General features: G+C 44.6%; 3 protein-coding genes across 4 annotated transcripts; all 3 read right to left on the bottom strand.

The window, feature by feature from the left end:
* Positions 1-1,790: 1,790 nt before the first annotated feature.
* On the bottom strand, positions 1,791-6,645 carry LOC117502162 (gastrula zinc finger protein XlCGF57.1-like). Of its 2 annotated transcripts, none has more exons than XM_034161195.1 (2): positions 6,393-6,645; positions 1,791-3,498 (listed from the first exon to the last, which is right to left on the bottom strand). In XM_034161195.1, the coding sequence occupies exons 1-2, from the start codon at positions 6,595-6,597 to the stop codon at positions 1,868-1,870; spliced, it is 1,836 nt and encodes a 611-aa protein (XP_034017086.1). In that variant the 5' UTR covers positions 6,598-6,645; the 3' UTR covers positions 1,791-1,867. The 2 variants fall into 2 exon arrangements, with proteins under 2 accessions (XP_034017086.1, XP_034017085.1); XM_034161194.1 differs by having other exon boundaries at positions 1,791-3,495; positions 6,381-6,645.
* A 6,885-nt stretch (positions 6,646-13,530) lies between these two features.
* dnai2b (dynein, axonemal, intermediate chain 2b) lies at positions 13,531-36,344 on the bottom strand. The gene is made up of 12 exons (XM_034161398.1): positions 36,071-36,344; positions 25,320-25,481; positions 20,320-20,441; positions 19,670-19,812; positions 19,484-19,597; positions 19,269-19,408; positions 18,152-18,274; positions 17,594-17,817; positions 17,363-17,498; positions 17,074-17,220; positions 14,078-14,285; positions 13,531-13,994 (listed from the first exon to the last, which is right to left on the bottom strand). The coding sequence occupies exons 1-12, from the start codon at positions 36,251-36,253 to the stop codon at positions 13,990-13,992; spliced, it is 1,707 nt and encodes a 568-aa protein (XP_034017289.1). The 5' UTR covers positions 36,254-36,344; the 3' UTR covers positions 13,531-13,989.
* Positions 36,345-42,501: 6,157 nt separating this feature from the next.
* Positions 42,502-56,942, bottom strand: LOC117502276 (zinc finger protein 658B-like). Its single transcript, XM_034161325.1, has 4 exons — positions 56,838-56,942; positions 47,824-48,468; positions 45,006-45,653; positions 42,502-44,242 (listed from the first exon to the last, which is right to left on the bottom strand). The coding sequence occupies exons 1-4, from the start codon at positions 56,899-56,901 to the stop codon at positions 43,506-43,508; spliced, it is 2,094 nt and encodes a 697-aa protein (XP_034017216.1). The 5' UTR covers positions 56,902-56,942; the 3' UTR covers positions 42,502-43,505.
* Positions 56,943-71,623: the final 14,681 nt, after the last annotated feature.

Genomic DNA, 71,623 nt, shown 5'->3' on the forward strand with positions numbered 1-71,623 from the left:
CTTAAAACTTTCCTTTTGCTAAGCTTATAGTTAGGGCTGGATCAGGTGACCCTGAACCATCCCTTAGTTATGCTATAGACTTAGACTGCTGGGGGGGTTCCCATGATGCACTGAGTGTTTCTTTCTCTTTTTGTTCTGTATGCACCACTCTGCGTTTAATCATTAGTGATTGATCTCTGCTCTCTTCCACAGCATGTCTTTTTCCTGGTTCTCTCCCTCAGCCCCAACCAGTCCCAGCAGAAGACTGCCCCTCCCTGAGCCTGGTTCTGCTGGAGGTTTCTTCCTGTTAAAAGGGAGTTTTTCTTCCCACTGTCGCCAAGTTCTTGCTCACAGGGGGTCGTTTTGACCATTGGAGTTTCTCCGTAATTATTGTATGGCTTTGCCTTACAATATAAAGCTCCTTGGGGCAACTGTTTGTTGTGATTTGGCGCTATATAAATAAAATTGATTTGATTTCAACTTATATAGAATTTATATGTAATTTTGATTTATTGTTTATGTTTAAACATCTATGAAAAAATGTGTAAAAACCTTTGTTTCCATTTTTACCCTTACGCCTATAATAGCCTGAAGGGGTATTGTCGTCACCCCAGCAGCTGGGTGGACGGGGTCAACAGTGGGGTTTTAACACGATTCACCTAGAGTGGACAAGCCTAGGGTCACCAAGCTTACAGGAAATGTGTATCAGGTCAAGACCTCAGTCAAGTTTGAAAACTGACCTTGATGTTATAGTCCAAAAGGTCTTGCTAACACCGCAGGATTTCTGCCACCCAGGGATTTCACTGCCATGGAGGCAGCCGCCAGTATTATCACAAGTTGAAGTAAAAGGTTTCTTCTGTGCACAAAAAGTTCATTTCCTGAAGAAAAATTTGAGAAAAATAAGATTTAAATCCTCAATCTTTGACTTAAACACATGAAAAAAGTGTTTTTGTTTTCTTCCTCCTGATTTTGGATGAATGTTTTAAGATACTACGAGTACGTCCCTTCGGCTGCTCCCTTGTTTTCACTCGGGGCTGCCACAGCAGATCCAAGGTGGATGTGCATGTTGATTTGGCACAAGTTTTACAGCGGATGCCCTTCCTGACGCAACTCTACATTACATGGAGAAATGTGGCAAGAGTGGGGTTTGAACCGGGAACCTTCCTCACCGAAACCAAGTGCACTAACCACTTGGCCAGATGACAAATGTTGTCCCGTAAATTGCAACAGGATCAAACAAGTACTTTACAGATATTAAAGTTACAGAAAAACCTAATGTCAAGACAACATAGAGGAAGAAGAGGAGCCTGAAGGTCCACAGAGGAAGAGGAGGAGCCCGAAGGTCCACAGATAGGGAGGGGGACCCTGAAGGTCAACAGACAGAGGAAGAGGAGGAGCCTGAAGGTCCACAGACAGAGGAAGAGGAGGAGCCTGAAGGTCAACACACAGGGAGGAGGAGACCAAAGGTGAACAGACAGAGGGTGGAGCTATAGATTCCATCCTGTTTTATGGACTATGATGTCAAATGTGGTTCTCGGTGTGACTGGTTGTTGTGTCTTTCCACCTGCTGATGGAGTTTGGAATTGACGGACAGCTGTCAATCAATGCATAGGATTCATTTGTGACAGCACCCGAATACCTCACAAAATCACAACAATAAGGTCAACAGAATTTTTTTTTTACTTTGTATTTTCTGTCATGAACAAAAAAAAAAAAGAATATCATAAACACCCACCTCCTCTGACAAGGAGCTGTTGAACAAAATACTAAATCTTAAGAAGATTCACAATTAGTAAGCTTAAAATCCAAAGTTTAATTGCTCAGTTTTTATTGTAGAACAGATGAAAGGGGCGGGGCTTATGTTACTAAATGTTCTATCCCATAGAAGTTATAGGCTGATGAGGTTTGGCTGGACGCAGTCGTTTCCTGGGGCGTTTGAATTCTGATCTTTGGCAGCAGTCTCTCTGCTGTGCACCTTCTTGTGCGAGTCCAACGATCGTTTCTCCTGGTAGCTTTTCCCGCACATGCTGCAGCGGTACGGTTTCTCGCCCGTGTGCGTCAGCATGTGTCTCTTCAGGTCGATCTTCTGCACAAAGCCTTTCTCACACAACTGGCAGCTGAACAGCTTCTCCTTCTTGTGGAACCTCTCATGAGTCTCCAATGAGATCTTCTGGCGGAATCGTTTCCCGCACAGGCTGCAGATGAACGGTTTCTCTCCAGTGTGGATCCTCATGTGAGAATCCAGGTTTCCGATCTGACGAAAGTTCTTGCCGCATTCCTTGCAGGTGTACGGTTTCTCTCCTGTGTGGATCCTCTTGTGGACGTCCAGATGTTGGCTCATGGTGAACGTCTTGCTGCACACGTCGCAGGAATAAATCCGTGATTTCCCGCCCAAGTGGTTCTTGATGTGTCTTTTCAGGACAGCGTTTTCAACAAATGTTTTGCCGCAGAATTCACAAATAAATGGCCTCTCGTCGGCATGGAGCTTCTCGTGTCTCTCCAGTGAGCCTTTTCTGGGGAAGTGTTTGCCGCAGTCTTTGCAGCTGAACGGTTTCTGGCCAGAATGCGTCCTCATGTGGATCTCCATGTCACGAAAACTGACGCCACAGATGTCACACACGTGGCTTATTTCTCTGTGGTTCTGGATGTGGATGTGTAGACTGTCAACGGATTCAGACTGCTCGCCACAGACGCCGCAGCGATGTTCTAGATCATTCACATGAGTCTCCACGTGTCGGACAAAGTTGCCTTTATTGTGAAAGGCACTTCCACACACCTTGCAGCAGTGTGAGGGTGTCAGACTCACAGTCTTGGATCTTTGCTTGAGGACTGGTTTGTCTTTGGACTTGGGACTGTGGATCTGGATGTGTCGCTTCACCTCGGCACTCTTGGCGAAGCTTTTCCCGCAGTCGGTGCAGCTGAAGGCGCTGTGGCTACCATGAGCCCTCATGTGTCGCTCTAAGGATGCGGTGTGGCTGAAGTCCTTGTGGCACACAGTGCACTCAAACGGTTTCTCCGACGTGTGGATCCTCATGTGTGTCACCATGTTTCCTTTCTGGCTGAAGCTTTTGCCGCACACGTGGCAGCTGAAAGGTTTTTCTCCAGTGTGAAGCCTCAGGTGTGTCTCCTGGGCACGAATGGAGGGAAACTTTTTGCCGCACACACTGCAGGTGCGGCTGCTCTCTCTGTGGCTTTGAAGGTGGGTCTTCAGACTGTCAACAGAATCCAAATGTTCACCACAAAACCCACACACATGGTCCGACTCCTTCAAATGCTTCTCCACGTGCTTCAGTAAGAAGCCTTTTCTGTCGAAGCACTTTCCACACACTCCGCAGCAATGGCGGCTTGCAGCTTTGATGCCGTTCCCACCTTCACTGTCACCGACGGGACCGTCCGCAGAGGAGGGCCAGAGATCTGAATCACACACACCCTCCGGTGGTTCATTCTGTGATTCATCTGCAGCAAGTTTCTGCTGTGTTTGGCTTTCGTTTGTGATGCCGACCGACAGGCAGAACTCTGTAACAGTCACAAAACACAAGAAAGAAAAATCAGGGTTTGTTCAGCACTGCACATTATTTTTGATCAAACAAAACTCCACATCAATGATTCACTCCACAACACCTTACAATCACTGACGATACTTGTGACTGAGACAATATCAAAGATACGATAACAAGGTGATGATAACAATGAAACAATAATGAGGAAATGACAGTCAGGTAACAAAAAAGAGAATACGTCAACAAGGAAATGATAACGAGTCCACAATAAGGAAACAAAAAACGAGGCAATGGTAAAGAAACGTTAAGGAGGCTATGATAACAAGGATACAACGAGGCGACAATACCAAGGTGGTGATAAAGAGATGATAATGTGACAATAAAGAAACAATAACGAGGCAACCATAAAGAAATGATAACGAGGCGACGATAAGGAAATGCTAAGGAGGCTATGATAACAAGGATACAACAACGAGGGGACAATAACAAGGTGGCAATAACGAGATGATAATGCGACAATAAAGAAACAATAACGAGGCAATGATAAAGAAATGCTAAGGAGGCTATGATAAGGATACAACAACAATGCGACAATAACAAGATGACGATAAAGAGATGATAGGGCAACAAAGAAATGACAATGAGGTGACGATAACAAGGATACAAGGAGAAAACGATAACAAGGCAATGACCACAAGTAAAGGATAACAAGGTGACAATAACAAGGAAAGGATAACAAGGCGGCAGTAATGATGCGGCAATAGCGAGGCTGCAGTAATGAGGTGACTTGGACCTGACCACATGACGGATGGAGGACTCAGAGTCCTGAGATTTAGCTTCTTTGTCGTCACATGGACCAAATCCTTCACTTTTATAAAGTGAAACTTGGTGCTTATCAAAACCCGGATCAAGGAATAACTGAATTTACTAATCTGATTTGAAACTGGATTTATACCCTTGCCCCCCAGGCAGTGATGCCGGTAACGCGTTACTTAGTAACGCGTTACTCTAATCTGACCACTTTTTTTAGTAACGAGTAATCTAACGCGTTAATCTTTCCAAATCAGTAATCAGATTAAAGTTACTTCTCCATGTCACTGTGCGTTACTATTATTTTTCATTGTGGGTCGATAACAGCATTAAACTTGGTCCGTGGGCAGGAGGTCGGGGTTCGACTGAACTGCCCACTTTCAGTGAGCTGTGAGCTTTTCATCCGCGGTTTTTTGCAGCTGCTCGACTCGTCCTCACCTCTTAAAGCGCGGTGATCAGCACACCTGCACTGAACTTTACAAAGACATTTTTATACTTTTTTTCGTCCTTTATTTAGAATTCTGAGCTGAGCCGCTCTGTATCTGGTCGTTAAGAACAGCTGATCCTCCGCGACGCGTCAACAACTAACACTATTTTCCACTCAAATGCACCTAAACTCTCTTTCTGAGGACCACATGATGTGAAAACGCAATAAAACTTTCTTACCTGTAAATCTGGTCATGTTTTCTGCATAAATAAATGTTATCCATTCTTTGTGCTCAAACGCCAAAGCAGGGGCGAATCCAGATGGAATGGGGGCGTGGGGCAAGGATGTGCCCCCCTCACAACACCCCTAGATTAAAGGTGCAATTTTGAAGCCGTTTTTTACTACAACTAATATTGCTTAAAATAATAATAATTTCGACAAGTAAAATGTTTAGAGAGAATTTAAATGTTAGAAAAATGTTAGAATTTAATAGTTACCTTTATAAACAATGTAGGCTCAAAATTGCAAGTTTTACTGTTACAGTGCTGTCAACAGTTAAATATGAGGTCAAGAAAGATGTCTATTTTACTTTTTATAAAACAAGTATTTATTTTCATTGAAGTCAAGAAAGGGTGACTATAAAGTGAGTTTTGGCAAAACAGGTATCATTGTCATGTTGAGGTGGCAGAGGGTTGTTGTCGGCAGCTGGGAAAAGTAACTAAAAAAGTAACTAGTAATCTAACTTAGTTACTTTTACAATTGAGTAATCAGTAAAGTAACTAAGTTACTTTTACAATTGAGTAATCAGTAAAGTAACTAAGTTACTTTTTCAAAGTAACTGTGGCAACACTGCCCCCAGGCAACTGGTGCTGTGTACTGGGTTGGATTACTGGTCAGGCTACCCGTCTATGTCTTTGAACAAGAATCTTCATCTGCATTGCCTCAATCCACCCAGCTGGAAATAGGCCCCAATCTTGGCTGGGGAAGTAACCTGCGATGGATGGGCATTCCGGAGGAGTCGTAGAATCTGTTTACTTCATGCTACATAATCTGGGCATAAGCACGGGTACCAATGGGCCTCAGGATCTTGGATCGGACAGGGTTCATCTATCCAGCCAAAAAAGCCAACTTCTTTCTCTTTGCAGCAAATTAGGAGAATGTTTAGTTTTAGTTTAGTTTTATTAGTAATTAGTTTTATTGTTGTTATATATAGTTATTTTATTTTATTTTTTTTGTTTTTTTTAAACGGACTGCTCAAATGAAACTGCCCCTTGTGGGATTAATAAAGTTGTTGATTGACTGATGTTTGGGGCCATTACAGGCATCACAAAGGAAGTGACGTCACACAATTAGACACCTGATTGAAGATGTAACAGTTTTCTAATGGACAGTTTTTGACAGTGAACTAATTCAAAGCTTTAATTAAGGCTCCTTAGCTTTCATCATGAGGGTTTCTTTTATAATTTCATCAGACAAAAGGCCTGTTCAGAGCTAATCAAAACAGTCTTTAGTGACTCAGTCAGTGGTACTTAGTTACAGACCATCTCAGGTTACTTTTACTTACCTGTGGTGTAACTGTTAATCAGTTACTTTGCATTGATCGACGATCAAACCAACAGATAACGGACAGAAACAAACAAACAAACGGACGGACGGGTCCAGACCTGCGTCGTGAGGTTCAGGTTCGGGTTGGTCTCGGATCCGGCGGAAGGCTGTGAAGATGAGCTCCACGGCGGCAGAGAGCCGCTCGGTAACCAGCTCCTTCAGCACCTCCGCCTCGCTGCTCCTTCGTTCCGTCAGCAGCCGGAAAATCTCCGCCGAGGCGGCCGACAGCTGCTCCTCGATCACCGCGCGCAGAGTCTTGATCCGGATCCGAGGCATCCTCAAACTTACACTCGCACAGAGGACGTTTCCTGACAAACTGACGTCATTTCCTTAAAACGTCACGTGACACTTTGCAAACATGATACCGCTCACACACGCGTAAATTTTGGCAAGATTTCAGTAAATTCATCATTGAACATGTCTGTAGAGACTTTACTTTATTATGGGAGAATGTAGGTTTTTCTTTTTTTTTTTTAGAAAATGTAAGTAGTATTTTGTGATTAACCTTTTATTACTACAGGCAAAAAAGTTATAAGTGTAAGTTCAACAGCTGAAAACCTTTTGTACCTTTCCTTAAAGAGAATGAATAATATTTTTTGTTTGATACTCCTAGACTTCCCTTCTTCTGTTCTGTTTGTTAATTTCAATAAAGTTTAAAAAAAAAAACAAACTCTGTAAACATGATTGTCGTCTTCAGGTGAGGCAAGCTCAGTGAGCCCAAGTCATACACTAGATCCACGTCTCTGTTCCTGAAAGCACCACTAGAGGGGGCTTCAAATCAAACCGAACGTTATTTTTAAAATAAATGTATTTTATACATAGATCAGATGACCAGACATAACCAGAACACCAATACAGAGCACCATAAAACGGTTAAACATTATATGCTAGGTGGAGTAGATCGACACAACAACATTTAAATTGGTAAACTGCTGTGGCTAGCTTTTGGTTTCGGAGAGCACTTAATAGAAAAAAAAATGTAATGTTTAAATTACTCACAGAAGTCAATAAAATATGGTCTTTCAAGCTACAGGTATATTAGCTTCAAATGATGGAGACAAGCAGTTGGTTTTGTCGCTTGATGCGCGTTCCTGAGGCGTACCTGCTACATCCCCATGTATTGTGAGTTTAAAGGTGTTATCTTGTTATAAAAACAGCATTCTTAGATTTAGACATGTTTATTTCTCACTAACATATAGAAAATATATGAGAAACATATTAGATTTATTAATATATAAGAAGTTTGAAGCACCCTGCTCAGGGTGCCACGCTTGGAGCGCCATCTCTTTGTGGGATAGCTCGCCGGACTACTTTCGCCTGACCCACCGCTAAATTTGCCAATATGAGAAGATGCTGCTTTGACTTACAATCATTTAGGCATATAAACACACGAGATACACAAGTTCTTGTGCCAAATATACTCCCTATGTTTTTGTTACCCATGAAAATGCACTGTCATCACAAATTTACAGCATTGTTTGGGAACTACTTTTTGCGCAGGAATTCATCAAGCATGTTGGCTGCAAGCGCGTACTAACACAGAATATACAAAAAAACTATAGTTTTTGGCCAAAAAGAGAGCGTCCACTTTTCGCTTGCGATAAGCTAAGCTAGCGGCGCTTGTGACAGTATGGTTTTGAAGCATATTCCACCAGGCAGCTGGCATCACAATGCCTTTTCACTTGGACTGGCAGTCACCGTTGCGTTGCTCAGTATTTCCATAAAACAGACTTCTATTACAGCCACATTAGCTACAAACGACAGCAACAAGCAGTTGGCTTTGGCTTCAATTGTCGCTTGATGGGCATTCCCAGTGTGTGTAAATCACTTCAGAGGTGCTATCTGGTTAAAAAAATAAGTTTTTAGATTTAGAAGTGTTAATTTCTCACTAACTTATACAAAATATATGAGAAACACTAGATTTATACAGAAACACAGCTGTTTCGGCGTGTTTTCCGCCATCTTGGGGTATTTTGTTCAAGCAAACAACCAGCTGATGTCACGTTGCCTAGTCACTCTTATTGGCAGTTGCCATGTCACATCGCTCAGTATTTGCATAAAATAGATTGCAGGTCTACTATGGCCCTGCCTAACTGGTGGCAGATCTCTTGCCACTGCAACATAGCTGCTCTGATTGAAAATGAATGGCAAGTTGCCACTTTGCCTCCGTCACTTGTAGCTAATGTGACTGTAGTGAATTTACATTTCTGAATATAGTATCTGGCCATTAAACAAAATTATTGCAAAAATACAGATATTACTTTGTGTTCTATTTTCTAGGAAACCAAACAATACATTCTTCTGAAGTATAACCATTTTTTAAATTGGTCTTTTCAGAAACAAACTACACAGGTTTTGCCAGAATGTCTTCACCATGGAGCAGTTCCAAACCAAATGCACAACAAATTCTGGAGAATTAAGACAGAAAATACAATTCACATCAATATCTTTCTGTAACATATTCGTAATATACATTTTAGTTGGACAGAATCGATGGATCATCTTAAAAAGAACTTCTTTTTGACTTTATTGGCAATTAAGTATTGCTTAGGTAGAAGCCATGTCTTCTTCCACAACACCTAATCTACACACAATCGTACACTGAGGCCTTGACAAAGCTTTTTGAACCGGGGAAGCAGCACAGTGTGCAGTGGGTATGAAAAGAGCAGGTCCAGAAAGTTCTCACAAAAAAGAAAACATCCAACAAATAGGGTGGCATGGTGGATTAGTGGTTTGCACTGTCGCCTCACAGCAGGAAAGTCCTGAGATCACTTCCCGCCTGGTCCTTTCTGTATTGAGTTTGCATGTGCTCCCTATGCTCACACTTCCAAAGATATGCAGGTTAGATAAATTGGAAACTTTAAATTGACTGACTGTGATTGGAGAAAGCAAGTTTAGAAAATTAATGCAAACTAAATGAAAATATTATATTCACAAATCAATGTGATAATTCTCATCATAATATTGAAACTGCGGTCAAAATGTTGTAAATAAAATCAATGAGTGAAGTAGTGTTGCTTTTAATCATAAATGACATATACACACATATATATATATATAAAGAGTGAGTGTGCATGTGTGTGTGTTCACTATGCACAGCCACAGTAATTAAGCAATCAACACCAAACTTGGTATGGTGACTGGGGGCACAAAGGGGGGGGTCACTGGGCCCTTAGTTTGAAAGCATACGTGTGCAAACACACACACACACACACACCGACACATAGTCAGCAGCCTTATATATCAGATCACAACCCGCTCACTGGAGCCCCTATTTTCACAGTTTACGCATTACTCAGGTCAGGTAGCAAGCATAACACTTTACTTACTAAGTAGTGGAGGCTGGCTAGGGTGTATTTTAATTACAATCCGAATGGGCCAGCGCGTGTCATGTGTGAGTTAAGGTTTGCGTTTTTTTCAATTAAAATGTACCTGCTGCATATGGCATGCCAGAGCACTGCAGTGATATGACATCACCTTTTATCATCATTCACTTGAGCCTCATGAATGTCACAAATTGCTCTATGAAAATTAATGATGACAACATACACACAATGCAAAGCAACTTACTACACCTTAAATAAAGTGACATGAAATATACAATGACAAGACTGAAATTCATTACTCATGCGTAGAATGGGTAACTCAGCTAGTGTGTGTATATATATATATATATATATCATATAGCATACAAACACAGTGATATTTGAGAAGTGAAATGAAGTTTATAGGATTTACAGAAAGCAGGGCCGGCCCAAGCCTTTATGGGGCCTTAAGCAGAATTTCATTTGGGGGCCCCCCTACCATCACCTCAGCACCAGATGCCTCATTATTCCATAGGCTACACTGTTGTGTGTAACATACCCACAATCATTAGCATTATTTGTAATTATCTTACATCATACAGGTGTCATTCTTGTTTTTAACCTTAAAGGGGTAGCAAACTCATAAATATGTTTTAATTAACTTCTACATACAGAGTGATGTATAAGTATGGCTCATTAATTTAACTATTTGAAAGTAACATCAGCAGGCAGGAGACTGCATTTATAGTAAACACGTTAAATAGTTTAATTTCTTTCAGATGTGCAATGGTGTGCAAAATGTTCAATATCCAAATACAAAATAGAATCAAACGACATTCACAATATCTTACAGAAAAATAAAGTTGTAATCAAAATTAAATACAATACTTAAATAATCTCCAAAATGAACATAGAAATCCACAACATAACAGCAATGTGTGTGCATAGCAATGCATAAACATTGCACTGGTGGCTATTGCTTTAACTTTGGCCTGCAAACCATTAAGAGCTTAGCTACTTTTCCCCACCTTTTGCACCAAATTAATATGAGGAGTTGATCTGCCCTGCTGTTTAACTCTAAGTTTTTCTTCGTAAGGAAGACTATCAAATGGCTTCGCCAAAATCCGGTCCACAACATTCAAACTGTCTACCATTATGTGCAGCTTGCTACCTAGCTAGCTCGCTAGCTAGCTGGGACTGGCGCGAGGCTAGTGTGAAGTGTGTCCGCCTGTGAGAGCTTTGTGACGGTGGAGGAGCTCAGCAGCACCTGCTGCTCGGTAGGGACAGAAACTGTGATAGAAGTCAGTCTCCAAACACAAGCAGCTACCAAAAAAAAAAAAAAAAAACCCACACACACCAGAAATAGAAGCTCGATTTGTCGGTAGTCATTTTTAACAAAGAAAATACCGCTACGAGGATTATGAAAATCTCCGGTTCAACTCAGAACTGAATGAAAATGCTCCCACGGATGTTTACACCAAAGGATCGCTGATTCGCCCATTTCACTGTCAATCAAAAAGGGATTCAGCCTCAGACAGTTCATCCAATCATCATGCAGAAGCTGAGCGTCCGGCCCAGCCGAGGCCAGCCCACTGCCCCACAGACCCCGAGACACGCTGAGCGTCCAATGGGCGGGACAAAGCCCAGCATTTATCCAATGACTCGTCTCGTTTCGCTGCATGCTTTGTGTCGCTACACTTTTTAAAGCACTGTGAAGCTGCGGGTTTGAGTCAGAGGAAAGCTGCGTCGTTACCAGTGATAAGCTGATTCTGAACAAAAGTTGAGCGCGTTGTAGCGCATAGTCAGTGACATGTACACACAACAGTATATATTTGATCACTTATTTTTTTTGACATTTTAGGGGAAGCTGAGCTTCCCTTGCAGTCTTAGAGCAATCGCCTCTGACTTTAAGACACCTAAAGCACTTTACACTAAACGAACGGAGCATTTAGCAAATAATGACAACAAAAATTGTAATATTGGACATGCAAACCTACCTTTGTCTTGTTGTTTTTTTCTCGTCTTCCAAATTCTTCTTTTTTCTTTTCTCCGCTCCAGAGGGATAATTTCTTTTCTGAGACATGACTTGCACTCACTTCCTTCCTCACGATTAGTCATCGACCACCTGACACAAGCGGTGCATCTAAATTTGCCCAACGGTGGCAGCAGCCAACAGGAGGCATCAATTAACCTAGTATTGGCATTTAGTCAAAATGAATTTATTTTTTTCGGGTGTAATACAATTTCGTTTAAATTATTCAATATTATTTTAATTTCATGTATATATTTACTTTTTATCACAACGTCTCGGTGCTCTCGGGGCCCCCTGGTGGCGTGGAGGCCCTAAGCGACCGCGTAGTTGGCGTATGCCTTGGGCCGGCTCTGACAGAAAGTGTGCAATAATTATTTAAACAAAATTAGGCAGGTGCATAAATTTGGGCACCCCAACAGAAAAAATACATCAATATTTAGTAGATCCTCCTTTTGCAGAAATAACAGTCTGTAAATGCTTCCTATAGTTCCAATGAGTCTGGTTGAAGGTATTTTGGATGATTCTTCTTTACAAAACATCTCAGGTTTGCTGGTTTCCAAGCATGGACAGCCTGCTTAAAATCACACCACAGATTTTCAGTAATATTCAGATCTGGGGACTGAGCTGGCCATTCCAAAACATTGTTCCTCTGCATGCCTTAGTACATTTTGAGCAGCGTTTAGGGTCGTTGTCTTGTTGAAAGATCCAGCCCCGGCGCAACTTCAGCTTTGTCACTGATTCATGAACATTGTTCTCAAGAATCTGCTGATATTGACTGGAATCAATGTGACCCTCAACTTTAACCAGATTCCCAGTACCTCCACTGGCCACACAGCCTCACAGCATGGTGGAACCACCTCCAAATTTTACTGTAGGTAGCAAGTGTTTTTCTTGGAATGCTGTGTTCTTTTTTCAGCCATGCATACCGCCCCTTGTTATGTCGAAATTACTCAATATTAGTTTGATCAGTTCACAGCACCTTATTCCAAAATGAAGCTGCCTTGTCCAAATGTGCTTTAGCATACCTCAAGCAACTCTGTTTGTGGCATGTACGCAGAAAAGGCTTCCTCTGCATTACAGCATCATGCAGCATCTCTTTGTGCAAAGTGTGCTGTATAGTTGAACGATGCACAGAGACACTATCTGCAGCAAGATCATGTTGTGGGTCTTTGGAGCAGGACTGTGGGTTGACTATGACTGTTCTCACCATCCTTCTCTTCAGCTTATCTGAGATTTTTCTTGGTCTGCCACTTCGGGCCTTAACTAGTACTGTGCCTGCGGTCTTCCATTTCCTCACTATGTTCCTCACAGTGGAAACTGACAGCTGAAATCTCTGAGATAGCTTTTTGTATCCCTCCCCTAAACCATGATGTTGAACAATCTTTGTTTTCAGGTCATTTGAGAGTTATTTAGAGGCTCCCATGTTGCCACTCATTAGAAGAGATGCAAAGAGGGGAAACATTTGCAAATGGCCACCTTAAATACTCTTTCTCATGACTGGATTCACCTGTGTAAGGAGGTCAAGGGTCAATGAGCTTACCAAAACAATTTTGTGTTCCAATAATTAGTGCTAAATGTATTCAGATCAATAAAATGACAAGGGTGCCCAAATTTATGCACCTGCCTAATTTTGTATAATTTTACACTTTCTGTAAATACTAGAAACTTCATTTCACTTCTCAAATATCAGTGTGTTCGTCTGCTATATGATATATTTAACTGAAATTTCTGATCCAGACAACCAATGATTTACAAAGGAAAATCATGAAAAGGTGCCCAAACATTTGCATACAACTGTGTGTGTCGTACACACACACACACACACACACACACACACACACACACACACACACACACACACACACACTGTAAATATCAGGATTTTTTTATTGCAATTTTTCATGACAAATGAGGCAACTTATCCACTGTTACAATTCAGAGCGGAATGTAGGATCAACAACATTAGCTTGTCGTTGTAGCAAGCAACACTAAGGAAGTCTGAGAACCAAAATCACACATTCTTTAAAACCTCCCCTCCTGATTGGTGGAGAGCTCCTAAATTACTCATAAGTAACTAATTACTTCTTCCTGTTGTTTATGTTGAATAAAAAGAATTCTCATGCTTCAGAATAACTTTTTTATTAACACAACAAAAAAGAAACATATGTGTGAAAGTGGACATACCTAGTGAAAAGTGAAAGTGGATTTGATGTTCAGTCATGGATCCTCTGAATGAACTTTTTTGTTATTTTCTGTCTTTTTTTGCAGTGGCACAGTTGAATGTGTAGCTTGTTCATTTTGCAGTTTCTTTCTTTCTCTTCACAGACACAGTTAAACTAAAAAAAATAATAAGAAGACTTAGACCATGAGTTGTGCAGCTACATGTGAAATAAAGACGCAAGATAAAATTTATGATCACCTGGCTTCCGGCCCGTTGCTTGGGATGCCAGGATGCTGTAGAACTCAGCCTCGACTCGTGCCATCATCTCCTCTGGACTTTCCGTATCATCGGCCTCTCTGCCACTGTCCTCCGCCCGGCTCTGTTCCGAGCGACTGCGCTCCTTCAGACGGATCTCACGCTGCCGAGCCTCAAGGATTTTCTCCCGCTTTGTCTCCCGCTCAAACATCTAAGAGCAGCAATCCATTTGTCACAAAGGCATTATGGATAAAACAGAAGGTCACGAGAAGTAACACCAAGACACAAAGTCACGATGGAAACAGAAAGACAGAGAATGGGGAACAGGATTAAAAGCAGAAACACAGAGACCCTAAAGACTTGGACTTTCATTCTCTTGCAAAGATAACAGCATCACCAAGCACCTCTAACCTTTGACCTCATGGGTCCATAAGATCTTCCCTACTGCCTCTGGTCTCCAAGGCCAAGGACCCAGGGACATGAACGTCACTGTTGAGATAACTGAATGCTCTCAAATTTCAGTGAAAATTCCAGCAGTTGTATTTAGAATTAAACCAGAATAAGTTACAAAAAATGAATTCAGGATGACACAGAAGCCTGAGACTTTCAGTATGGGTCTAATCCTTGCATCAGGTCAGAGTTTGTTCCATCAAGCCTCATCCTGGATGACTCTGTTGTACGGCCCTGCTGGGCTGGCAAGTTTGATCAGTTGTATAATCCTGATCATCCTCTTGACAGGTTGTTGGACCTTTTCAGTACCATGGTTCTTGTGGCTGATCCTCCAGTCAGGTAGAGATTCAAGTGTAACAATGATGAACCTGCTGAAAGCTGGAAAACTGCAGCAACCTGAGATATTGATACTGATGAAGCTGCTGTTCTCCTTCCCTCATGGGCAATCTTATTTGATTTTCACAAAGTGTTTGATTCAGTTTCCAAGTTGTTCTCTGGGACATCCTGAGAATTGATGGGATCCCCAATAACTTTATGGACATCAAACCAGCCGATAATCAGGACCTGTGAGCACTGTGCAGAGCAGGGGCAGAGTCTCTGGAATTTCCCAGTGAATTCTGGTGTTCCTCAGGGATGTATTCTGGCTCCTCCACTGTTCAGTGCTTGGTTGGATTGGGTGTTGGGTCAGGTTGTGGAAACCAGCAGCTTAGGAGATTTGTTGGTGAGGAAAGGTTTACTGACCTTGACTTCATGGACAAGGCTGTGATCTTTATGGAATAATTGGATAGCCTGACTGCAGCACTTGAGAAACTGAGTGTCTGGGTTTGCAGTTGTCCTGGATCAACACTATGATCCATCCTTCCAGTGACTTCCTGGACTCACCCATCAGAAGTGTATCTGTCTGTGGTGAAAGTGTTGAACTTGTGGAGACATTCATTTAGCTCAGCAGTGACTTTCACGTCTTTGGATCCTCGTCCTTTTAGAACATATGGCATAGGTGTCAACCTGACTCCAGAAAGGGCAAAGAGGATGCAGGATTCTTTGTAACCACCAACTCCACCAGGTGATTTCATTGATGAACTCATCCTGTTTCCTGTTAATCAGTGAAATCACCTGGTGGAGATGGTGGTTACAAAGAAACCTGCATTCTCTTTGCCCTTTCTGGAGTCAGGTTGACACCTACCTTATGGAGTCATGAGGTCAAAGGTGTTTAGTGATGCTGATATCTTTGCAGGACAGCAAAAGTCCAAATCTTTGGGGTACTGGTGCTTCCTGTCTTACTGTATGGTTGTCAGTGTTGTGAAAGTGTAGGAACACGGACCCACAACAGGGGGCGCAAATGAACGGACAATGGAGGAGTCAAATAACACTGTTTTTACTGTTGTGAAACAGGCACAACAAACACAACCGATTACAATATTGAGACTGAGTTCAATTACAACGGTGTCGTGTGGGCAGGCTCGACGATAGGAGACGTCTGTCCAAGTCGAACTGGAACCAACCCGATTTCCTCTGCCACCGAACCCCGGGAATACTGGAGCCGCCAAGTCTCGAATTCCCAGGTGGCCACTGCCTCCGCTCGTCGGATCCGGTACTGCTGGCAAGGAACAGAAACAGTCAGGTGTGGATGCGGCTGCACCCAGCAACACGGAGGGTGGAGAGTCCACCTCCACCTCTCGTCAACAACAATCAAGAAGTGTAGGAAGGTGAGTACTTATCTAAATGTTGTCCGGTAGTCAGCTGTCCTACAAATAATCAACAAGAATTACAACTATAGTCACTCGTATGTTTAGGCGGAGATTGTTACCTCTTTGATAAGGCGATATCTCGGCAAATGAGGTGGAGATGCCGTCCTGCTGATATACCTCCCTGTTGATTGGAATCAGCTGTCTCCAGTGATGGGTGACAGCTGTCATCCTGGCTGCTCCTGTAAGGCGGCAGCGCCCTCCGGTGCCTGGAGCCCGCACTCCAGGCAGGGCGCCCTCTAGTGGTGGTGGGCCAGCAGTACCTCCTCTTCAGCGGCCCACACAACAGTCAGTTAGACTCTAACCAGTGACCTAAGGCAACAACTAGATGTCTTTGGTACCAGGTCTCTTTGGAGTATCCTTGGTTACCACTGGAATGACTGTGTCAAACCAGCAGGTACTTAGGGAGACTAAGATGAAGAGGATCACTGACATTGTGAGGGAACATCAGCTATGACATTTTAGTCATGTGGTGCATTTTGTCTGTGCATGATCCAGCATGCAGGTGTCTGCATGTTGAGGACCCCGGCAGCTGGTTAAAGTCAAGCTTATGCCCCTGTTTCACCTGACTGTGGCAGACAGATGGTTACTTTAGAGACGTAGAGATGGACTGGTTGTCTGCCTGAGTGGTTGCCATTCAGGACCCAAGGCAGTTCTGTGGTGTGGATGTGGCAAAGCTCAGCACCAGCACATGCTCCAAGACTTGACTGAATGTATCCTGCTTTTAATTTTTCTGTTTATAATGTGTCTCGGGGAAGTCTTCTGCTGATGGGAAGTTTCACTGTGTGACAGTTTAAGTGTTACCTCGGCGATCAGATTCTTCTCGTTCCTCTGGAGGGTTGACAGTCCATCACAGACCTTCAGCAGTGTGGTGCTTCCCTGTTGTGATCCACAAGCCAAGAAGCAGCCTTTGTCCTGAACTCGCAGACTGTAGAGTGCCTCGTCACACACCTGACGACGACAAAATACAGCAGAAAATCATAATTAGCTCTTTCCCCTTTCAACAGAACCTGAAGTCCACGGACTTGCTGGCACACCCACATTACTGGGTTTTATGTTTCTGGACACATAAGGGTTAACTGAAGATTTTGACCTTGATGCTGAGCATGGGGTCAGTCTGTTTGAAGAGGAGGTCCCAGGTGTCCAGCATGCCATCCATGTTAACAGTGAAGAAGATGGAAGGCCTTACTGGACTCCAGCAGGCATCCATCAGGTGTGACATCTGGTACCTACAAACACAAAGAGGTCATCATCAACCAGCTTCGTCCAACCCTCCACAAAGTCCAGGCAAATCCCAGCCGAAACAGTGTGTGCTGGTGGCTACCCAGTAAACATGATAGGTGAATCCTTGATATCTTCAGACCAGATGCAGGCTCTCCAGTCTCCCACAGTGAGAAAGTTTTTAGAGATGAAAGGATTCCTCTGCACGGCATAGACGGGGCCGTGGTGACTGCTGTACATACACACAATCTTGTCAGCAGGAGCCTTTGCTTTACGGTTGCAGGACATAATCACACCACGTTCCGTCCCCACCAAGAATTTGGGTGTCTGGAGACACAGGAACACAGAGACACTTTAATGACATTTACTGTAGGACAGAGTTCAGTAGCAGGGGTGGCGGCCAAGTGGCTAGTGCACTTGTTTTCAGTACAGAAGGTTCGTGGTTCAAACCTTACACCTGCTACATTTCTCCATGTAATGTGGAGTTGTGTCAGAAAAGGCATCTGGCATAAAACTTGTGCCAGTTCAACATGCAGGTCCACCTTGAATCTGCTGTGGCAACCCCGAGTGAAAACAAGGGAACAGCTAAAGGGACTTAGTTTTAAGACAGAGCTCAATAAAGGGGAAGGCCAACTGCTGCTATCTGGTCAGTAAAACTCACCATGGTGGGCTCAAACTCCAGGGACATGGCTCCAAAAGCTTTCTCCAGGTTTCCCTTCTTGCTGGGATCCAGAACCAGACTTTCTGTGGGATCACTTAGCTTCCTCATATCCCACCACAGGACCTAACAAAGACAAAGCAGTCATTCTAAGGCTGAAGCCAAAGCTTAACTCAGACAATTAGTGAGTGACAGGTTCTTGAGTCATCAGTATCCTGTTTCTGTTGAATGTTACCATGTACCCAAACGGTTGGACCTAAGCTATTGGAACTGGTGGACAGAACGTCATTTGATTAAATAGCTGATCACCTCTGATGGCAGTGACCTCGCTGGTGTGAACTGACCTGAATTACAGGGAATACACATCCCTGAAAAGGCCCCTCACTCCAGATCTGCTCAAGAATGTACAGATCTCTTCAGACTACTCACTGCCTACAGTTTTTATTTCTGTTCATTTATTTTTAATGACATTATATCAAAATGAAAATAACATTTCTTCATGTCCCAGAGACACTTTACAGGAATCTGTGCAACCATCATAAAATATACTGTTCAAAACCCATAGTACACATTCAACTCTAGATTAGACAGAACTTTACTGATCCCTTGGGAAGACTCCCTCGGGGAAACTGAGGTTCTAGCAGCAGTGTATAGCAGCACACAGGGTAAGAAACACACAGAGTATTAAAAATGAAAGTAAAAACAAAAAACAACAGTTTGCAACACAAATATAAATAGCAGACATACTGATCAATACTGGGTTACTACTGTTCCTCTCCTTCCCGTTCTCTGTCTTCCTGTTACTCCTCCTCCCCCTGAGTGAGGAGTTGTACAGTCTGATGGCCTGAGGGACAAAGGAGTCTGACTGAATAAAGAGTTCTAACATCACCTAGGCAAATAAAAAACAACCGCACCACCTCAAACAAATACAGACAGGTAAACAGACAGAGACAGATGGATAAACAAACCAACAGACAGACAGGTAAACAGACTGATAGCAACAAAGCATCCACAGGACCGCATCATGTGGTTGCTTTCTCCTGCTGATTTTCAGAAGGTGGGTGAAGTTCTGGACCTAGCCAGATTTGTGAAGCAGTTTTCATTGTGTCTTTGTGTCTACCTGTCCATCCGTGGACACAGAGAAGGCATCTGTCCCAGTTTTGGATTGCAGCCAGACAACCTTGTAGACTGGGTCCCTGTGACTCTGCTCCAAAGAGGACATCTCCACTGGCTGGCTGCCTTTGCGGGTGTCCCAGTATGCTAAAGCAAAATGCACACACAGTTCACTACACCATCTGAAATTGATTCTTTGGATCAGTCTGGTAATGAACCTACCGATCTGTCCATTGTAGCAGCCTGCAACCAGTGTGTGTGAGTCTTTGGGATTATAGTCCAGACAGACAAGCAGAGACCTCGACTTCAGTGTCAGATCTGGTCTGTTTGGGTTTTCTGGAAGTTAACAAAAACATCCAACAACAAACTGAACGTTGAGTCAAACTGCTGCTCAATCTGAAATCTTACCAATGTCCCAGATGTACGAGTCCAAGCTCATGTCTCTGGTGGCTCCCTGGAACACCATGGTTGAGTATGCTGCTGCAAGCTTCCTGCCGCCATCAGGATGCCAAGACAGACATGTGACAGTCCGCTTCACTTCATTTGGATCTCTACAAGTAGAAACATCCATCAATGTGCCAAACCTTTAGAGACGTACTTCTCATCGCGTTCAAAATGTCAGCATTCAAAACAGGGTTGGAAACAAGGTTCAAGACAGGTATGAAACAAGGTTCAAAACAGGAATCAAACCAAGGTTCAAATGAGGGTTCAAAATAAGGTTTAAAACAGGGTTTGAAACAAGGTTCAAAACAGGGTACAAAACAAGATTCAAAATAGGACTCAAAACAAGCTTCAAAAGATGTTTGAAACAAAGTTAAAACAGGTGTAAAGAAAAGTACAAAACAGGGTTACAAAATGATTGAAAACAATGTTCTAAATAAGGTAAAAAAAAAGGGTTCAAAGCATCAGTGTCTACTTTCAAATTATAACACCCACAGTACACAGGTTTGACAGCTGGTTGTGCAGTAACTTCAAGATACCAACCTTTAAAAAGTTTGGATCAAAGTTGGGTGTAGTGATTTTTGCTGGCACAGAATCGAGGATTTTACAGGACGTACCGGAAAATGTTGATGGTGCGGGCGGTCGGTGGCTCCTCGCCATCCTCCACATCATCCTCATCCTGGAAGTACTCCTGGTAGATGTCAATGATGTTGTTCTGTTTGATGAAGTGCTCCATGATCTGTACACAACAAAGACACACCCACCTGTCAGTCAGTCCATGGCTTTCTGTGATGGCTGTCCAAAGACATTATGGGAAATGCAGTACCTCTCTGTGCTTTGTAACCTACCTTCTGTCAGAATGTTTAAAATTGCTGAGCACTTTGTTTCTGATTTTCATCAAGTGTTGATCTGTGTTGAATGCTTGATCTCTTGTTTGACTGCCTCTACTGGTGGTTGGCTCTCACTGCGGTATTGTATCACTTCCTGTTCTGGAGCACAGCAGTGTTTTGCTGTATCTGTTAGCTGTTTAATCTGTGCAGTTAGATTGATCTAGTTAACTAGATAACGATTTGTTTCACAGTGTAATCTTCACGTGCCTTAACTAAAGCACTCCCTCTGCTGAATCACCTCTAAATTATTTACATATTATTCACTTTGTGTGTTTTTAGGAATCTGCTAGCTGAGCGCAGCTACTAGCTCTTAGCCGGTTTAGCATGGCGGCTTCTCCTGTCTCTCCTGCACTTTTCTGCTCTGGGTGTGAAATGTTTAGTTATTCCTCGGCCTCCTTTAGCAGTAATGGTACTTGTAATAAGTGTAGCTTATTCGTAGCTTTGAAGGCCAAGCTGGGCGAATTGGAGACTCGGCTCTGCACCTTGGAAAATCCTACAGCTAGCCAGGCCCCTGTAGTCGGTGCGGACCAAGGTAGCTTAGCCACCGTTAGTTCCCCTCCAGTGGATCCCGAGCAGCCGGGAAAGCAGGCCGACTGGGTGACTGTGAGGAGGAAGCGTAGTCCTAAACAGAAGCTCCGTGTACACCGCCAACCTGTTCACATTTCTAACCGTTTTTCCCCACTCGGCGACACACCCACCTGTTTTGAGAAATGTGAAGTTAGCGACACCAGCAACCATAGTCAATTGTCTTCTGGGGGCCAGAGCAGGCGACACTGAAGGAAATTTGAAACTGCTGGCTAAGGCTAGGCGTAAATTTGGTAAGATTGTAATTCATGTTGGCAGTAATGACACCCGGTTACACCAATCGGAGGTCACTAAAATTAACATTGAATCGGTGTGTAACTTTGCAAAAACAATGTCAGACTCTGTAGTTTTCTCTGGGCCCCTCCACAATCGGACCGGGAGTGACATGTTTAGCCGCATGTTCTCCCTGAATTGCTGGCTGTCTGAGTGGTGTCCAAAAAATGAGGTGGGCTTCATAGATAATTGGCAAAGCTTCTGGGGAAAACCTGGTCTTGCTAGGAGAGACGGCATCCATCCCACTTTGGATGGAGCAGCTCTCATTTCTAGAAATCTGGCCAATTTTATTAAATCCTCCAAACCGTGACTATCCAGGGTTGGGACCAGGAAGCAGAGTTGTAGTCTTATATACCTCTCTGCAGCTTCTCTCCCCCTGCCATCCCCTCATTACCCCATCGCCGTAGAGACGGTGCCTGCTCCCAGACCACCAACAACCAGCAAAAATCTATTAAAGCATAAAAATTCAAAAAGAAAAAATAATATAGCACCTTCAACTACACCACAGACTAAAACAGTTAAATGTGGTCTATTAAACATTAGGTCTCTCTCTTCTAAGTCCCTGTTAGTAAATGATATAATAATTGATCAACATATTGATTTATTCTGCCTTACAGAAACCTGGTTACAGCAGGATGAATATGTTAGTTTAAATGAGTCAACACCCCCGAGTCACACTGGCAGAACGCTCGTAGCACGGGCCGAGGCAGAGGATTAGCAGCAATCTTCCACTCCAGCTTATTAATTAATCAAAAACCCAGACAGAGCTTTAATTCATTTGAAAGCTTGACTCTTAGTCTTGTCCATCCAAATTGGAAGTCCCAAAAACCAGTTTTATTTGTTGTTATCTATCGTCCTCCTGGTCGTTACTGTGAGTTTCTCTGTGAATTTTCGGACCTTTTGTCTGACTTAGTGCTTAGCTCAGATAAGATAATTATAGTGGGCGATTTTAACATCCACACAGATTCTGAGAATGACAGCATCAACACTACATTTAATCTATTGTTAGACTCGACTGGCTTTGCTCAAAATGTAAATGAGTCCACCCACCACTTTAATCATATCTTAGATCTTGTTCTGACTTATGATATGGAAATTGAAGACTTAACAGTATTCCCTGAAAACCCCCTTCTGTCTGATCATTTCTTAATAACATTTACATTTACTCTGATGAACTACCCAGCAGTGGGGAATAAGTTTCATTACAGTAGAAGATTAGATTAGATTAGATTAGACATAACTTTATTAATCCCTTGGGAAGACTCCCTCAGGGAAATTGAGAAGTGCTGTTCCTCTACAATTATCTACACTATTTTGGTGTGCTACCAGGGCAGCTCATGCATGACGCCCACGAGGAATATCAGATAATCATTTTTTCTCCAATCACTCACAATGTGGTTTCATCTGTTGTCAACCCCTCACAAAGTTCTTTCATGATTCTTGCACATTATGAGTCACAGAGACCTTTGTCCCCTCGCCAACTTTGAACTGTTCAAAATTCAGGCACGAGACATGTGCCTGCAACTCACTCAAGGAAACAGCGACACTCAGCAAACAATGCACAAATTCTCACAAATTCCCTTGCAAATGTCCTTCGGTCTCTTCACACATAGTATGAATGTGGCTGAATTGCGCATGAAGCAGGAATAATATGCAATATGTGTAAAATCGGAGCTGCCTCCAATGCCTCGTACACCTATTGCTACAACTATTTGCGCATACCAGTGGCTGAAAGACAGATTGCCCTGTGAGAGCCCATTCGATACCTCTCAAGGCAGGTGTCAGCCAAATTCCGGGTGACATACACAAACATCTAACACCGCTCCCTTGGCACTTAGAAAATGTGTGGCCATTTGCACTGTTAGCACAAAAACAGTCAGCAGACGATCACTTTTGAGCTGGCAGTGAAATCTGTCTAAGTGCCCCCATGACTGGAGTTGCCAAATACACGTGGCATGCCAGAGTGTCGGCTCTCCCCACAACACGTGTGCGTGTGTTTCGCGCACTCCCCCGCTCCCCCCGCTGCTCCCCAACACATGGCGTGCATGTGCTTCGCCGTGTCCTGTAAGCGGCGCCGCAGGACTATATGACAAGTCAACAGTGCGACAAATACGCCACTTTCTGTCATGTATCAGCAGAAATACATCATAACAAATGGCGTTTGGTCAGTTATCACTGTGCTTTTTTCTCTTTTTTACAAAATACGTTTATCTCTTTCTTGATTTTAGCCATTTCATGCTCCTGTTATAAAGACTGTGAGTGTAGCGCAGTGGCAAAGTTTCTTTCTGGTAATCAGAGCTTTTGTAAATTGCAGGTTTGAATCCCGTAGGTGGCATGTATATTTCTTTTTTTTCACAGCAGCTATGCGATGTGGTGACACATGCTCCAGCTGCTCGCATTGTGTTCCTGCTGCGACGGTGTTGTGCACACTCATGCACGACACCGCTGCCTGCACGAAACCGTTGCAGCGGGATTGTTCACACCTGCCCATTAGCTCAATGTTTTTGTGGTTCGCTAATACCAACTGTTCCGCCATGATTTGCCCTGTTTTGTACTTATTCGTACTACACTCAACAAAAATATAAACGCAACACTTTTGGTTTTGCTCCCATTTTGTATGAGATGAACTCAAAGATCTAAAACTTTTTCCACATACAAAATATCACCATTTCTCTCCAATATTGTTCACAAACCAGTCTAAATCTGTGATAGTGAGCACTTCTCCTTTGCTGAGATAATCCATCCCACCTCACAGGTGTGCCATACCAAGATGCTGATTAGACACCATGATTAGTGCACAGGTGTGCCTTAGACTGCCCACAATAAAAGGCCACTCTGAAAGGTGCAGTTTTATCACACAGCACAATGCCACAGATGTCGCAAGATTTGAGGGAGCGTGCAATTGGCATGCTGACAGCAGGAATGTCAACCTGAGCTGTTGCTCGTGTATTGAATGTTCATGTCTCTACCATAAGCCGTCTCCAAAGTCGTTTCAGAGAATTTGGCAGTACATCCAACCGGCCTCACAACCGCAGACCACGTGTAACCACACCAGCCCAGGACCTCCACATCCAGCATGTTCACCTCCAAGATCGTCTGAGACCAGCCACTTGGACAGCTGCTGAAACAATCGGTTTGCATAACCAAAGAATTTCTGCACAAACTGTCAGAAACCGTCTCAGGGAAGCTCATCTGCATGCTAGGCGTCCTCATCGGGGTCTCGACCTGACTCCAGTTCGTCGTCATAACCGACTTGAGTGGGCAAATGCTCACATTCGCTGGCGTTGGCACGTTGGAGAGGTGTTCTCTTCACGGATGATGCGAAGGAGATGTGTTGCACTGCATGAGGCAAATGGTGGTCACACCAGATACTGACTGGTATAACCCCCCCAATAAAACAAAACTGCACCTTTCAGAGTGGCCTTTTATTGTGGACAGTCTAAGGCACACCTGTGCACTAATCATGGTGTCTAATCAGCATCTTGGTATGGCACACCTGTGAGGTGGGATGGATTATCTCAGCAAAGGAGAAGTGCTCACTATCACAGATTTCGACTGGTTTGTGAACAATATTTGAGGGAAATGGTGATATTGTGTATGTGGAAAAAGTTTTAGATCTTTGAGTTCATCTCATACAAAATGGGAGCAAAACCAAAAGTGTTGCGTTTATATTTTTGTTGAGTATATGTGTGAAGGGGCTCTAAGCTGTGACAGTCTAGTGAGATAGTCCCTTAGTGATAGTAATTAGGTGAGACAAATGTCATTCCCTAATTTTCATTCTGACTGTGAAGCCCCGTCCTATGCTGATGCTTGGCGGAAACAATAAATGTGTCAGAAGAATGTGAAACTGATGTAGATCCTGGTCTTACTTGGCCCAGCTGCAGTATGCTGTTGGCGTAGTCTTCATCCTTCTCCACCTTCTTGCGGTAGCGGCTGGTCTGCTCCATGTCCTGACTGTTAATGTCTTTAGGCCAGCCGCCCTCCACATGGTTCATCCCGCGACTCTCAAACTCAAAGCCAACCGTATTCACCTGCAGACCAAATACAGGCCAGCTCCTATTATTCAGTCAGAAACACACAGCTCTGCTTTAACTTTGCAGAAACAAATTTGACTGTCCCATACAACTGGAACAAGAATTTCTCATCTGTGATCACACTGTTTTGGAATCTGAATAAAAACTTCTTTCATCCTCAAATCATAACCCTTTCTCCAAAGTCAAGGTCAAAGGAAACAATTGGGCAAAACATCCATCCACCAGGATATCTCCAAAACCAGATCTTAGCACCAAATGAAAACTGCTTGATCTTTGATCATGAACTGAAAGATGCCACATAGTAATTTCTCTTCAGTCAAAGATCTGTTGTGTGGGCCGCTGAAGAGGAGGTACTGCTGGCCCACCACCACCAGATGGCGCCCTGCTTGAAGTGCGGGCTTCAAGCACGAGAGGGCGTCATAGCAACCGGGAGTGACAGCTGTTACTCGTCATCAGCATCAGCTGTCACTCATCCACATCATCACCACCACCTTAAAGGCCGGACTGCAACTCCACCTCCCCGCCGAGAAATCAACTACCAATCAGGTAATTTTCTCTGCTGACTCAAAACATTGAGTAATAATCTGAACTTCTTTGCAGCCGTTTTCCTGTGGTGTGTCCTTATCTGTGGGATTGGCGTTTGGTGTGATCAGCGACGGCTTCGCTTCACACCCCAACCAGATAAGTGGTTAGACAGGAGCTGCACGAGTGTGTGATTGGAGGTGGAGGTTCTCCCTCCTTACTGAATACAGACTGTGGGATTACTGAGTGTGCGACCTCACACTCATCAGGACTGTCTCTGTTCTCTGCCAGCAGTACCGGGTCTGACTGCTGAAGACAGCGGCCACCTGGGGCGCAGGGCTTGGCGGCTCCGGTGTTCTTCAGCTCCGTTGGCGGTGGAAGCTGTGTGGGATCGGCTCTTCTCTCGCCAGGCGTCTTCTATCGTCGAGCCTGCCCACACGTCACCTGGTGTATGATTGACAGTCACTATATTGTTATTGTTTGTACGTCGTTGTGCGATTCACAACATTAAATTGTTACTTTTGGCTTATCCATTGTCCGTTCATTTACGCCCCCTGTTGTGGGTCCGTGTCACGACACTTTCACAACAAGATAAAAGTCAGATTTATGGAAAGACAATAGAAAGCAAGTCCAATTGTATGCCAAAGCAGCCCACACAGCAAATATACAGGTCTGAAAACCAGGCAGAGCTCAGCACACCAGTGACAATCTACAGTGCACCTGGAAAGTATCGACAGCGCTTAACGTTTTCCAGATTTAATTTTATAGCCTTAATGGATACAATAATTTTTTCCCCCCTCAAAATTCTACTCACAACACCCCATAATGACAACATGAAAAAGTTTTCTATTTTCATTTCTGCAAATTTATTAAAAATAAAAAAGTAAGAAATCACGTGTACATAAGTATTCACACCCTTTGCTCAATACTCTGTTGATGCACTTTTGGCAGAAATTACAGCCTCAAGTCTTACTGAATATGATGCCACAAGCTTGGCACAACTATATTTGGGCAGTTTTGTCCATTCCTCTTTGCAACACCTCTCAAGCTCCATCAGGTTGGATGCGGAGCATTGGTGTACAGCCATTTTCAGATCTGTCCAGAGATGTTCAGTCGGATTCAGGTCTGGACTTTGGCTAGGCCACTCAAGGACATTCACAGAGTTGTCCCGAAGCCACTCCTTTGATATTATGGCTGTGTGCTTAGGGTCATTGTCTTGCTGAAAGATGAACCGTTGTCCCAGTCTGAGGTCAAGAGTACTCTGGAGCAGATTTTCATGCAGGATGTCTCTGTACACTGCTACATTCATCTTTCCCTCACTCCTGACTAGTCTCCCAGTTCCTGCTGCTGAAAAACATCCCCACAGCATGATGCTGCCACCACCATGGTTCACTGTAGGGATGGTGCCTGGTTTCCTCCAAACATGATGCCTGGTATTCAAATCAAATCAAATCAAATCAATTTTATTTATATAGCGCCAAATCACAACAAACAGGTGCCCCAAGGCGCTTCATATTGTAAGGCAAAGCCATACAATAATTACGGAAAAACCCCAACGGTCAAAACGACCCCCTGTGAGCAAGCACTTGGCGACAGTGGGAAGGAAAAACTCCCTTTTAACAGGAAGAAACCTCCAGCAGAACCAGGCTCAGGGAGGGGCAGTCTTCTGCAGGGACTGGTTGGGGCTGAGGGGAGAGAACCAGGAAAAAGACATGCTGTGGAGGGGAGCAGAGATCAATCACTAATGATTAAATGCAGAGTGGTGCATACAGAGCAAAAAGAGAAAGAAACACTCAGTGCATCATGGGAACCCCTCAGCAGTCTAAGTCTATAGCAGCATAACTAAGGGATGGTTCAGGGTCACCTTATCCAGCCCTAACTATAAGCTTTAGCAAAAAGGAAGGTTTTAAGCCTAATCTTAAAAGTAGAGAGGATGTCTGTCTCCCTGATCCGAATTGGGAGCTGGTTCCACAGGAGAGGAGCCTGAAAGCTGAAGGCTCTGCCTCCCATTCTACTCTTACAAACCCTAGGAACTACAAGTAAGCCTGCAGTCTGAGAGCGAAGTGCTCTATTGGGGTGATATGGTACTATGAGGTCCCTAAGATAAGATGGGACCTGATTATTCAAAACCTTATAAGTAAGAAGAAGAATTTTAAATTCTATTCTAGAATTAACAGGAAGCCAATGAAGAGAGGCCAATATGAGTGAGATATGCTCTCTCCTTCTAGTCCCTGTCAGTACTCTAGCTGCAGCATTTTGAATTAACTGAAGGCTTTTCAGGGAACTTTTAGGACAACCTGATAATAATGAATTACAATAGTCCAGCCTAGAGGAAATAAATGCATGAATTAGTTTTTCAGCATCACTCTGAGACAAGACCTTTCTAATTTTAGAGATATTGCGCAAATGCAAAAAAACAGTCCTACATATTTGTTTAATATGCGCATTGAATGACATATCCTGATCAAAAATGACTCCAAGATTTCTCACAGTATTACTAGAGGTCAGGGTAATGCCATCCAGAGTAAGGATCTGGTTAGACACCATGTTTCTAAGATTTGTGGGGCCAAGTACAATAACTTCAGTTTTATCTGAGTTTAAAAGCAGGAAATTAGAGGTCATTCACACCAAAGAGTTCAATCTTTGTCTCATCAGACCAGAGAATTTTGTTTCTCGTGGTCTAAGACTCCTTCAGGTGCCTTTTGGCAAACTCCGGGCAAGCTGCCATTTGCTTTTTAGTAAGGAGTGGCTGGCCACGCTATCATACAGTCCTGATTGGTGGATTGCTGCAGAGATGGTTGTCCTTCTGGAAGGTTCTCCTCTCTCCACAGAGGAATACTGGAGCTCTGACAGAGTGACCATTGGGTTCTTGGTCACCTCCCTGATTAAGGCCCTTCTCCCCCAATTGCTCAGTTTAGACTGGCAGCCAACTCTGAGAAGAGTCGATATCGAACTTCTTGTTGGGAAGGTGTCGTAGCACGGACCCACAACAGGGGGCGCAAAGGAACGGACAATGAGTAAGCCAAAAGGTAACAATTTAATGTTGTGACAATACACAACTAAATACACAAAATCTGCAAAGTCAATTAACACCAGGTGACGTGTGGGCAGGCTCGAAGATAGGAGACCCCGATGAGAGAGAGGCCGCGTCCCACACGGCTTCCAACACCAACGGCCTGAAGAACACCGGAGCCGCCAAGTCCCGAATCCCCAGGTGACCTCTGTCTTCGACTGTCGACCCTGGTACTGCTGGCAAAAAGCAGAAACAAGATGAATGAGTGTAAGTCTTTACACTCAGTGGTTCTCGGTCTGTACACCGTTAGGAGGGGGAACCTCCACCTCCGAATCACACACTCGTGCAACGCCTGTGTAACCACTTATCTGTCCAGAGAGTAAGGCACAGTCGTTGTCGTTAATCTCCGCCACTCCAGATAAGGCTCCGTCCACAGGAATAGGGCTGCAAATAGCACAATGTGTCAGTCAGCAGAGAATTACCTCACGGTAGTCGATTTCTCGGCGGGGAGGTGGAGTTGCAGTCCGGCTTAAGTAGTGGCGTAGATGAGTGACAGCTGGTGTGATGAGTGACAGCTGTCACTTCCTCTGGATCTGGCGCCCTCTCGTGCTTGGAGCCCGCACTCCAAGCAGGGCGCCCTCTGGTGGTAGTGGGCCAGCAGTACCTCCTCTTCAGCGGCCCACACAACAGGACCCCCCCCTCAACGGGCGCCTCCTGGCGCCCGACCTGGCTTGTCCGGGTGTCGTCTATAGAACTCGGCCAGGAGGGCCGGGTCCAGGATGAAGCTCCTCTTCACCCAGGAGCGTTCTTCAGGTCCATACCCCTCCCAGTCCACCAGATATTGGAACCCCCGGCCCTTACGACGGACGTCCAGGAGCCTGCGTACTGTCCAAGCAGGCTCCCCGTCGATGAGCCGGGCAGGAGGCGGCGCGGGTCCAGGTGTACAGAGGGGCGAGGTGTGGTGAGGCTTGATACGGGACACGTGGAAGACAGGGTGGATCCGCAGTGAAGCCGGGAGTGGGAGCTTCACTGCGGCCGGGTTGATGATCTTGAGGATGGGGAATGGTCCGATGTATCTGTCCTTTAACTTGGGTGAGTCCACACAGAGAGGGATGTCCTTTGTTGACAGCCACACCTCCTGCCCGGGCTGGTACGTGGGGGCCGGGGAACGTCGGCGGTCCGCATGGGACTTGGCCCTCGTCCGGGCCTTCAACAGGGCAGAGCGGGCGGTCCGCCACACCCGGCGGCATCTCCTGAGGTGGGCCTGGACCGAGGGCACACCGACCTCTCCCTCCACCAGCGGGAACAATGGGGGCTGGTACCCCAAACACACCTCAAAAGGGGAGAGGCCGGTAGCAGACGAAACTTGGCTGTTGTGGGCATACTCGATCCAGGCCAGATGGTGACTCCAGGCCGCCGGATGTGCGGAGGTGACACACCGCAGGGCCTGCTCCAACTCCTGGTTGGCCCGCTCTGCCTGGCCGTTGGTCTGGGGGTGGTACCCGGACGAGAGACTCACGGTGGCCCCCAGCTCCTTGCAGAAACTCTTCCACACCTGTGAAGAGAACTGGGGACCACGATCTGATACAATGTCCGATGGTATCCCATGCAGCCGCATGACGTGGTGGACCAGGAGGTCTGCCGTCTCCTGGGCCGTCGGGAGCTTCGGGAGGGCCACGAAGTGGGCCGCCTTGGAGAACCGGTCCACTATCGTGAGAACGATGGTGTTGCCCTGGGACGGCGGGAGGCCCGTGATGAAATCCAGGCCGATGTGAGACCAGGGGCGATGAGGCACTGGCAGGGGTTGGAGGAGGCCCGTCGTCCTCCGATGGTCTGCCTTGCCCCTGGCGCAGATGGTACAGGCCTGGATGTAGTCCCGGACGTCGGTTTCCAGGGACGCCCACCAGAAGCGCTGCTGGACTACTGCCACGGTCCTACGCACTCCGGGATGACAGGAGAGCTTGGACCCGTGACAGAAGTCCAATACGGCAGCTCTAGCTTCTGGTGGGACGTACAGTCTGTTCTTGGGGCCAGTCCCCGGGTCCGGGCTCCTGGTCAGGGCCTCCCGGACGGTCTTTTCCACGTCCCAGGTAAGGGTGGCCACGACAGTGGACTCGGGGATGATGGTCTCGGTGGGGTTCGACAGCCCCGCTTTGGCTTCTTCTTCATGCAATGGGACAATGCATCTGATTTTTGGTTCCTGGTCCCGGGGCGATACGTGATCCGGAAGTCAAAGCGCCCGAAGAACAGAGACCAGCGGGCTTGCCTGGGGTTCAGCCGCTTGGCGGTCCGGATGTACTCCAGGTTCCGATGGTCCGTGAAAACCGTGAAGGGCAATGACGCCCCCTCCAGCAGGTGTCTCCACTCTTCAAGAGCCTCCTTCACCGCAAGAAGTTCCCGATTGCCGACGTCATAGTTCCGTTCAGCTGGGGTCAACCTGCGGGAATAAAAGGCACAAGGATGGAGAACTTTATCAGCCTCCACGCTCTGGGACAGCACGGCTCCTATCCCTGAGTCAGAGGCGTCCACTTCTACTATGTACTGGCGATCAGGATCAGGCTGCACCAGAACTGGTGCAGTCGAGAACCGGCGTTTCAACTCCTGGAACGCGGCTTCGCACCGATCCGACCAGGCGAAGGGGACATTGGTGGAGGTCAGGGCAGTCAGGGGGCTAACTACCTGACTGTAACCTTTTATGAACCTCCTGTAAAAATTTGCAAAGCCGAGGAACTGCTGTAGTTTCCTGCGGCTTGTTGGTTGGGGCCAGTCTCTCACCGCCGCAACCTTAGCCGGATCAGGGGCGACGGAGTTGGAGGAGATGATGAACCCCAGGAAGGACAAAGATGTGCGGTGGAACTCACACTTCTCGCCCTTCACAAACAGCCGGTTCTCCAATAACCGCTGTAGGACCTGACGTACATGTTGGACATGGGTCTCAGGGTCCGGGGAAAAGATGAGTATATCGTCCAGATATACGAAGACGAACCGATGCAGGAAGTCCCGCAAGACGTCATTTACCAAGGCTTGGAACGTCGCGGGGGCATTAGTGAGGCCGAACGGCATGACCAGGTACTCAAAATGACCTAACGGGGTGTTGAATGCCGTCTTCCATTCGTCTCCCTTCCGGATCCGAACCAGGTGGTACGCATTTCTAAGATCCAATTTCGTAAAGATTTGGGCTCCATGCAGGGGCGTGAACACTGAATCCAACAGAGGTAACGGGTATCGGTTGCGAACCGTGATCTCGTTCAGCCCTCTGTAATCAATGCATGGACGGAGTCCGCCGTCTTTTTTACCCACAAAAAAGAAACCAGCACCCATCGGGGAGGTGGAGTTCCGGATCAGCCCGGCGGCTAAGGAGTCCCGGATGTAGGTCTCCATTGATTCGCGTTCCGGACGTGAGAGGTTGTACAACCTACTGGACGGGTACTCAGCGCCCGGGACCAAATCGATGGCGCAATCATACGGTCGGTGCGGAGGAAGAGTGAGCGCCAGATCTTTGCTGAAAACGTCAGCAAGATCATGGTACTCCTCTGGCACCGCCGATAGATTTTGGGGGACTTTGACCTCCTCATTAGCTGTAGTGCCGGGGGGAACCGAGGATCCTAAACACTCCCGGTGGCAGGTTTCACTCCACTGCGTCACAACCCCGGACGGCCAATCTATCCGGGGATTGTGCTTCACCATCCATGGAAAGCCCAAAATCACTCGGGAGGTAGATGGTGTTACATGGAACACTATCTCCTCCCTGTGATTCCCAGACACAACCAAAGTCACTGGTTGTGTCTGATGTGTAATTAATGGAAGCAGGGTGCCGTCTAGTGCTCGCACCTGCAATGGTGCCGGCAGAGCCACCAGGGGGAGCCCTACTTCCTTTGCCCATCTGCTGTCCAGCAGATTCCCTTCTGACCCCGTGTCTACCAGTGCTGGGGCGTGAAGGGTTAAATCCCCACAAAGGATTGTTACTGGGATTCGTGCCGATCTGCGGGTTCTTTCCGCGTGTGTGTTATGACCCACCCTTAGCCCAGTTTCTAAGGACGGGCGTTTGTAGTTTGACCATTCAGGGCAGTCCCTCTGCATGTGCTCACAAGAGCCGCAGACAAAACATTCCCCGCGGGCCAGCCTCCTTTGTCTGACGTTTGTTTTTGTTTTGGCCCTGCTCGTGTCCATAGCCTCCTCAGCAGGGGGAGCTGTAGCCACACGGGGCTCCCTGGCAGTGAAGCGTGGGGACGACGTCACCTTGTCGGAACCGGAAGAGGGAGGGACGGCACGTGCCCGGTCATGCCCCCCGGCCTGCTCCCGACGATGCTCGCTTAAACGGTTGTCTAAGCGTATAACCAAATCGACAAGCCCGTCAAAATCCCGCGGTTCCTCCTTAGCCAGTAGGTGCTCCTTGAGGACCGGGGACAGTCCATTTACAAAGGCGGCGCGGAGCGCAACGTTATTCCAGCCGGACCTCGCTGCCGACTGCATACTCGGCTGCGCTACGGCGCCCCTGTCTCATCGACAGCAGCACGTTCGAAGCGGTCTCACCTCTGTTGGGATGATCAAACACTTGTTTGAACTCCCGTACAAACCCAGTATAAGACGTTAGGAGCCGTGAGTTCTGCTCCCAAAGCGCCGTAGCCCATGCGCATGCCTCTCCTCGAAGCAGATTAATAACATAAGCTACCCGGCTAGCATCTGATGCATACATGACAGGGCGCTGTGAAAAAACAAGCGAACACTGCATGAGGAAGTCTGCGCACGTCTCCACACAGCCCCCGTATGGTTCTGGAGGGCTTATGTATGCTTCAGGGGACGGTGGGGGGGTTCGTTGAACGACCAGTGGAACGTCTGACACAGGCCCAGGACCAGCCAGAGGAGGAGCTGCAGCAGCGCCCTGACCGCGCGCTTCCACCCTGGCGGCGAGAGCCTCCACTCTCCGATTAAGGAGGACATTCTGCTCGGTCACTAAATCCAACCAAGCCGTGAAGGCGGTTAAGATCTGCTGCAGCTCACTCAACACGCCTCCTGCTGACGCCTGCGCTCCTGGCTCTTCCATTGGCCGTTCACGCTCGAGCTGACGCCCCTCGGAATCCATGACGATTGGCCGAGAAATCCTGTTGGGAAGGTGTCGTAGCACGGACCCACAACAGGGGGCGCAAAGGAACGGACAATGAGTAAGCCAAAAGGTAACAATTTAATGTTGTGACAATACACAACTAAATACACAAAATCTGCAAAGTCAATTAACACCAGGTGACGTGTGGGCAGGCTCGAAGATAGGAGACCCCGATGAGAGAGAGGCCGCGTCCCACACGGCTTCCACCACCAACGGCCTGAAGAACACCGGAGCCGCCAAGTCCCGAATCCCCAGGTGACCTCTGTCTTCGACTGTCGACCCTGGTACTGCTGGCAAAAAGCAGAAACAAGATGAATGAGTGTAAGTCTTTACACTCAGTGGTTCTCGGTCTGTACACCGTTAGGAGGGGGAACCTCCACCTCCGAATCACACACTCGTGCAACGCCTGTGTAACCACTTATCTGTCCAGAGAGTAAGGCACAGTCGTTGTCGTTAATCTCCGCCACTCCAGATAAGGCTCCGTCCACAGGAATAGGGCTGCAAATAGCACAATGTGTCAGTCAGCAGAGAATTACCTCACGGTAGTCGATTTCTCGGCGGGGAGGTGGAGTTGCAGTCCGGCTTAAGTAGTGGCGTAGATGAGTGACAGCTGGTGTGATGAGTGACAGCTGTCACTTCCTCTGGATCTGGCGCCCTCTCGTGCTTGGAGCCCGCACTCCAAGCAGGGCGCCCTCTGGTGGTAGTGGGCCAGCAGTACCTCCTCTTCAGCGGCCCACACAACACTTCTTCCATTTAGGGATGATGGAGGCCACTGTGCTCATTGGGACCTTCAAAGCAGCAGAAATGTTTCTGTACCCTTCCCCAGATTTGTACCTCAAGACAATGTTTTGGAGGTCTACAGACAATTCCTTTGACTTCATGCTTGGTTTGTGCTCTGACATGTGCTGTCAACTGTGGGACCTTATATGTAGACAATTGTATGTCTTTCCACATCATCTCCAATCAACTGAATTTACCCCAGGTAGACTCCAGTTAAGCTGTAGAAACATCTCAAGGATGATCAGTGGAAACAGGATGCACCTGAGCCCAATTTTGAGCTTCAAGGCAAGGGCTATGAATGCTTATGTACATTTGATTTCTTAGTTTTTTTTTTTTGTTGTTTTTTTTTTATAAATTTGCAATGTTGAATGTTTAGGGAAAAATGATTTCATCCATTATGGAATAAAGCTATAACATAACAAAATGTGGAAAAAGTGAAACACTGTGAATACTTTTTGATTTTGCAAAAGCTCATAAATGATAGTGGAGGAATCAGTTCATTTTCATTCATGACTACTGTAAATTAAAATAAAGCAGTTCCTAGCAGTGATCCATGTTCAGATAGACTGAACAAAGTCTGAATCAGGAGCTGTGAAGCCAAAAAATCTGATTGATTTTGACTCTCAGGTTAAAGGTCACTGCCACAAGCGACTCCTCTGGATCAGATCAGATAAGATCAACTTTATTGATCCTACAGTGGAAATCACTTGTTGCAGCAGCAAGAGTCATACAGTAGTTAAGAAAAATAAAAAGATTTACATTTAGGTGACTAAAATATATTGCAATGTTTGCTGGTGGATACATGTAAACAGATTATGTGAAAAATAGAATATGTATAAGTATGTGTAGATATGGTAAAATTATTGCACAGTTGCACATGTAAAAAAAGCACAAAAGGTTTCAGGTGAAACACCTCCATTCCTCCACCGTCACGTCCGCTTTTACAGATTAGTCAGATTAACGAGTCACGTGGCGTGACAGCGCCCCCAATCAAGGACAAACGTGGCTGAAGTATGTCCGCTGTGAGTGCTCCTGTAATGCACTGATATTTTTTTTATGTAACTTTAGTTCTATTTTCTGGACAAAAAGCAGGGGTCAGAGGTCAAAGATGGACGATTCGTTCGAATCCGAAATAACACTCGAATGAGAGCGGGTGTGGATGTGGACCTGGTGCTCGGACATGTCAGGGCAAGACTGCAGCGCCACGTCCCGCGGGCTTCTCTGGACGAACTCCTTGGACAGATCCGGATCCGGTGCCAGGTCCACAAGCAGCTCGGCAGGTCGGTCCGAGAAGACACAGGGGCGACCGAAGTCTGCTCGGAGCTTCGAGTAGACGTGGACGATCTCCATCTGAAAACCCAAAGGATTGCTGCGACCGGTATTCTGTGACGTCCACTCAAAGCGCGTGTCCGCCCTGGAGACCAACTTTTCCCCGCAAAAAGTCACAGAAACAAACAACGATCCTCTCAAATGTTTTCGGTATCCTAGCAACGCGGTGAGAGACGTATCCTAGCAACAGTGGACGGACTTATTGTCGGTGTTCGACACATAAAACCTGAAAACTGAAATACATCAATAAAATAAAAATATAAGACTAAAACCCATCATATAAAAATACAGTGAGTCACGAAGGCGCTCATGGTGACATGTTTGTGGTCCATCTGATGTTTTCTGTTGTCCAAACTGCATCAAAACATCTAATAAAAAAGTCCTTATGTTCAGCAACAGCACACAGTGTGTACATGTGCTATCAAGTTCCTGACTGTTTTTTGTCAGTCTCCCCAAGGGAAACACTGTATTATAAATTGAGATCCACAAAGGGGTGGGAGAAAAGTACGACATACAGGGGCGTAGCACCAAATTCCGAGCCCTAGGTACTAGCCATTCGAGGTTTTCACGTTTCCCATAACCAGAGAGTCACTGCAGTCATGACAATTGTAAATGAATATTATACTACAAAAATGTAATTTTTTATGCTTTTCATCACGTTAATAAGAGACTTCTGCATGATACTCTGAAAACTTGCTAAAACAATTACAACAAATAATCCGTCTGCTACGTTTAATCTGTGTGGAATTTAATAAGCGCAAACCGAATTTCAGACATATTATATATATTAGTCTGGAACAAAGAGGCCAAACGGTGTTGTAAAGAACAATAATCAAGACGTTAAAGAGCAAACTTCACTTTCCCCCAGAACGACATGATCAGGAAGTGATTGTAGCTCACAGCAGCTCCCATTGAAAATAACAGAGACACAGCCTGTGATTCTCACTTTTACATAAAACAAACACAATAACAACATCTATAAACCCAGAGAATATATTCACAAGAGTTTTAGGCACAATATAAAAATAGTTTTATGTTGCGATGTTAATGCTGTTGTCCGTGTGCAGTGGTTAAAGTGAAGCCCGATCAGAGCGTCTCAGTGCCGTTCTCAATGTTACTGAGATCTCGCAGGGCGGCGGACTCTTCGAGGTTTTGCGGGATTTGAAACCTGAAAAGCCTCAATATTGAGCCCCCCCCCACACACACACACTCACTGTTGTGCACTTTTTTTTATCAACGGAAACACCACATTTCTAATACATAGTCATACAGAGTCAGAGCTCTATTGAGCTGAGTATTCCATTAACTTTAACTAGTAATGACTTCATGACTTTCTTTGCTAACAAAATTTTAACTATTAGAGAAAAAATTACTCATAACCATCCCAAAGACGTATCGTTATCTTTGGCTGCTTTCAGTGATGCCGGTATTTGGTTAGACTCTTTCTCTGCAATTGTTCTGTCTGAGTTATTTTCATTAGTTACTTCATCCAAACCATCAACATGTTTATTAGACCCCATTCCTACCAGGCTGCTCAAGGAAGCCCTACCATTATTTAATGCTTCGATCTTAAATATGATCAATCTATCTTTGTTAGTTGGCTATGTACCACAGGCTTTTAAGGTGGCAGTAATTAAACCATTACTTAAAAAGCCATCACTTGACCCAGCTATCTTAGCTAATTATAGGCCAATCTCCAACCTTCCTTTTCTCTCAAAAATTCTTGAAAGGGTAGTTGTAAACAGCTAACTGATCATCTGCAGAGGAATGGTCTATTTGAAGAGTTTCAGTCAGGTTTTAGAATTCATCATAGTACAGAAACAGCATTAGTGAAGGTTACAAATGATCTTCTTATGGCCTCAGACAGTGGACTCGTCTCTGTGCTTGTTCTGTTGGACCTCAGTGCTGCTTTTGATACTGTTGACCATAAAATTTTATTACAGAGATTAGAGCATGCCATAGGTATTAAAGGCACTGCGCTGCGGTGGTTTGAATCATATTTGTCTAATAGATTACAATTTGTTCATGTAAATGGGGAATCTTCTTCACAGACTAAAGTTAATTATGGAGTTCCACAAGGTTCTGTGTTAGGACCAATTTTATTCACTTTATACATGCTTCCCTTAGGCAGTATTATTAGACGGTATTGCTTAAATTTTCATTGTTACGCAGATGATACCCAGCTTTATCTATCCATGAAGCCAGAGGACACACACCAATTAGCTAAACTGCAGGATTGTCTTACAGACATAAAGACATGGATGACCTCTAATTTCCTGCTTTTAAACTCAGATAAAACTGAAGTTATTGTACTTGGCCCCACAAATCTTAGAAACATGGTGTCTAACCAGATCCTTACTCTGGATGGCATTACCCTGACCTCTAGTAATACTGTGAGAAATCTTGGAGTCATTTTTGATCAGGATATGTCATTCAAAGCGCATATTAAACAAATATGTAGGACTGCTTTTTTGCATTTACGCAATATCTCTAAAATCAGAAAGGTCTTGTCTCAGAGTGATGCTGAAAAACGAATTCATGCATTTATTTCCTCTAGGCTGGACTATTGTAATTCATTATTATCAGGTTGTCCTAAAAGTTCCCTAAAAAGCCTTCAGTTAATTCAAAATGCTGCAGCTAGAGTACTGACGGGGACTAGGAGAGCATATCTCACCCATATTGGCCTCTCTTCATTGGCTTCCTGTTAATTCTAGAATAGAATTTAAAATTCTTCTTCTTACTTATAAGGTTTTGAATAATCAGGTCCCATCTTATCTTAGGGACCTCGTAGTACCATATCACCCCAATAGAGCGCTTCGCTCTCAGACTGCAGGCTTACTTGTAGTTCCTAGGGTTTGTAAGAGTAGAATGGGAGGCAGAGCCTTCAGCTTTCAGGCTCCTCTCCTGTGGAACCAGCTCCCAATTCAGATCAGGGAGACAGACACCCTCTCTACTTTTAAGATTAGGCTTAAAACTTTCCTTTTTGCTAAAGCTTATAGTTAGGGCTGGATCAGGTGATCCTGAACCATCCCTTAGTTATGCTGCTATAGACGTAGACTGCTGGGGGGTTCCCATGATGCACTGTTTCTTTCTCTTTTTGCTCTGTATGCACCACTCTGCATTTAATCATTAGTGATCGATCTCTGCTCCCCTCCACAGCATGTCTTTTTCCTGGTTCTCTCCCTCAGCCCCAACCAGTCCCAGCAGAAGACTGCCCCTCCCTGAGCCTGGTTCTGCTGGAGGTTTCTTCCTGTTAAAAGGGAGTTTTTCCTTCCCACTGTAGCCAAGTGCTTGCTCACAGGGGGTCGTTTTGACCGTTGGGGTTTTACATAATTATTGTATGGCCTTGCCTTACAATATAAAGCGCCTTGGGGCAACTGTTTGTTGTGATTTGGCGCTATATAAAAAAATTGATTGATTGATAGTCAAACCAGGTCTACATCATGCATACCTTAGATCACACCTGGGAGTCAGAACCCTTTTTAAAGTTGGGGGAACAATATTGAGTTGGGGGTCTGGGGGACCAAATTGCAGCATTTTCTAGAAAGATGCTGCAATTTGGTGCATCCCCGTGCATTTTAACAGAGATATACCCCAATGTTAACTTGACTACAAATTAGGGTTTGGGATATAAGATCTGCAGTCGTAGCAAAATATCTAACACAATTTTACAAAATAAGTAATTAAAGTAAGTGTAATTCATCACTTAACAGTGTGTAATTCTCTTTGTGAAGAAAAAAAAAATACATAATACAATATTCTACAATCAAAACATTAAAGAACAGATTACCCATCTTATAGTCAATGTCATTCATTAAACTCAGTCCATATTAATAACAAACAGACTTTCAGAATATTACTCCCTTAGGGAGTACTGGACTGTCTTATGAAGTAATATAAAATAATGTCATAATAAAAATGACATATTTTATAACCCTGTATTTGAAAAAAGAAGGTAATTCCTGTTATTTCTTAAGAATATTAGACTGAATAAATCAATGCAGTATATTTGTGTTTGTTAAAAAATAAGGAAAAAGGTTAATTCATATCATATACTCTCTACATTCATACCACAATAGCCCTGTTCCTTTTCTGTATACTTTGTAATTCTCTGTAATATTATATAGTTTGTATAGTCATCTTCTATCTGTCCCTCGGTTCCTGAGACTACAAAGACACACCATTTATTAGGTAATCCTAAAAAGCAAATAGACAAAACAGGAAAAAAATGTAAAGGTTACTAACATTTAATCACATTTTAGTTAAATAATTTGCTTGTAAAGTGCCTCCATAAGCTCACCTTCACTAACATTCTCGTTGCTTGTGTTCTTTTATGGTTTTGTCTTTTTATTGTGTTTTTAAATTTTGAACTCGATTTTCTGTTTTTATTATGCTGTGTGAAGCACTTTGAGGCGATCTCATTGTGAATTGGCGCTATATAAATTAATAAATTTGATTTGACCAGATGAGGGACCAGAACCTGGACCAGCACCTCCTGCTTTGTCTGAAACTAAAGGCCATGGGGTTCATAATGTTAATATTACACTCTGATAATACATTTTTGTATTGTAAAAGTTTAACCTATTTGTGCGTTTGCATGTATTTTTGTAGGCAGGCGAGTGTGCAACTGGACTGTGGTCATATTATGTCCCACAGCAGGCTAATGCATGTTTTTTCTGTCAAAAATGTATTTAATGCCAGTTTTTTGTGGGCCCCCTCCCATGCTCAGGGCCCTGGGTACATAGTACCCTTTACTCCCCCAGTCCGACGACCCTGACGACATATACAGTGCCCTCCAAAAGTATGGGAACAAACTGGTATTTCACATTTTAATTTGTTTAGGCCATTTAAAATAATAAAAAATAAATAAAATTCTAAAATTATCATCCTTAAACTCAAACTGAAAGCAAATCTTTACAATTTGATAGAAATTAATTAAAAATATAAAAGCCAAGATGATGGGTTGCATTAGTAATGGACCATTTTAGTATAATACCTGTAAATAATCAGGTTTATTGACAGTTTTCTTCAGACAAGTCACGGGATGGACACATGAACATTTCCAATATGACTTTGTATCAATTATTAAGAAATACAAACAGTATGGGACTCTATGGTAAATCTGTGTGGAGTAGAAAGTTCTCAAAAACTGACTGTGCAAGAAGGAGAAGAGTGAGAAAAGCCAAGGCACCCAGACAACCCGGAAGAAGTTATAGGCTGTGATTGGAGAGATTGTGCATAGTGCATGCTTTGCATTTTGTATCCATGGTTATACAGCTTCTTAATGAAGTGGTATAGAGGATTTTCTTAAAAATTAGACCTGAAAGTTCAGCTACAATTTGCCAGAAGGCACACCTGAGATGCAAGCCTAGATTTGGTGTTTTGGTGAAAGAAAACAAGACAAGTTCTGTCATCCAGTGTGTAGAGATGATACCTATCTCCTCTCCCAGATTGAAATAAAGATTATTTGTAATACCAGAACATCTCCACCTGCCTGGAGGACCTCAGCCAATGCCACAAATCTCTGGAGCTGTACCTGCCCCCAGTTTTTCCTTCAGACTTCCACCTTGAGATCCAGAGGTTCACATAACTGATAAGCAGATCTGATACCAGAACTCTGGGATCAAATATGTCCAACATCCCAGCAATAGGATCAGCTTCATACAACAGCTCAATAATAAATTAAACATTTGTCTAAAAATCAAGTGTAACAGCACTCATGCTGCTCTGTCTTCACCATGTTGGTTTAAATACGTTTTTCTGTCGAAATTAAGCTCAACGCTTTTTTTTTGTGTGTATAGTGGTGCTGTTGGCTAGAGCTTCATCCTCTGGAGGATCAACTCCCCTTTGATAATTGCCAACAGCACTGCTATACTCAAAATTTCTGAGGAGAACTCTGTTGAGTTGCTGCAAGCGACTGTTTCAAGTACAAATGGAGGCCATTTCCTGCAACTTCAGCCTTTAGTCTTCACTAAATATACAACTTAATAGAAATAAGAAAATCTCCAACACCAAGTTCTCCTTATGATAGAATGTTATTTATTGCACAATACATAACAATCTACACTCTAAATATACTAAAACAGCTCTGGAATTCACTTAATTAGACCATGATAAGGGGAGGTGATGGTCTAGTGATTAAGCATAGGGCTTTGGACCAGAGGATCCTGGGTTCAAATCCCAGCCTGACCTGGAAAATCACTAAGGACCCTTGGGCAAGGTCCTTAATCCCCTGGTTGCTCCCGGTGTGTAGTGGGCACCTTGCATGGCAGCAGCCTCACATCGGGGTGAATGTGAGGCATTGATGTGTGAAGCGCTTTGAGCGTCTGATGCAGATGGAAAAGCGCTATGTAAATGCTGTCCATTTACCATTTGATATACTTTTACCTTTTACATGTAACGTTAGACAGATATTCAAAGCCTCGACCTTCCAGAATCAGTAACTTCAAAGTGAATCAGCATTTTAAATCAAATGACACCTCTTTCCAAACGTTGTAATACAGACAACAAACTACAACTAACCGAACCCCCCAGTACAGCCAGAGGGAGCTCATTTATGTGTGATGTGAGTTTGGTTGCACTACAAGCAATAAATAAGTTATTGAGATTTTATTTGTATTCATTACAAAAAAAAAATCCCTAAAATTATATAATAGTATATTTTTCCAATCTTAGTGCTGCAGTACAACCAGAGGGACTTCAATGATCTGCTTCAGCAGAGAGCCGCAGCAAATCCCACAACACACACATGGAGCGGAGGATATTATTATATCTTCCTTTACATGAGGGACTATAACTTCATTTTAGGAACCGGCAAATATTAATGGATATTAATGGTCCAGTCCACTCCAGAGAACCACATCATGTGCTATGAATGAATAAAAACTCCTGTGTGAAACGGTGGTCAATTCTCGTTTCTGCCCGCAACAGTAGAAAAGAGTCCCATTTACCAACTTTAATCAGTAGAAAGATGAGTCACAATTAACAGGTGAGTCAACACTCAATGTAAATAAATGATCATTTTCCCACTACACACCCCCAAAAACAACGTAAAGGCCCAAATGCAGCATAATTTTTTTCAGACAGCAGCATAATGGCCATTACGCTGTTATAACACTAGTGAGAATCCTAGACTTTGACGAAGGTTGATGATGCAAATAAAAAAACATTGCAAGATGGCACCACAGTATAATGGCGCTATGATGAGACTATCACGGCATGGTACTGTTATTCCATTGTCTGAGGAGAACCCAACAAAAAGAACAAACCTCTGTCAGCAAGGGACAAAGTTACTGACATGGACACACTTATGGTTTTTGAAATGTTCCTTTCTGCTGAATTCTTTCCTACAAACATTGCATCTGAAGAGTTTTTCTCCCGTGTGGACCATTAGGTGTCGGGTCAAATTTGTTTTGTGAGTACAACTTTTTCCACAAAATGGACAACTGTAGGGTTTCTCTCCTGTGTGAATTCGGATGTGCATGTTAAGGTTGGTCTTTTGGCCAAATCTTTTCCCACAGTCAGCACAACTGAATGGTTTCTCTCCTGTGTGAGTTCTCATGTGTCTTTTCAAATGCCCTTTGTGGCCAAAAGTCTTCTTGCACTCGGAACAGCTCAGCATCTTCTCACCAGCATTAAATCTACTGTCAGAGTCTTGGCTAAAAGACTTTAGACCTGATTCAGGGTATCCGGCCTCCTTACAGTCATCATCACTCTGATCAGTCTCAGGTTCACTACATTCTGAATCAAGGTCCTGATGTCTGACAGGAGCATGTGGATGTGGGTCCTTGTCTGGATCTGGTCCATCACTAAAGTGGCTTGTTGGAGGCTCTGCCCCTCTGTTACCCTCAGAGTGATGAAGCGCTTCATCAACATCCTTCTTCACAATGACACCTGTCAATGGGAACTCCTGTTCCTCATTATGGTGTAGGGGAACCGGCTTCTTCAGCCTGAAGCTCCAGTCCTGCTGATCATGAACTTTGCACTTGCCCAAAAACATCTGCTGATGGCCTGCAGGGACAATAAAGCCATGGAAAACAGTGAGTTTATGAAAACAGAACAAAAGCCTAACTTTTGGTATTGAACAAATGTTGGTTATGTCATTGGTTATGCAAATATAGGCCAAAAGATCATGTGTACTCGAAGGAAGCCAAAATTCAACGGCTTGATGGAAAACAGTGAGTTTATGAAAACAGAACAAAAGTTAAAATCACCTGAGCCCTCAGGGACCTCTGCTGGATTTTAGAATTTGAGCTACAATCTCCTTTACAGTCCCAGTGTGCCAGCCAAAGAAGATAAGTTTTATGCTTCTGAAACGGGAAGTCTGTTTGCTGATCTGAGACCTGTACTGACATGGTATTTATTTAAATACCAAACTATGTCCCATTGGTCTGCACTGAAAAAGCTGAGGACTCTCCTAGACTATGACCTGATATTTCCCATTTCAACTTCTAGTCCTCGGGGAAAAGTATTGAACAAATCAGTCAGGAGTTGGATTTATGGAATACTGCTAGAGCTCCTTTGGGATTCCAGAGCTTCACTGAAACATTGCTGACAAAGAGCTCTTATTTGTCCTGTTAACTAATTTAAAACAAACTAAAAGTGATGTTTCAAGGCTAATGGTGGATGGCACGTGTTTATTTCCATTTTGACTAATCTTTGCGCATATAATAAAAACAGAATCTCCTTGGGAGGATGTAACAACTCCAGCAGCCACACTGGCTCAAATATTTAATCATCTCTACCAGATACTGAGCAGCTAAATGTTTCCCACCTGTATGAGTCCTCATGTGATTCTTCACGTTGTTGGAACAGTCTGAAGTTCTGTCAGGAGGATCTGGTCCTGGAGGACTATCTGGATGTGACCTTGTGCATAGTTGTCTTCCACAGTCTTTTTGAGTTTGAATTTGGTGATGCTGCTTGACACGCTGATGCTGTTTCAGTGTTTCACACCATGTGAAGACTTTGTCATAAGTACAGAACCTGGATGGTTTTGTCACAGTATGTAGCATGTGTGGATCCAGATGTTCTTCTGACAAAATACATGTCCGACAGACTGAACATGATGTCTGTCTTCTTCCTATACACAGATTCTGTCCTAACATATTATCCTCGTTGTAAGGACTCATCCCCCCGACTTCTTCACTGAAGCAGTATTCTTTATGTTTCATTGTTTTCAAAGGTGAGTGACGCTCTCTGGTCTCCTTCCAGAAGTCACTGTCCACACTACAGCAATCATCTGTCTGTGGCTCCACACAGTCCCCTGGTTTCTTTTCTTCTTTATCAACATTACCATAATTCTTTACAGGAATTCGGATCAGTGGAAACTCCTCCCTTTCCTCTTTAATATGGGAACAATATGGCTCCTCCTGATTCAGACTGGCAGAAAACTTGCTTTTACCCACAATCCACTGCTGCAGGTCTGCAGGCAGAAAAAAAGACAAAAATAATTTAACAAGTATCAAAATAAAAGGGTGGATGATGACACCACTGTGTAGAAAATATAAAGTGTGTCCAGAAAGTATTCACATCGCTTCACCTTTTATTCCAAAATGGAGTAAATTTTTTCCCTCAAAATTCTACTCACAACACCCCATAATGACAACATGAAAAAGTTCTCTTTTTAAATTTTTGTAAGTTTATAAAAAAAAAAAATAATAATAATAATAAAAAAAAAATCATATGTACAGTACTCATACCCTTTGCTCAATACTTTGTTGATGCACCTTTGGCAGCAATTACAGTCTAAGTCTCCTTGAATATGATGCCACAAGCTTGGTGCACCGATATTTGGGCAGTTTTGCCCATTCATCTTTGCAGCACCTCTCAAGCTCCATCCAGTTGGATGGGGAGCGCCGGTGCACAGCCATTTTCAGATCTCTCCAGATGTTTATTTGGATTCAGGTCTGAGCTCTGGTTGGGCCCCTCAAGGACATTCACAGAGTTGTTCTGAAGCCACTTCTTTGATATCTTGGCTGTGTGCCAAGGGTCATTGTCTTGCTGAAAGATGAACCGCTGCCCCAGGCTGAAGTCAAGTGCGCTCTGGAGCAGGTTTTCATCCAGGATGTGTCTGTACATTGCTGCATTCATCTTTCCCTCATATCCTGACTCATCTCCCAGTTCCTGCTGCTGAAAAACATCCCCACAGCATGATGCTGCCACCACCATGCTTCATTGTAGGAATGGTGCCTGATTTCCTCCAAACATGACACCTGGCATTCACGCCAAAGAGTTAAATCTTTGTCTCATCAGATCAGAGAATTTTGTTTCTCATGGTCTGAGAGTCCTTCAGGTGCCTTTTGGCAAACTCCAGGCAGGTTGCCATGTGCCTTTTACTAAGGAGTGGCTTCCATCTGGCCACTCTACCATAAAGACCGGATTGGTGGATTGCTGCAGAGATGGTCGTCCTCCTGGAAGGTTCTCCTCTCTCCACAGAGGAATGCTGGAGCTCTGACAGCGTGACCATCGGGTTCTTGGTCACCTCCCTGACTCATATGTTTCTCCCCGATTGCTGTTTAGATGGGCGGCCAGCTCTGGGAAGAGTCCTGAGGGATCCGAACTTCTACCATTGATGGATGATGGAAGCCGCTGTGCTCACTGGGACCTTCAAATAGCCCACAGGCGGCTTGGGGTCCCATGTGCCCCCCCCCACAGCTTGACTTCTTTGACATGTTGTTATGTATATAGGTCTACTGCATCAGAAAAATCATGTTAACATCAAATAAAGTGGTACAAAATATGCATTTGAGCCGAATATCTTGTGTGACCCCACTGAAAGAACGTACCGAAAAAAACAGGATTAGGGGAAATGAAATTGATCGGTCCTCACACACTCATTTTAATATCTGGGCAAATTTGTTGCGATTTGAAAGGTCTTGAGGTCCCCTAACTTTTGGTATTGAATAAATGTTGGTTGTGTCATTGGTTATGCAAATATAGGCTAAAAAATCATGTGTACTCGAAGGAAGCCAAAATTCAATGGCTTGAAGGAAAACAATGAGTTTATGAAAACAGAACAAAAGTTAAATGACCTGAGCCCTCAGGGACCTCTGCTGGATTTTAGAATTTGAGCTACAATCTCCTTTACAGTCCCAGTGTGCCATCCTAATAAGTTTTATGCTTCTGAAACTGGAACAGCCTGTTTGCTGATCTGACACCTGTACTGACGTGGTATTTATTTAAAAACCAAACTATGTCCCACTGGTCTGCACTGAAAAAGCTAAGGACTATCCTAGACTATGACCTGCTATTTCCCATTTCCACTTCTAGTCCTCAGGCAAACTATTGAACAAGCCAGTCAGGAGCTGGATTTATGGATTACTGCTAGAACTCCTTCGGGATTCCAGAGCTTCACTGAAACATTGCTGACAAAGGGCTCTTATTTGCCTTGTTAAATAATTTAAAACAAACTAAAAGTGATGTTTCAACACAAGGCTAATGGTGGATGACACGTGTTTATTTCCATTTCGAATAATCTCGGTGCATATAATAAAAACAGAATCTCCTTGGGGGGATGTAACAACTCCAGCAGCCATACTGGCTCAAACATGTAATCATCTCTACCAGATACTGAGCGGCTAAATGTTTCCCACCTGTATGAGTCCTCATGCGATTATTCACGTTGCTGGAACAGTCTGAAGTTCTGTCAGGAGGATCTGGTCCTGGAGGACTATCTGGATGTGACCTTGTGCATAGTTGTCTTCCACAGTCTTTTTGAGTTTGAATTTGGTGATGCTGCTTGACACGCTGATGATGTTTCAGTGTTTCACACCATGTGAAGACTCTGTCACAAGTACAGAACCTGGATGGTTTTGTCACAGTATGTAGCATGTGTGGATCCAGATGTTCTGACAAAATACATGTCCGACAGACTGAACATGATGTCTGTCTTCTTCCTGTACACAGATTCTGTCCTAACATATTATCCTCGTTGTAAGGACTCATCCCCCCGACTTCTTCACTGAAGCAGTATTCTTTATGTTTCATTGTTTTCAAAGGTGAGTGACGCTCTCTGGTCTCCTTCCAGAAGTCACTGTCCACACTACAGCAATCATCTGTCTGTGGCTCCACACAGTCCCCTGGTTTCTTTTCTTCTTTATCAACATTACCATCATTCTTTACAGGAATTTGGATCAGTGGAAACTCCTCCCTTTCCTCTTTAATAAGTGAACAATCTGGCTCCTCCTGATTCAGACTGGCAGGAAACTTGCTTTTACCCACAATCCACTGCTGCCAGTCTGCAGGCAGAAAAAAAAAAAAAGAGACAAAAATAATTTAACAAGTATCAAAATAAAAGGGTGGATGATGACACCACTGTGTGGAAAATATAAAGTGCGTCCGGAAAGTATTCACAACACTTCACTTTTTACTCCAAAATGCAGTAAATGTTTTTCCCCTCAAAATTCTACTCGCAACATCTCATAATGACAACATGAAAAAAATTCTCTTTTTAATTTTTTGTAAGTTTATTTAAAAAAAAAAAACAAAAAAAAAATCACATGTACAGTACTCACACCCTTTGCTCAATACTTTGTTGATGCACCTTTGGCAGCAATTACAGCCTCAAGTCTCCCTGAATATGGTGCCAAAAGCTTGCTGCACCTATCTTTGGACAGTTTTGCCCATTCATCTTTGCAGCATCTGGCCACTCTACCATACAGACCTGATTGGTGGATTGCTGCAGAGATGGTTGTCCTCCTGGAAAGTTCTCCTCTCTCCACAGAGAAATGCTGGAGCTCTGACAGTGACCATCGGGTTCTTGGTCACCTCCCTGACTCATATGTTTCTCCCCGATTGCTCAGTTTAGATGGGCGGCCAGCTCTGGGAAGAGTCCTGGGGGATCCGAACTTCTAACATTTATCAATGACGGAAGCCACTGTGCTCACTGGGACCTTCAAATAGCCCAAAGGCTTCTTGGGGTCCCATGCACACACACCCCCCCCCCCCCCAGCTTGACTTGTTTGACATGTTATGTATATAGGTCTACAGCATCAGAAAAATTATGTTAACATCAAATAAAGTGGTACAAATATGCATTTGAGCCGAATATCTTGTGTGACCCCACTGAAAGAACATACTGAAAAAATAGGATTAGGGGAAATGAAACTGATCAGTCCACACACACTTACCATTTTAATATCTGGACAAATTTGTTGCGATTTGAAATTGGGTCTTTTGACTTGAGGTCCCCTAACTTTTGGTATTGAATAAATGTTGGTTGTGTCATTGGTTATGCAAATATAGGCCAAATGATCATGCGTACTCGAAGGAAGTCAAAATTCACCAGCATTCCAACTTAAAATGCTGTTGTAGCCAAACTGGTTGGAGATTTTCAACCAAACTTTCAGATGTTTTAAGGTAGGCACCAATAATGTTTTTGACTGTGTACAATTTAAGAGGGCTGTCACACTTTCGAAGATTAACCCCTTTGCTCCTATGATGCAGATGCACTATACCGTTTTTGCACTTATGTCCAAAAAAGTGTCGTTCCTGGCCCTTGCAGGAAACATCTTGAAAAATGATGCCCACAACAGCTTTAATTTTATTTTTTGGTGTCTTCCCATCACTGCTGAACATTATTTATCTATTCTCACTTTTTATTTCAATACAAAAAGATGGTGAAAGCCCAATTTTCTACAGCAATTCATACTGGACACCAGTAGTTGCAGCGCTGCCCTCTCATCTAAGGTGATGAATTTGGACTTCCTTCAAGTACACGTGAGCTTTGCATTTTGTATCTCCAGTTTACGCCTTCATGATGAAGTGGTACAGAGGAGGATTTTCTTAAAAAGAAGACATGTGGTGGTTTCCTCACTCTTCTTCTTGCACAGTCACTCAATTTTTGAGAACTATCTACTCTATGCAGTTTTAGCACAGAGTCCCATACTGTTTGTATTTCTTCATAATTTTTGTAAATAAAGTCTAAGTCATATTCAGTGGCAGCTTTATCATCAGAAAGCCTCATCCACAACTACCACAAAAGACTCCAAGCTGTCATTGATATTAAAGGGGGCAATACACTGTATTAAGAACAGGGGTATGTAAACTTTTGTTCAGGGTCATTTGGGTAGTTTCTGTTGTTATTATGATTTTAAAAGAGTAAACACAGTTGTTTGACAATAAACAGTGTCACCCAACCACTAACCATAAGTTTAAAAAATGGTTTGTGTTATCATTCATATTCTCTGAAAAATGGCCAAAGAAACCCCCAAAAATTATGCCAAGGTATGTAAACTTTGAATGAATGAATGAATGAATAAAGCCTTTATTGTCATTGTACATATACATACAATGAAATTTGTCCTCTGCACTTAACCCATCCTAGTTAGTTTGATGTAATCCAACCACTTGGAGCAGTGGGCAACCACAGTCTAGCGCCCGGGGAAATTTTTAAGCACAATTGTAGATTCCTGACCAATGATCATGAACTGCAACCCTGATCTGATCCTGTGATTCTGTGCTATGAACCTTGAGCTAGTGGTTAAGGCGTTGGGCTTGAGACCAGAAGATCCTCGGTTCAAATCCCAGCCTGACTGGAAAATCACTAAGGGCCCTTGGGCAAGGTCTTTAATCCCCTATTGCTCCCGGTGCGTAGTGAGCACCTTGTAGTGATGGGATGAACAACACTGGTGCGTCAGCACTGTGCCAAGCACACAAGAGCGAAACCCCGTATTGGTGCGTGTATTACTTTAAGAAAAAAATCACGCGACCGATACAGGAACTGTGTTGTTCGGCTGCGCCGCGCCAAATTGTGTTTATAAGGAAACAAATTGTATCGACATGTTGCGGATTTGTTGGATGGAGTTTTGCTGTTGGATTTTTGCTTGTCCTCACCTTGTTCCACTGACTTCATGGATCGTTCAAAGACGTTTCCCCAGTCTGGAATAATTTTGATCTTTTGATGCCAAATAAGGTAAATCTTTTTCTCCTTTGGGCATTGTTTACTGTTATTTTTCCAATTAGATATATTTGTACTCCTTTACAATACTGGAAAAATAACCAGAAAACATATCCACACCTTTATTAACTCACACTGAAATGTTTATGCTCACCATCTTCATCTGTACCCTGTGAAAGAGTTTTTTCTAAGGCAGGGGAACTGGTGTGTAAGAGGAGAAATCTTGCCTTGGAGCAAAGACACTTCAGAAACCTTTGTTCCTCAATAAAAATGCATAAATGAATCTATTTTTAGGGCCCGAGTAGGCAACGTCCTACGAGGACCCTATTGTAATTGCTCTGTTTATTATTATTATTATTATTTATTATTCTTTACACTTTTAAAATCCAAATTTCGGCCCTTTCCCATGCTCAAAAACTCACAAACTTTGCAGCGTGGTCCGGTCACATCCGAAATTTGATATTTTGGGGGTCGCGCACAAGATCGCAGCAAAATCGCAAAATAGGGCCCCCTAGAAATTTTCAAAAACCCCTCCGCATTGGGCTTTTTTCATCGTAGCCTCACGAAATTCGGTACACATATTTACCATGCCAGGACGCACAAAAAAGTCTCTTACTGTCATGGTGAAATATCGACAGGAAGTCGGCCATTTTCATTTAAAGTTTCGCTTTTGAGCAAATTTTTGCCATTTTTGACCATTTCCACTACTTACATTTGAATGAACTCGTCCTAGGGATTTCATCCGATCGTCTTCAAATTTCGGTCAACATCATCACAACACAATGGTGATCAAAAGTTATCAAAAGATTCTAATTAAGTCAAAGGGCGTGGCTGCTAGGGGTCGTCAAACTTTGGCGAGCTTTTTGGAACATGCCATTTCACTTCGAACGGCTGTCACGCCCACATACTTTATCGTAGATCCTTCAAACTTGCTGGACACGATGACGGCTTTGCCCTGAACGTCTACATATCTTACGTTCCCACCTCCGCCATAGCGCCCCCGGTAGTGGTGGGAAATGTGCTATTTTTACCTTAAGAGGTCCTGATGTCACATACTTAACCCAATCAACTTCATTCCACTTCTAAAACATGCAGAACAAGTTGGTGAACGTAGGCGATGAACGCCGTGAAGTTATGAGTAACGGCATCCGTGTGGCGGCGTGCTGAATATTGCCCATTCGCCATGAAATTACGTTCTTCCTTTTGACTGCTTTAATTTTGTCACATCATCATGAAAATTGATACACAGGTCGAGCACGACAACCTCTTACAATTCATAGGGGCGTCGCCCATGGGCGGGGCAAAATGCCTCAATAGCACCCCCTTGAAACTTTCAAAAATCCCTCCCCATAGGGGTTTTTTTGGAGTAGGGACATGAAAATTGGTACACGTGTGACTTGCATAGACGTACAAAAAAGTCTCTTGCACCATGGGTCTATTCCAAACAGGAAGTCGGCCATTTTGAATTTTCTTGTCATTTTGCCATGATTTCCACACGTTGTATTTGAACAAACTCTTCCTAGGGATTTTGTCCAATGCACTTCAAATTTATTTAACAGCATCCAGAGATGATACTGACCAAAAGTTTTCGAAAGCTTTTCTCTATGTTGAATGGTGTGGCCGCTATGGTGCCGCCATTTTGACCCTTCGCCATGGAACATCAAGTCATGATAACTCCTTCATGCTTTGCCTGATTGACTTGAAACTTCACATGTATGATGACGGGTGGCCCCTCAACACACCTGGCCCCTCTGTTTGTACACTGAGCGCCCCCTAGTGGATGAACCATCAACATGTCATAACTCCTTCATGCATTGTGTGATTTGCTTGAAATTTGAACTGTGGGATGAGTGGTTGCCCCTGTACGCACATGCCCACATCTGGTCACAAGAGAACACACTGGCCTGGGTAGGCGGTCGCGCAGAACGAGGGCCCGTATATGACTGTTTGCAGTCCTAGTTAGTCTTTTATTTTGTATGCTTTAACACTTAAGTTAACAAATTTCCATACATAAGTTACAAATTTTAACTCTGAATTTTATTACAAATTTGCTATATTTTACAAACCAACTCAGTTTAGCATTTACACAAACAGGGTTTTAAGCAAATTTTAAACTCTTCTCATGAACAGCTTAACTCGACACACAAATTGAGCACGAGATTATGGAATGATGAGATCATATTTTACTGGCGATTAACTATTTCACAGGTTGATGTTGGGTTTGCAGTATGTTAGCTTTTTCATCTTATTTTCATTTTATAACTACTGCAGGGGTCACTATTGAGTGACCAACACAGTGTCAATACAGTGCTGACACAGTTTGTGTAGTGTGTCAATACACTCCTTGAGGTATCATCATCCCATCACTAGCGCCTTGTATGGCAGCACCCTCACACTGGGGTGAATGTGAGGCATTATTTGTAAAGCGCTTTGAGCGTTTGATGCAGATGAAAAAGCGCTATAGAAATGCAGTCCATTTACCATTTTATCTATTATCCTGATCCACTATCCTGAGCTATTCTTCTGATCTGATATCATACGAGGGCTGTCAATAAAGTATAGGTCCTTTTTATTTTTTTCAAAAACTATATGGATTTCATTCATATGTTTTTACGTCAGACATGCTTGAACCCTCATGCGCATGCGTGAGTTTTTCCACGCCTGTCGGTGATGTCATTCGCCTGTGAGCACTCCTTGTGGGAGGAGTCGTCCAGCCCCTCGTCGGAATTCCTTTGTCTGAGAAGTTGCTGAGAGACTGGCGCTTTCTTTGATCAAATTTTTTTCTAAACCTGTGAGGCACATCGAAGTGGACACGGTTCGAAAAACTAAGCTGGTTTTCAGTGAAAATTTTAACAGCTGATGAGAGATTTTGAGGTGATACTGTCGCTTTAAGGACTTCCCACGGTGCGAGACGTCGCGCAGCACTCTCAGGCGCCGTCATCAGCCTGTTTCAAGCTGAAAACCTCCACATTTCAGGCTCTATTAATCCAGGATGTCGTGAGAGAACAGAAGTTTCAGAAGAAGTCGGTTTCAGCATTTTATCCGGATATTCCACTGTTAAAGGAGATTTTTTTAATGAAAGACGTGCGGACGGGTCCGTGCGGACGGGTCCGCGCGTCGGGACGCAGCCGGCGCGGCGGCACAGGAAAAACACCTCCGTGTTGATAACCATTTGTAAAATCCAGGCGGCTTTTGATGGCTTTCAGTGGAGTGAGTATATGAGAAATTGTTTAACAGCTGGACATGTTCCGACTTGTCCTTAAGGCTTCCAACAGAGGTGTTTTTCCTGTGGCGGAGCGTCGCAGCGGCTGCGAGCCGACGCTGCAATCCGCCCGCACGTCTTTCATTAAAAAAATCTCCTTTAACAGTGGAATAGCCGGATAAAATGCTGAAACCGACTTCTTCTGAAACTTCTCTGTTCTCTCACGACATCCTGGATCAATAGAGCCTGAAATGTGGAGGTTTTCAGCTTGAAACAGGCTGACGATGGCGCCTGAGAGCCCTGCGCGACATCTCGCACCGTGGGAAGTCCTTAAAGTGACAGTATCACCTCAAAATCTCTCATCAGCCGTTAAAATTTTCACCGAAAACCAGCTTAATTTTTCGAACCGTGTCCACTTCGATGTGTCTCACAGGTTTAGAAAAAATTTTGATCAAACACAGTGCCAGTCTCTCAGCAACTTCTCAGACAAAGGAATTCCGACAAGGGGCTGGACGACTCCTCGCACAAGGAGTGCTCACAGGCGAATGACGTCATCGACAGGCGTGGAAAAACTCACGCATGCGCACGAGGGTTCAAGCATGTCTGACGTAAAAACATATGAATGAAATCCATATAGTTTTTGAAAAAAATAATAAGGACCTATACTTTATTGACAGACCTCGTAAGCTGTAATCCTCCTCCTATGAACTTTCTCCAAAAACATTCAGGGTCTGGTCATCAAAGAATTCTCACGTTCCCTTGTGGGTCCATGTCTGCAGACGGACTGGAAACCACATTAATGAGGAACTCCGTCCATGTGTAATCCTTTGTCTTTCACCGGAGCTATCTCTGGCCAACAGGTTTAGCTAACGCTAGCTGTGTTTTTAACACAGGTGCTAGCTGTAGCTAAGGCAGAGAGAGCTAACATTAGCATCTTTTTTTTTTTTAAATAGGTATGGTTGGGCCTACGTCACTTCTGCGTAGTTAAGGCCGCCATTTTGGGCCGCCACTGAAAACAAACTGTACACGCACTCACAACCATTGTTGATATTGTCGTCTTTACTGCTGTTTATTTGCAAAGGCCTGTCGATTTGGTCATGCCAAATGGCGTAGGTACAGTTGGACATCCGGGTCCCTGATGTGCGCACACATAGCAACACGCATAGTAACCAGTGAGCCGCTGTCACGCTCATTTCTTACTTGACGTTCATCAAGCTCGCATCGTTCTGCCACATTTTTCTACTTAATATACACCAGTTTTCACAAGGAATGCCATGATCGTGTGCGGCAGTACTAGTGCGTCAAAGGTCGCTGAACGCTACAGCTGCAGCCAAAGCAGAAATGTGAAGCATCTCGACCAGAGGGCCTCATTGGCCTGGGGCCCTCATTGGCCTGGCGAAGTCAAAGCTTCATTTCGGCTCACCTCCTGCAGCTGCCTCTCTTGGTGAACCTGCTACAGCAGTAACCTCACCCAGAGAGTTCCTGCCTCCAGCTGACCTCAGTGACCATGAAGACTCGCCTTGTCCAACGTCACATGATTATGTTAACATGGAACAGGTGTCCTAAAAGGAAGAGTTGGAACGCCTGAAAGTGGAGAACTCACAGCTGAAGACAGAATGCGTTCCTGCGAGCTGAGCAGAATGAGGAGAGAAGCAGAATGTGGCACTTTGGGAGCTCGAAAAAAAAGGCACTTTTTGATCTTTTAACTTATCGTGGTTGGTACAGCCAACTGCAACACACGATCGTGGCATTCTCTGTGAAAACTGGTGTATATTAAGTAGAAAAAGCCATGGCAGAACACTGCGAGCATGATGGACATCAAGTAAGAAATGAGTGTGACAGCGGTTTGTTTTCAGCAGCTCGCTGGTTACTATGTGCGTTGCTATGTGCGTGGGCATCAGGGACCCGGATGTCCGACTGTACCTATACAGGAGCTAGCTGTACCAACAGGTTTTAGCAAGCACTAGCTTTGTTTTTTTGTTTTGGCAGAAGCTAGCTGTAGCTACCAAGTTTTTAGCCAATGTTTGCCTTTTTGTGCAAAAGTTAGCTGTGGCAAACGGGTTTTAGCTAATATTAACCATTTTTAGCAGGGGCTAACAAGTATTTAGCTCATATTAACCCTTTTTAGCTAATATTTGTCCTTTAAAACAGGAGCTAGCTGTGACTAACAGGGTTTTAGTTCATATCAACTTTGGTTTTTAGCAGGATCTAGCCATGGCTCACAGATTTAAGGTGTTTTTTGTTTTGTTCCCCCAGTTAACAGGTTTTTGTTGAACAGTACCTAGTGGCTTCCAAATTTTTAGCTAATATATCAGGTTTGTTTTTTAGCAGGAACTAGCTGTGTATAACACGTTTTAGGTAACGTTAACTTGTTAAAAAAGCAGGAAGTAGCAGCAGCTAACAGGATTTGGCCAGTGTTACCTGTTTTTAAACAAAACTAACTGTAACTACTGTTAGCTTAGCATGTTCAGCAGTAAAATGTTCCCAACAGTAAAGAGAAAACAGACCTCTCGGCTGGGTCACTTCATCTTTTAAAACCACGTGCTGCATTTTACGATGGCTCCGGATCATTCCGTCTTTTTTGTTTTTCCAAAACTCTACTGTGACGCTTTTTGTGCTTTTGTTCAGCTAAACGTGTTCCTATCTTTTTGTCAACTTCACAATAAAATCGCCAGCCTCATTTCTTCAGACAGATTAAAGTGTAAAATAAATTGTATGATATAAACATGAATTTTGTGTTGTTATTTAACAAGGCAGTCTTGTCGCTGAGACATTAAAATGTTTTTTTCTATTTCCTTCGTTTCTTCGATTATTTTATTTTGAAGCGTTTCCTTAAATTATTAGTTGATTTGTTGTTTAATTGACAGTTAAAAATCTAACAAAAGCACTAAAACATTCACAAATTAGGCTTTTGGAGAACGACGACATCCGGAACCATCGTGAAATGCAGAATGGTTTTAAAACATGAAATGACGCAGCGAAGAGGACTGTGTTCTGCTACTGCTGGACATGATCATGCTAACCTAACGGTAGCCACAGCTACCTCCTGCTAAACTCGGTTTGAGTTCATTAATATACAAATATGAACATGCCAAACTATAGACATTTTTGAGAAACAACTACTTACCTTCACATAAAAGATAAAAAATTGCTTGCGAAAATCTATCCTTAAACGGCCATAAACGCATTACTGCCACCTGCTGGACCGGAGTGGACGAAAGTAGGTGACAGTATAAACAAAACAAAAATAAAAGACGAGGGCAGCACGGTGGATTAGTGGTTAGCACTGTTGCCTCACAGCGAGAAGGTTGTGGGTTCGATTCTGGACGTCCGTCGCAAGGGTCGATTCCCGTGGCCTTTCTGTGTGGAGTTTGCATGTTCTCCCCGTGTTTGTGTGGGTTTCCTCCCGGTGCTCTGGTTTCCTCCCTCATCCATTTGTTCTTGTCTTTTTAATGTAATAAATAGTCCCTACAGATGCACACATAATGGTTATGAAAGCCTTTATTGTAGACTATATATAGATTTGTGTTATCATTCCTCAAACTATATTTGGATAAAATGTGAGAAAGGCATGTGCTTCTGCAACTGGTGCTTATGTTGCTGTAATTTGTAAATTAGAATAGAGGGGATAGGAGACGTGATTGTGCAACTTTCAACAATTTTTATTCAAAAAAAAAAGAATAATTTCAACGGTGCTGGACTTTAATCGGCTCCTCTTCTGCCTCACCACCTCTCCAGCTTTGGAGAAGACCCGCTCACAAGGCACTGATGTTGCTGGCATCGACATATTGTTTTTTGCCATTCTCTGTAAATTGGGATAGACTGCGACTCGTGTCGCCCAGTATTTGAGCCGGTCTTCTCCTCTGGAGGTAGACATATGTTGGGTCAAACCTTTGTCATAAAGCCCTGAAGGCTTTGTTCTCCACTATTTTGAACGGTTGTGCATCTTCCACGACATAGTCCACCAGTGTCTCATCCAAATCAGCTTGTCTGCCTTTAATGGAAATACAGTATGACATACTGAGCTATTTTTGTTTATGAGTATGTTTTAATCTTAAAGAGTAAAATACAGCTTACATGGCCTGATTCCTGCTCCAGGAGCAGCAACAGAAGCAGCAGCCATTGATGTCTCGGGATGTTTGGACCTCACGTGTCGCAGCATTGAAGACGTTACTGTACCTCAACTCTTGAGCACAAATCAAGCACTTGACCTTTTTGGTGCTTATTAGATCAAAGTGCTCCCAAGCTCCTCCATGTCCCTTCCTCACCACTACTCACTCTCTCACACACACAGTCACCTTTCTCACACCTTTCACTTCAACAAAATCACAGCTCTTCAGTCACTCAGCTCAGTCTCTGATCTACCTATAATATATAGTCTAACCTATAACCTATGTTGATGTACTGTGTGAATAAATGTATATGAATGGATGCCTGTTGTGTATGGTGTGTGTCTGTCTATGTTAGATCCTATGTGTATGTACTAAATGAACTCTAAACTAGACCTAAATATAAACTAATGGTTTCCTTGGCTCTGACTCACGTGGTAATTGGCAATAACAGTGTCACTAGCAATCCCCTCCTCTCAAAAACCCACGGTTTGAGCTACAATTCAGATCTCATTTAAATACTTGGCGGGTCGTATTGAAATGCCCAGATTATTCGAATTTTCCACGAAGCTCGACACGTGGTGTGACGTAACGAGGCCTCGCTCGCAGTGGTCATGTGATGGGGGCATGCTCGAAACGCTGCTCACTGACACTTCTGGTTCAAAAAGCTCGATGCTGTGTCGAGCAGACTGATTCGAGCTTAACATCTCTAATGAAAACACACCTTTTGTGACAAGGGTGATGGATGTTGGTTGTGTTCTTCAAACAAGAATTGTTAAATGCCGTCTTCCACTCGTCTCCCTTCCGGATCCGAACCAGGTGGTACGCATTCCTAAGATCAAGTTTAGTGAATATTTGGGCTCCATGCAGGGGTGTGAACACCGAATCCAACAGAGGTAACGGGTATCGGTTGCGAACCGTGATCTCGTTCAGCCCTCTGTAATCGATGCATGGACGGAGTCCGCCGTCCTTCTTACCCACAAAAAAGAAACCCGCACCCATCGGGGAGGTGGAGTTCCGGATCAACCCGGCAGCTAAGGAGTCCCAGATGTAGGTCTCCATTGATTCGCGTTCCGGACGTGAGAGGTTGTACAGCCTGCTGGACAGGTACTCAGCGCCCGGAATCAAATCGATGGCGCAATCGTACGGTCGGTGTGGGGGAAGGGCGAGTGCCAGATCTTTGCTGAAGACGTCAGCAAGATCGTGGTACTCACATGGCACCGGCGTCAGATTGGGGGGGACTTTGACCTCCTCCTTATCTGTCTCACCGGGTGGAACCGAGGATCCTAAACACTCCCGGTGGCAGGTTTCGCTCCACTGCGTCACAACCCCAGACGGCCAATCAATCCGGGGATTGTGTTTCAACACCCATGGAAAACCCAAAATCACTCGGGAGGTAGAAGGTGTTACATAAAACACAATCTCCTCCCTGTGATTCCCAGACACCACCAAAGTCACTGGCTGTGTCTGGTGTGATTAATGGAAGAAGAGTGCCATCTAGTGCTCGTACCTTCACAGGGGAAGGCAGAGCCACCAGAGGGAGCCCTACTTCCTTTGCCCATCTGCTGTCCAGCAGATTCCCTTCCGACCCCGTGTCTACAAGTGCTGGGGCATGAAGGGTTAAATCCTCACAAAGGATTGTGACTGGGATTCGTGCTGATTTTCGGGGTTCCCCTGCGTGCGTGTTATGGCCCACCCTTAGCCCAGTTTCTAAGGACGGGTGTTGTAGTTTGACCGTTTGGGACAGTTCCTCTGTATGTGACCACTAGACCCACAGAAAAAACACTCCCCGCGGGCCTGCCTCCTTTGTCTGTCCTTTGATTTCATTTTGGCCCTGCTCGTGTCCATAGCTTCGTCAGCAGGGGGAGCTGTAGCCACATGGGGCCCTCTGGCTGTGTAGCGTGGGGACGACGGCACCCTTTCGGACCCGGAAGGAAGAGGGACGGCCCGTGCCTGGTCACGCCCCCCGCCCTGCTCCAGACGGTGTTCCTCTAACCGGTTGTCTAAGCATATAACCAGGTCGACAAGCCCGTCAAAATCCCGCGGTTCCTCCTTAGCCAGCAGGTGCTCCTTCAGGACCGGAGACAGCCTGTTTATGAAGGCGGCGCGGAGTGCAACGGTATTCCAGCCGGACCTCGCAGCCGCAATGCGGAAGTCGACTGCATACTCGGCTGCACTCCGGCGCCCCTGTCGCATTGACAGTAGCACGCTCGAAGCGGTCTCGCCTCTGTTGGGATGATCAAAAACCTGTTTGAACTCCCTTACAAACCCAGCGTATGACGTTAGGAGCCGTGAATTCTGCTCCCAGAGCGCCGTAGCCCAGGCGCGTGCCTCTCCTCGAAGCAAATTAACAACATAAGCCACCCGGCTAGCGTCTGACGCGTACATGACGGGACGCTGTGCAAAGACGAGCGAGCACTGCATTAGGAAGTCCGCGCACGTCTCGACACAACCTCCGTACGGCTCCGGAGGGCTTATGTATGCTTCAGGGGATGGTGGGGGGGGGTTCGTTGAACGACCAGTGGAACGTTTGTGTCTGACAAAGGACCAGCAGGAGGAGGTGCTGCAGTAGCGCCTTGATCGCGCGCCTCCACCCTGGTGGTGAGAGCCTCCATCCTCCGATTGAGGATAACGTTCTGCTTGGTTACCAGATCCAACCGAGCAGTGAAAGCGGTCAGTATTTGCTGCAGCTCCCCTAACACGCCTCCTGCTGGCACCTGTGCACCTTGCTCTTCCATTGGCCGTTCAGGCTCGAGTTGACGCCCCTCGGGATCCATGACGCTGGCCGAGAAATCCTGTTGGGGAAGTGTCGTGACACGGACCCACAACAGGGGGCGTTAATGAAGGGACAATGGAATAGCCAAAAAGTAACAATTTAATGTTGTGAAGGTGCACAACGTAGTACAGACAGATACAAATATGCGTTATATCAATCCGACAAAAGGTGGCGTGTGGCAGGCTTGAAGATAGGAGACGTCCAGTGCGAGAGGGGCCGGATCCCACACAGCCCTCACCACCAACGGACCTGAAGAACACCAGAGCCGCCAAGCCCTGCGCCCCAGGTGGCCACTGTCTTCAGCAGTCAGACCCGGTACTGCTGGCAGAAAACAGAAACAGTTCTGGATGAGTGTGAGTTCGCACACTCAGTAATCCCACAGTCTGTACACAGTTAGGAGGGAAAACCTCCACCTCCAATCACACACTCGTGCAGCTCCTGTCTAACCACTTATCTGGCTGGGGTGTGAAGCGAAGCCGTTGCTGATCACACCAAACGCCAATCCCACAGATAAGGCAAACACCACAGGAAAACGGCTACAAAAGAAGTTCAGACTATTACTCAATGTTTTGTTCAGCAGAGAAAAATTACCTAGAAGATTTCGGTGAGGAGGTGGAGTTGCAGTCCGGTCTTTGTAGTGGTGGTGATGGGTGACAGCTGGTGTTGATAGGTGACAGCTGTCACCTCCAGCTCCGACGGAGCCCGCACTCCAAGCAGGGCGCCATCTGGTGGTGGTGGGCCAGCAGTACCTCCTCTTCAGCGGCCCACACAACAAGAATAGTTTAAAGTTTGTGAACATTGTAGTATAATCAAACTTCCAACAATAAAAGTTTTGTTTTTTAAAAAGCCTGTTGTGCAAAATTTTCTCAAAATGTTGGTTGTGTTGTAAGTATATCAATCAAGATTCAAACACAGATAATCTCCTTTATTCTCCAGTCTATTGTTTAACAGGATATTGAACCAAAATGGGATTTAAAAAAAAAAAAAGCTGTTTTGTGTTTGTAAATTCAAGCCTGCCAGTGCACCCATTGGGGATCAGTTCTAAGTTTTCACTTGCATACCTCAATGATGTCCAGAGGTTACCATAAAGTGGAAGTGAGAAAGTTCTGTCCAATAAAACAGTTTATTGGTAGAGAATAATAGCGTAACTGTAGTGTAATACTGGACCTGCTCTTCTGTATTACATTTTGTGTTGTGTTTATTTCTTCATACTTCATTTCTATGCAACCAGAAGGCATGCTTGTGATTAGACAATCATTGGTTCAGTTTCCTGTCAGTCAGGACAATCACTAAAGGTGCCACTGATCAAGATCTTTAATCCCCAGGTTGTTCCTGGTGTGCCTTTGAGAGACCGCTTCTTTCAGCCAACATTGTTGTGTGGGCCGCTGAAGAGGACGTACTGCTGGCCCACCATTCAGAGGGCGCCCTGCCTGGAGTGCGGGCTTCAGGCACGAGAGGGCGCTGCCGCCTCACAGGACAGCCGAGAGTGACAGCTGTCACTCATTCACTCCTGACAGCTGTCACCTATCATCAACTCATCAACCACTCCATATAAGCTGGAAGACATCTCCACCCCGCTGCCGAGATATCGTTTGCCTTTGGAGGTAAAACTCTCAGCCATATTCAGTAGGTGCTACTGTACTCGTAATTGTGTTCCTGTTTTGGAGGTGGAGGTGTCTTACCCACCATTAAGGAACTGTCGCTGCTTGTTTTTGCTGGGTGTACACACACCCACACATAACTGTTTCTGCTTCCTGCCAGCAGTACCAGATCCGACAGCCGGAGACGGTGGCCACCTGGGGACTCGGAACTTGGCGGCTCCAGTATTCTCCGGGTTCGGTGGCAGTGGAAATCGTGTGGGATCCGGCTCTTCTCTGGATGGACGTCTTCTATCCTCGAGCCTACCCACACGTCACCTTAGTACATTTGACTCTGTCCAAATTCTGTATTTGTCTGTATTTCGTTGTGCACGCTTCACAACAGTAAAGTGTTGTATTTTTGGCTCATCTATTGTCCGTTCATTTACGCCCCCTGTTGTGGGTCCGTGTCATTACACTTTCGCAACAAACATTTCAAAATTACTTTTTGATAAAGTGTGCTGCTCTGTGTTTATGACACACCAAAACTTATTAGGCTGTTTTTTGGACATTTACGATCCAAGATGACTTCATTGTCATTTCAACTGTGTAGTACGAGTACGAGGTCTGTTAGAAAAGTATCCGACCTTTTTATTTTTTCAAAAACCATATGCATTTGAATCATGTGTGATTGCATCAGACAAGCTTGAACCTTCGTGCACATGCGTGAGTTTTTTCACGCCTGTCGTTTGCGTCATTCGCCTGTGAGCAGGCTTTGTGTGAGCACTGGTCCACCCTCTTGTTGTTTTTTTATTGCGAATAAATGTCTGAATGATTTGGAGCTTTGCTGCATCAGTTTTTTTTCAGAAACTGTGAGAGACCTCCAGGTGGACACCGTTCGGAAAATTAATATGGCTTTCAGGGACGATTTTATGGGGATTATACAGATTAAGGAGTGTTACTGCCGCTTTAAGGACGGCCCACAACTGCTGAGAGTGCGGCACGCTCCCAGCGCCGATCGACATGCTCAGACCCCGCTGAAACAACCAGATCATTTCCAACGTGAAGGCTTTGTTGATCCAGGACCTCGTCTGACTTTCACGAAAAGGCAGAAGTCGTGGACATCAGCACTTTTTCGGCACATTCCACTGTTACAGGAGTTTTTTTCATGGAAAGAAAAGCGGAGGGACGTGCCACAGAGCCGTTCATTACGCGGCACAAAACCACCTCCGTGTTGGTCTCACAGGACGGCTTTCAGGTAGATTTCAGACGGATTCCGGTTGCTTTTCAGTCGTGTGATTATCCGATTGTGATTGTACATGAGCTGGACATGCCCTAACATGTCCCGGAAGGCTTCATCACGGTGTTGCTTTGCGCCATGCGGCTCCACCGCGACACGCGGAATTCTGCTCCTCTTTCCATGACAAAAACTCCTGTAACAGTGGAATGTGCCGTTCATTTCTAAACTGGACGCTGTCTTGATCCGATATGTCGTCTGACTAGCACAGGAATTGTGAAAAGACATGGACATCAGCACTTTTTCAGCACATTAAGACGAGGAGCCGCGTAATGAACGGCTCTGTGGCGCATCCCTCTGCTTTTCTTTCCATGAAAAAAACTCCTGTAACAGTGGAATGTGCCGAAAAAGTGCTGATGTCGATCGGCGCTGGGAGCGCGTCGCACTCTCAGCAGTTGTGGGCCGTCCTTAAAGCGGCAGTAACACTCCTTAATCTGTATAATCCCCATAAAATCGTCCCTGAAAGCCATATTAATTTTCTGAACGGTGTCCACCTGGAGGTCTCTCACAGTTTCTGGAAAAAAATTGATGCAGCAAAGCTCCAAATCGCTCAGACATTTATGTTGTGTGAAAGTGTAATGACACAGACCCACAACAGGGGGCGTAAATGTCTTTTCCACACAACAATTTATTCGCAATAAAAAAATGACGAGAGGGTGGACCAGTGCTCACACAAAGTCTGCTCACAGGCAAATGACGCAACCGACAGGCGTGAAAAAACTCACGCATGCGCACGAAGGTTCAAGCTTGTCTGATGTATTCACACGTGATTCAAATCCATATGGTTTTTGAAAAAAATAAAAAGGTCGGATACTTTTCTAACAGACCTCGTACACCTTGAGAGGAAACAGTATTTTTCCTGGACCATGATGTTGTATAAAAAAAGACAGAGATGTTAAGAGATATTAATGCATAACTGGCAACAGCAGTAAAAGCAGCCAACTACATCAGTGTACTTATTTAAAAGGTAGAATTTTTGTTTCATAGTGACACAGTTCGTGGGAATGTAAATAAGGTAGACACCAGTTCTGCCAATAATGTTTTGTGTTTTAATGTGCACATAGTTTACACTACTAAATCTAACTTTTCAGTTTAAATACTCGTACTGTTGTGCAAATTTAGGAAATGTATGTGTATCAGGAGTAACCTTGCACAACTGCTTAATGCTCACAGCCTCATGTACTGGAATCAGAAAGCCAGGTCTATGTTCCATTGCCCTGCTGGCAGATGTGCATGTGTGTCCATGTTAGTCACGTGCTGCTAATACCTGACACAGCAGAACAATCATCTCTACAGGCCGACAACATTTGTTTATGGGTAAAGACAAGGTTCCCCCTGAACAGTAGAACTGGAGTTCTGGTCTGGACCAGGAGGACCAGATTCTGTGTACATTAAAGAGGAACCAGGGGAGTTGCTGTTGATGGTGTCTGTGTGAAGAGTGATGATGACAACAGAGGTCGGTTTTCACAGTTAAATGAGCACAAGAAAATAGAGGCTGATCTAGGTCCAGAAAGAGACAAAATCTTGGATCCAGATCTCTAGCCTCACACAGATGATGAGGCTTCAGACTCTACTGAATGTGTATGTAAGGAGAGCAGAGTGCCTCAGTCAGGTCTGAAAACCGATGTCCACATAATTAAGTTGTTCTTTCAGCTGCTCCTGTTTTGTTTGGAGTCGCCACAGCGGATACAGCCAGATCTGCACTTGTATATGGCACAAGTTTTATGCTGGATGCCCTTCCTGACGTAACTTCAGTTTTACCTGGAGAAACACACACAGCTGCTGGTGTTCCGAAGAGGGCTCCCATTCAAGTACTAACCGGGTCCTGCACTGATTAGCTTCTGAGATCTGACGGGATCAGGCTGACACAGAGCAGACTGGCTGCTGTCCACGTAATTAAGAAGAGGTGCAATACATATGACAAACTATTCAGCTGCACTGATTGTGACAAAGTGTTTAAGTCAAGGCCATCCTTGCAGAGTCATATGGAGAAAAGGAGAGTCTTTTCCTGGAGTTCAGTTGACTGTTCAGCTGCTTTAAATGTGGTAAAGAATTTGACAAGAAGAAGTCTCTGCACAGACACATGATTCGGCACGATGAAAAAAGACATTGAGATGTTCAGCATGTAGGAAATGTTTTCGATGTGCTTCAGAGCTTCTGAAGCACATGAGGATTCACACGGTAGAGAAACCATACAGCTGCTTAGTCTGTGATAAAAGTTTTGCTCCTAGGGAGGGTTTCGTCCGTCACCAGAGACGGCACACAGGAGAGAAACCATTCAGTTGCGCATTATGTTTAAACATCTTTGCTTTTAGTTTGATTAAACTCAAACTGAAACCAAATCGTTAACACTGCAGTGGGTGTTAAACACTGAGCTGGTGTCACAGTGTCCAAATTTGAGACGTTCTACTTTCGTGGCTGTGAAATCCACAGAATGGCTGAACCCATGGATACATATAATCAATTTTTTTTTTTAAAGAATCTGTAATTTTGTGTGTCTAATGATTGTCCTGGATCCAGACTAAGATCCAGGTTTTCAGTGATTCCCTGGACTCTGCCTTCAGAAGTGTTTCTGTTTGCGGTGCCATTGTTGAACTTGCAGACATTTACTTACTCTCAGCAGTGACAGTCATGTCTCTGGGCCCTCAGCCTTTGAGATCCAGAGATGCCTGAGAAGATCTTTATGGCATCATGAGGTCAAGGATCAGAGGTGTTTGGTGATACTGATATTGTTCCAGGAGAACAGAAGTCCAAGTCTTTCGAGTCCTGGTGCTTCTTGTCTTACTCTATGGTTGTCAGACTTGGACTCTAAGGCCAGTATCTCTCTGGGCACGACTGTTGGAGAGTAGGTGGAAACACAAATTAGTGACCAAACGCGAATGAGCGACAAATTTGCAGTTGGTATCTCACTGAAGTGATACAAATGACGTGCACAAAGAGCTCAGCTGGTAGTAACCTGATATTATCCTGCTATATGAACAAACACTGTGGACATTCCCCTGACTGTATCCAATAACAGCCCTGTAAATAATAATAAAATAAAATAATAATACAACAATAATAAATTAATAATAACAAAGAGGGACTGCTGTAAGGGAGTCCAGGCCAACTCCATCCTGTGCACCCTCTGCAACATGTGGGTGCACAAGAAGTGCAACAAAACCCCCGGTAGAGCCATCACCCCTGAACCCTGAGTACATCTGCCCTCGCTGCAGTGGCGAAGCTTGCCCAATCGACGGCTGCCCGTTCACTGAAGTCGATGTGGACGGCACCATGCTGGACGCAGAGCCAAGCTTCTGCTACCTCGGCGACATGATATGCGGTGGAGGAGGCAGCGAATTGGCCATCATCACCAGATGCAGATGTGCTTGGGGCAAGTTCAAGAAACTGCTCCCCATCCTCACCTCCAAGCATGTCACACCCAAGACGTGAGGGAGGTTGTACAATGCCAGTATGCGCTCAGCGCTGTTGTACGCAAGAGAGACCTGGGTGCCAAATGCTGAGGACCTGCAACAATTGCAGCGCAACGACCGAGCGATGGTGAGGTGGATGTGCGGTGTGAAAGCGTCAAATGATGTCCCCACTGACTCGCTCCTCGTCAGGCTGGAGTTAGCAGATGTGACCACCGTACTGCGCTCCCGATGCCTCCGCTGGTACAGCCATGTTATGCGTGCTGATTCGGCCATCAACACCATCACCAGTATGGCTATGCCTGGTCAAAGAGGACGAGGATAACCCAAGAAGACCTGGTCTGACTGTGTCAAGGCCGACATGAAAGTCAGCAACCTGACCAGCACTGACCCGCTGGACCGAGTTGCTTGGAGGGCCTCTGTATGACCCGACCCCAGGGACTTGCTCTCCTTCGACAACTAGAAGTCAGGGGCGGGCATCCGCCGTGATAAATAATCCCAGGATATGATGAAAGACCTTTTTTTCCCACCGAGGATAAAAAAAAAAGACAACAGGAAGAAAACTGTGAACACGGCACTCACCCACTTGTAAAACGATTTCCCGCAGAATGGAATATATAATGTCCAGCAGCAGTGCACACACTGTCACACACAAGTGGCACACGATCATGCTGAAGTATGTAATGTCAAACAGTCCACATGATCAAAGAGGTCCTGAATGAGAGTGTCACACACGGATGGTGTGCAACATCCTCCTGTGAACAGATGTCCTACTCGGTTCTCTGGAATGACCAGTATTTGTCCACCACTGGCTGAAGCCCACCTGTGTGCGTGAGCTGACCATGCATGGGACTCATGGCTGTGCTGCCAGCACGCAACTTTTTCCCATTGTTGTCCTGCTTTAGAAGAAAAAATAAAGATAATCCCAGCTACTGTGGACAGGTATGTCCAGCCTACTAACCATGAGTGCATGTGGGTCAACAGCAGAGCCGTGGCTGCCAGACTCCCTCGGTCACTTCTAGAAGTGCTGTCTCTCTCCAGTCATTTCCGCTATTATGGCGTGCTCCCAGGGCAGCTTGTGCATGACCCCCACAAGTAATGTCTGATCCTCAGTTTTGTCTCCAATCACTCAAAATGTAGTTTCATCTGTCGCCAACCCCTCAATAAGTTCTCTCACAATTCTCGCACATTATGAGTTGCGGAGACTACAATCAGAGGGCTTCACGACGCTTGAGACGGCTCTGTGAGTACTTGACAAGGACCTTTTGTTGTGTGGGCCGCTGAAGAGGAGGTACTGCTGGCCCACCACCACCAGTGGGCGCCCTGCCTGGAGTGCGGGCTCCAGGCACCAGAGGGCGCCGCCGCCTCACAGGAGCAGCCCAGGTGACAGCTGTCACCCATCATCTGAGACAGCTGACAGCAATCATCCGTGGGGTATATCAGCAGGACGGCATCTCCACCTCATTGCCGAGATATCGTTTCTACCTGAGAGGTAACGTATCAAAGCTGACGGAGTGTATCCTTTTGGATTTGTGCTTAGTTTGTGGATTACTGTTCCAACGAGAGGTGGAGGTAACTTCCCTGCTGTTCGGAGTCTTGGGTGCATACGCGCCCCCATCTAACTGTTCTGTGTTCCTCGCCAGCAGTACCAGGTCCGACACGCGGAGGCAGTGGCCACCTGGGAGTTCGGGACTTGGCGGCTCCAGTATTCCCGGGGTCCTGTGGCGGAGGAAGCCGTGTGGTTCCGGTCCTACCTTGGAGAGGCGTCTCCTATCTTCGAGCCTGCCCACACGACACTTTTGTGAATTGACTGTTGTCCAATTCCGTGATTGGTTGGATTCGTTGTGCACATTCACAACAGTAAAGCGTTGTTATTTGACTTACTCCATTGTCCGTTCATTTGCGCCCCCTGTTGTGGGTCCGTGTTCCTACACTTTCACAACACCTTTGTCGTGTCTCCAACTTTGAACTGTTTAAAATTCAAGCAACATGCGAATGATACCCTACAAGTCATGCGAGGGGATGGCGCACCCAACAAATGTTGTGCGACATCTTGTGAAATCCTTCGCAAATGTTGGTCGCAAGCTGTTGCAACCCAGTGAACTACCACCCTAACCAGGGACCTAAGGTGGCAACTGAATGTCTTTGGTGGACTATTTCTTGCTGAACTAACTTTGTGTCAGATGAGGAGGATCACTGGCATTGTGAAGGACCATCAGCTACATGTTAGCCATGTGGTGTGTTTCTTTGCACATGATCCAGGACATAGGTATCTCCATGTTCAGGACACCAGCAGCACCAGCACACACTCCCAGACCCGACCTGCTTTTGTCTCTTTGTGCTGTTGGTGTTAAAGCCATTATGGGCCAATGCTAGTGGATTTTAAGTTTAGTTTTAAGTTAAGCAGTATTTGAAGTTTTAGACTTTCCATTTTCACACATTGCTGCATAAGCAGTCTGAATGATGACCTCATTTACAGCAGGAGGACTGACCTGTTTTTGTAAAACACTTTTACAACCTTTGCCAACTTTTACTCTTCTTTCAGCAAAAGAAAACCTGTGTCACACCAAATTTTGTTGATGTCCTGTAGTTTTCATTTTAAATTCTATCCCAGAGTTCCTGCTTTTTATGAAAAAAAAAGCTATATAGGAAGAAATTCAGGTTTTTTTTGTAGTTACAAGTAAAAAAAAAGGGTTCACATGAGTTTTTTTATGCGGTTACACCACATTTATTGTGTTTTGTAATGTGTAAAATGAAGCATGTTCAGTGATACAGTTTCTCAGTACACTTAACATATTAAATTGTGAGACAATAGATTCTCAGGCAGAGGAAAAATATTAAAAATTCAAACTTGTGACGGTAAAATAAAAGGAAACCCCTGATGTCCATAATGGGTTGGTTATTAGTGTTGAAGTTTGTCATGACACCATGACATAAACTTCAACAATTGCTGTCCTCAGTTCCCAAACGCTTATTGAGTGTTGTTAGAAGGAAAGATGATGTAACACAGTGGTAAATATGCCACTGTCCCAGCTTTTTTGAAATGTGTTGCAGGCATCCATTTCAAAATGAGCAAATAATTGCACAAAAACAATAAAGTTTATCAGTTTGAACATTAAATATCTTGTCTTTGTGGCGTATTCAATTGAATATAGGTTGAAGAGGATTTGCAAATCATTGTATTCTGTTTTTATTTACATTTTACACAATGTCCCAACTTCATTGGAATTGGGGTTGTATACTGTATTTATTGTCTTTTTGATGCCTGATTCTGTTTTTTCTCTCTGTTTGAGTTGCGGCTCCATCCAGAGATGGGAGTGGGTGTTTTCTTTTGCAGGCTTCCTGCCCTGTGCACCGGCAAAATTTCCTGTATATTTGTTTTGCAAATTGTTTTGGTAGCATGGCCCAAACAGAGGGTCACCCCTTTGAGTCTGGTCTGCTTGAGGTTTCTTCCTCAAATCATCAGAGTGTCTTTAATGTGATTTGGTGCTTTATAAATTAAAATAAATTTAACTGAAATTGGAAGATAGTTGGCGGCACGGTGGCTTAGTGGTTAGCACTGTTGCCTCACAGCGAGAAGGTTGTGGGTTCAATTCCCGTGGCCTTTCTGTGTGGAGTTTGCATGTTCTCCCCGTGTTTGCGTGGGTTTCCTCCGGGTGCTCCGGTTTCCTCCCACATCCAAAGACATGCGGGTTATGTGGATTGGAATCTTTAAATTGTCCTTAGGTGTGCGTGTGGGTGTGTCTGTGTTTGTTTGTCTGTTTGTGGCCCTGCGACAGACTGGCGTCCTGTCCTGGGTGTACCCTGCCTCACGCCCTATGACTGCTGGGATAGGCTCCAGCCCCCCGCGACCCTTAATTGGACTAAGCGGTAGAAGGTGGATGGATGGATGGAAGATAGTTATCAAAAGTAACTGTTCTTATTCCAGACTGCAGTAGACCAAATCAATCAGACTCATTTACTCTATTTCAAACACGTTTCAGATTATAATTTTATTTTGTTTTTATTCTTTGCAGAATATTTTTCACTACAATATTTTTGTTATTGTTTACACTTCCTGACACTATGTTATTGTCAGGTAGTCTCACAAAATAAATTGCTTGGATGGGAAAACCTACTTGACA

This window comes from Thalassophryne amazonica, chromosome 20, assembly GCF_902500255.1.
Source record: "Thalassophryne amazonica chromosome 20, fThaAma1.1, whole genome shotgun sequence".
NCBI lineage: Eukaryota > Metazoa > Chordata > Actinopteri > Batrachoidiformes > Batrachoididae > Thalassophryne > Thalassophryne amazonica.

What these genes read in the sequence shown, in the direction of transcription:
- LOC117502162 (XM_034161194.1), bottom strand. Translation starts at nt 6,597, where the DNA reads ATGCCTCGGATCCGGATCAAGACTCTGCGCGCGGTGATCGAGGAGCAG. An exon ending in ACCTGAACCTCACGACGCAG is followed by an intron (nt 3,496 to 6,380) that starts GTCTGGACCCGT and finishes TGACTGTTACAG; the next exon opens with AGTTCTGCCTGTCGGTCGGC.
- dnai2b (XM_034161398.1), bottom strand. Translation starts at nt 36,253, where the DNA reads ATGGAGATCGTCCACGTCTACTCGAAGCTCCGAGCAGACTTCGGTCGC. An exon ending in CGCACCATCAACATTTTCCG is followed by an intron (nt 19,813 to 20,319) that starts GTACGTCCTGTA and finishes TTCTACTTGTAG; the next exon opens with AGATCCAAATGAAGTGAAGC. An exon ending in ACCCCATGCTCAGCATCAAG is followed by an intron (nt 17,221 to 17,362) that starts GTCAAAATCTTC and finishes TGTCGTCGTCAG; the next exon opens with GTGTGTGACGAGGCACTCTA.
- LOC117502276 (XM_034161325.1), bottom strand. Translation starts at nt 56,901, where the DNA reads ATGATCCGGAGCCATCGTAAAATGCAGCACGTGGTTTTAAAAGATGAA. An exon ending in TGAAGTGACCCAGCCGAGAG is followed by an intron (nt 48,469 to 56,837) that starts GTCTGTTTTCTC and finishes TTCTGCCTGCAG; the next exon opens with ACTGGCAGCAGTGGATTGTG. An exon ending in TCGCATGAGGACTCATACAG is followed by an intron (nt 45,654 to 47,823) that starts GTGGGAAACATT and finishes TTCTGCCTGCAG; the next exon opens with ACCTGCAGCAGTGGATTGTG.